This window comes from Nicotiana sylvestris, chromosome 8 (genome assembly GCF_000393655.2).
Source record: "Nicotiana sylvestris chromosome 8, ASM39365v2, whole genome shotgun sequence".
NCBI lineage: Eukaryota > Viridiplantae > Streptophyta > Magnoliopsida > Solanales > Solanaceae > Nicotiana > Nicotiana sylvestris.
In genome coordinates, this window is record NC_091064.1 from 180,124,150 (window position 1) to 180,196,238 (window position 72,089).

A 72,089-nucleotide genomic window follows, 5' to 3' on the forward strand; every position below is an offset into this window, starting at 1 on the left:
TTTGTACTCATTTCTTCATTTCCTTGCTTTGTATTGAATATCTAAGTGGTAGTATTGTATTCAACACTTGAATCTTGTTTATGGAAATAATCATATTTAAAATGTGGATTAAATACCTTGTCGTGCTTATGTATTGAATGATTTTTATCCTTTCATGAAGTGAGTTATTGTTAGTTTAATTATTCTTGTTCTTTAATATTTCCAAAGGGATTAGCTTACCCTAGGACTCGCCCATTAACTCCGAATTAATTTTGGGAAAGATTATTTCGGGTTGGGAAAGATTAATTAACAAGAACTTGAGGCTTTAACCCTCATTTTATAGATTCTACCTAGGTATAAGATTGAACTACTTGTAGCCATATCCGGGTGTGCTTAATCTCCCAATTGTTTTAGGGATAATTTAATTGGGAAGTCTTGTTCGTCTTTGGAAGAAGCTAATATAGAATTATTACCCGTGGATAATTAACATAAACTCGCTCATATTTTTAAAATCATGAAATATATTAGATCGTTACTAGTGTGTAATTCCCGATGCATCCATACTTGTAGCCATTGATCATTTTACTTACTTTCTAGGTTAGTTTACATTTCCGCATTTAGGTATAAATCTTCTCTAAAACCAATTCTAAGTGTTTGGCATTGCATAACAAGTGATAATTCTCTTACATTCCTAATCGACTACATACTGTTCTCTGTGGAATTCGACCCCGACTCATAGTTGGGTATATTATATTGCATGCGACCGTGTCCATTTACTTTTTAGTAGTGGATTTGGACGTCATCACTAATGCGCTTAGATGATCGAGTCTGATTGAGCTACTCGATGGCCCCACATATAATTAAGCTTGAGTAAACATAATCAGAGGTCCTACAATAGCTTTAGTAGTCTCCGTGTGTGTTCCCAGGTGCTAACATGCGCATGGCCACTATGTTTACATCGTTTCAAACAGTTAATTATTTAAAGTTAGTTTCCAACTTCATTTTCATATATTTGTTTTAGACTCTTCTTTCAGCTTTATTGTTAGTTATTAGATACATAGTTTTCAATTTCAGGTTTCAGTTTGTTTTTATTTTTTAGAATCAGTTTCAGGTTTTAGATTATTCACTTTTTGTTATGCGAAATATCTGACTCTACCCATTGTATATTTACTATATTTATAGGGATGACAAATGGGGCGGGTCGAGTTTAATGCTATGCAGTGCGGGGCGGATGCGAGGCGGGTTGAGATTATTTCTTGATAGACTGATGCAGGGCGGGGCAGATTTCTGGTCTATGCGGTTTAAGTGGGTTTGCATAAGTTTTCTAGATTTGGCATATTGTACAAGTTATCCAGTGAGGCAAACCTCAAAGACTAGTCTATTTAAATATCTAATACTTCATAGAAACAAAAATAAATCATTTATAATTTTCGTTTTCAAATACACTGATAGAATGTATGAGTCCACCAAACTATATAGAGATTAGGTCCTCTATGAGTTTCAACTGATAATGCTAATAAGACAGTAAGTAAATAGAATAGGGAGTTTTTACGTGGAAAAATCACTGCTTAAGGGGACAAAAAATCACGACCTGGTAGGATTTTAACTTCACTATGAGCAACTTTAGATTACAATCTATGCAATCTAGGAATTAAACTCTTGATCTCTCACTAACTTGTAATACACCTATTACAAGCCAGTTTTTAATACACTTATTACAAAGACTTCAACTCATGACTAACTTTAGTCACGACACAAACACTAAGGGTTTATGGTTTTACAAGAGGTTCCTAAGTAACGCTTCTAGATAAGCAAAGTAGGAATTACAATGAAGAATAATTACAAAGTTACAACTCAACTAAGGACATACAAAATACTAGCTGTAAGAACTGGTCTACAGTAGTGTTAAACTTTGTTCTTGATGCACTTGAGAATTGAATGCTTGAATGTCAGATACTTGAGTGCTTGAATGAATTCTCAAGTGTTCAAGTAATATTTTGTTGTAATGTTTAATGTTAATACAATATGGATGACATCACTTGGATGATGTAATTACTTGGTAGGTCAAATGAGAAGTGATACAGAACTGTGCTGCACTGTTTTTATGTACAGTGCAGGTAGTCACTTTCCAGCTGTAGACAGTTGACTCCGTACTACTGTTAGGGAAACACAAGGGTATCAGGTCCATGTGTTGATTCTCTATCTTCTGAAGTCATAGCAGCTCACATTAGCTGGAGTCCGTTGATTTGAGTTGTGTACCAAGTGTGTCAGGTTCCTTATCTAGTTCTTTGACAGTAAATTTGTTAGATCATTAAAACATAAAGTTAAGGTATTGTAAACTCATTAATTTTTCCCTTTTTGATGATGACAAACTTAGAAATTGATAACATATGTTTAGAGCAAAATTAACCAGATGAAGTAACAGGAACTTCACAAGTTCCCCCTAACTTTATGCTTCCCCCTTAATCAGATTCCTTATATTTCCCCTTTTGGCATCATTAAAAATACACAAGAAAGTAATCAACATAAAAAAGTCTAGCTGAGCTAACTTATGCCACATATGTGTACACAACATGATAGAAAAGAGAAAAAGAGAAACATAAGCAACAAACGGCAAAAGAGGACAGTTTTTATAAAACATACTGTGATCAGTGGGAGCAATACAAGTACATTCCATCCATACCACAAAAGAAAAATAAAAAGAAACAACTGCCATAGTCATCAAAAGCAAAAGAGATAATCCAGAAACTAGTCACTGAAAGGGTTAGCCTAGGGGACACTAGAAGGAGAAGGCTTAGAAGTTGTAGCAAGAGTGTTGAGAACGAGATCAATTTGGGCATTGGCTGACATTTGCTCTGCGAGCAGTTTCTCCTTCAGGTTCTCTACCTGCTGCCTGAGATAAGCATTTTCTTTGATCAGATGAGCGATCTCCTCATTTGACCCTAGTGCCCCTTGGGGCTGATGAATCTCCAGAATGGCATTCCTTGCTCTCAACTTCCTAATCTCCTCAGTAGCACTATTATGGGCATTGATAAGCTGAGAGATTGTTGAAGTGCTTCCTACTCCTCCACCTCTTTCAATATATTCACATTCTTCCAAAGTGGTTTGGGATAAGGTCTGCTTCTTGGTCCCTATCTTAGGCTATCCCAAAGACACTTCGAAGAACTTGAAGATGTGCATGAGAAGAAATCCATATGGAAGACCATAGTTTCCATCCTTGAAAGTTGCCACCTTTTGCATGTACTTAATCATGATGGATGGCAAGTTTACAGCTCTAAACCCATCTAGTGCTTCCATCAAATACAAGTCAGACATGGAAGTAATGGACCGTCTCTCAACACGGGGTAGAAGAACCTTGTTTACCAACTCAAACAGCAGCTAATAAACGGGAAGTAGGGCTTTCTTGTGGACCTGTTCCTCCCGCTGGACTGCACCTTCCTTCACAATAGCATTCCTAATATTTGACCCACACATTCTTGACAGAGGACATACCATCTGCGGGGACCTTAAGTATGTCCCCAAGCAAAGCAGCATCCAACATAATATCAACTCCATTGACCAAAGCACATATATGATCAGTTTCAATAGGAAAGAGGTCTACATAGAAACTTTGGACCTCATCCCCATAGGCTTTGGGCACATCTACCTTGAACAAATGTCCCTACTATTGAAACTCGAGCATGTCTATTATTTGTCTTATTCCGGCCATTTCAGAGATTTCTGGGTCAAAAGTGTGACCTCACAGAACCTTTTGGTACCTTAGCCGCTCCTTAGCAGACATACTCTCATGCTTCACTCTCTTTGCCGAATCAGGTTCCCTCACAGTTTTCACCTTCCTTTTTCCAGACTTCACACTCGATTTTCCCTTTCCACTTGACTTTACTAACACATTGTCATCAGACAATGATTGTTCACTCACAACTTGTTTCAATTTTCCACCACCTTTCACTGATTTTGAACTTGGCGTAGCAACACCTTCTTCTCGTTTCTTTTTCTGAGACCTTTTCACTAAGAAACTTGGTTCCTCTGCTGCTTTCTCATCTACTTCTACTACAGGAATGTTTTTGTCACACACAACCTCTCCATTTTTCACCAGCCTTTTTTTTCTTCTTATTATTATGTCTTTTGCTCTTCTGTAGGGCAGACCCATAAACCTTCTTTGCTTGCAACCTAGTAGTAGGTTGCTTAAAAGAAGGATCATGAGTGGTTATTGCCTTCCTCTTGGCAATAAACATATCTAGAGCAATATTATCTTGATCTTCTTCATCACTGGACCTCATACCAGGAGCCAAAATTTCCAAGGGTTCAACATCAAAGTGTGGAGAAGGAGCAGGGTCAAAATAGACCTGGGAAGATGATCCTTGACCTGTTTCCTCAGGAGAGGGGTCAGGTCCTTCAAGAGGGGTCCTAGTAGTTTCTGCTGGTGTAATGTTTTCAAATAGAACCATAGCTCCTTCTTCCACTGACCACTATGTCTCTTTCCTCTGAGACTCAGGCATCGAAGAGATCACCCCATACATTATTCCATCAGCAGATATGGCTAATATGTTTTCTATGGCCTCTTTCTCTTGAGACGTCATGGGTGCCACAAACTCAGAAGCGGGAACAACTGTAGACTGATCAATACTAACCTCTAAGACCTATACTACATGCGGAACTTTACTCTGTTCTCCATCCTTGATTTGTTCAGTAAGAATCTCAGGCGATAGAGATGAAGGGCTATCGGATTTTGGGGTTTCTAAGTTCTCAACATTTGGAGGGAGAGAGAGGTCTGAGAGAGTGACAAGAGAAATAGAGGGTGTAGGAGAGTCAGGTTTGGGAGTGTCCTCTGCAGTGGTGGTTGAAAAGGGGATGATGAGAGGTGTTTCACTAGAAGCAAAAGAATCAAGGGCTTTCTCTGGGGTTTTCTCAACTAAGGAGGGAATTATTGGTTGATCTTCAGCCATAGCAGAGATGAAGTTTGAAAGTTCTGGAGAAGGACTGAAGAAAAGATATGATTGTTCAAAGAGATAAGAGGGTTTTAATAGGAGAAGAGATAATTATGAGGGAGAGAGAGAAACCGCTTTTGAAACGGCGGTTGTTTCAGAGGGAGATGAAGGGATTTGAAATGAAAAGACGGGACATATAGGGTCTGAAAAGGTTGATGACATGGCACTCAATTTTTTGCATCCTTTTAAGATATGTATGAAAAAGCACAAGACTACTAACCTGTGATACAAGAACCAGGTTCTTGACCTGTCTTTCAAAAATTTCCATTCTCTTTTACTACTCATGCAGTGCATCTACAGCTTCTATAATCATCATGCGTGTCTACCTGCAACAATATTGAAGTGAGTTAGACTTGGCCAGAAAACATTGTAGCTAATGTTACCTGAATGTGACTTTCATAGCCAACTGATGGGAATCAGGTTCTCAATTTGGCTTTATTAGCCCCAGCTCCAGCCTATTTCGCTCAAAATATTCTCTGCTCAGTGCTTTGGTGAAGATATCTGCAACTTGGTCTTCTGTACTATAGAACTTCATACATATAAGCCCTTTATCCACGTTGTCTCTAAGAAATTGATGTCTCACATCAATGTGCTTGGTTCTTTTATGTTGAACCGGGTTCTTGGCCATGTTGAGTGCACTAGTGTTGTTACATAGAAAAGGCACACAGTCAGTGTACACACCAAAATCTTCCAGTTGTTGTTTGATCCATAGGAGTTGAGCACAGCAGGAAGCTACAGCAACATATTCTGCTTCAGCTTTTGAAAGAGCCACTAAGTTTTATTTCCATGCGCCCCATGAGATGAGACATGATCCTAGAAAGTGAGTCATTCCAGAAGTATTTTTCCTGTCCACAAGATAACCTACATAGCCAGCGTCAGCATACCCAATAAGATTAAAATTATCACCTGAAGGGTAGTACAGGACCAGGTCCTGTGTCCCTTTAAGATATCTCAAAATTCTCTTGGCAGCCTTCAGATGAGATTCCTTGGGATTTGACTGAAACCTTGCACATAGCCCCACACTAAAGACAATATTAGGTATGCTGGTAGTAAGATAGAGAAGAGACCCAATAATGCCTTTATACATGGTTTGATTTACAAGAGAGCCAGATTCATCCATGTCAGTCGAGTAACAGTGGCAATGGGAGTGTCAATCACTTTTGATGCTTCCATATCAAATTCATATCCATGTATTTCTGTTGGCTAATGAGTGTACCCTTTGTGGACTTCTTCACTTGAAGACCGAATAAGAAATTCAACTCACCCATCATGCTCATTTCAAACTCATTTCCCATGGGTTTTGCAAATTCTTCACACACTAAATCAGCTATTTCCCCAAAAATGATATCATCAACATATACCTAAGATGAGCAGGTTCCTTCCTTGTTTCTTTAGGAACAAGGTGTTGTCAATTTTTCCTCTTGTAAAACCATTTTCCAAGAGAAAATTTTACAGTCTTTCATACCAAGCTCGAGGAGCCTTCTTCAACCCATACAGTGCCTTGTCAAATTTAAACACATATTTAGGGTGTTCATGACATTCAAAGCCTGGAGGTTGCTTTACATAGACTTTTTCCTTAAGAAATCCATTCAGAAATGCAATTTTGACATCCATTTGGAACAGAGTGAATTCCATATGTGATGCAAAGGCAATTAGGATTCTGATAGCTTCCATGCGAGCAACCGGAGCAAAAGTCTCATCATAATCAATTCCTTCCTCCTGATTGTAACCGTGAACCACTAGCCTAGCCTTGTTCCTTGTAGTATTTCCATGTTCATCAAGCTTATTCCTGAATACCCACCTGGTTCCTATGATGGTTCTATCTGAGTGTCTAGATGTCATGTGCCATACATTGTTCCTTTCGAACTAATGCAACTCATCTTGCATAGCTGTAATCCAGTTTGCATCCTTTAAGGCTTCCTTGATGTTTTGGGGTTCTATTTGGAAAAGAAATGTTGAGAAGGCAAGTGAATCTCTAGCTTTTGATCTGGTTTGTACTCTTGAATCTAGAGGGGTAATTATGTTGTCAATAGGATGGGAGCTTTTATGTTTCCAATTGGGCATTTGAGCCTCATTTGTAGAGGAGTTGGGTAAGTCTGACTGGTTCCCTTGCATTCTTTTCGCAGCTACCTATAGAGTACTTTGAAATGCATCAACCACTCTTTCTTCAGCTTTAGTGGTTGTAATTGTGGTACCTGGTTCCTTTCTGCTGGTGAGGAAGAGACTGCATTGTCTTCACTTGGCTCTTTCACTTGACTCATCATGTCTGCCTTTCTGTTTGTCATGTCAATGACTTCACCTGGAACTAGTAGAGTCTCTCCATCTTTATCATCCTTGTTGCTTTTCTCACAAGAGGGATAGAACTCGTCAAAGATCACGTGAACACTTTCCTCAACACATTGAGTCCGATTGTTGTATATCTTGTAGGCTTTACTTTGAGAAGAGTACCCTAAAAAGATTCATTCATCACTCTTGGCATTAAATTTTCCAAGTTGATCATTTCCATTGTTGAGAACATAACATTTGCACCCAAATGTTCTTAAGTGAGCCAGCTTGGGATTCCTTCCATTCAACAACTCATAAGGGGTTTTGTTCAAGAGAGACCTGATCATGTACTTGTTCACCAAGTAGCAGGCAGTGTTGATAGCTTCAGCCCAGAAGTTCTTAGCAATCCCACTGTCAATCAGAATTGTTCTTGCCATTTCCTCAAGGGTGGGTTCTGTTCTTCCTTTCCACAACTCCATTTTGTTGGGGAGTCCTTGGGGCTGAGAAGTTGTGAGTAATGCCATTCTCGTTATAGAATTCATCAAACTTAGCATTGTCAAACTTTGTTCTATGATCTGATCTAATGCATGCTACTCTTGATTCCATCTTCACTTGGATTTTCTTCACAAAGGCTACGAACACTTTAAAGGTTTCATCTTTTGTTCTAAGGAACAGAGTCCAAGTAAATCTGGAGTAGTCATCCACTATCATAAAGATGTACCTTTTTCCTCCCTTACTTTGCACTCTCATAGGGCCACATAGATCCATATGAAGGAAATCAAGTGGTTTTGAGGTGCTAACATCCTTCTTTGGCTTGAACTAGGATTTCACATGCTTCCTTGTAGCGCAGGCATCGCAAACCTTGTGTTCTTTGAACTTTGACATGGGCAAACCATGAACTAGGTCATTCTGAATCAGTTTGTTCAGTAAAGAGAAGCTTGCATGGCCCAGTATTTTGTGCCACAGTTCAACATCATCATCGACTGCTTTCAAGCAACTCAGATAACCAATTTGTAGAGACTCGAAATCAGCAACATAGATATTCTTGTATCTTTTGGCCACAAGTACCACTTCACTAGTTACTAGATTTGTAACTGTACATATCTTGGACAAGAATTCCACCTTGTCCTTTATCACATATCTGGGAGACACTTAAGAGATTGTACTTAAGGACATTGACATAGTACACATTCTCAATTGAGTGAATGAGTGACTTTCTAATTTTTTTAACATAAAGAATATACCCCTTTTCCCATTTCCAAAGGATACACTCCCTCCTTGCAGGGCTTTTAGTAAAAGAAAATTCATGGTATTTCTAGTCATGTGCTTTGAGCATTCACTGTCCATGAACCATTGTTGACTGCTTCCTTTCACTGTTCCTTGCACAAGGAGATCACTGGTTAGATTTAGGAACCCAAGCAAGTTTGGGTCCTTTGTAATAAGCAAGAGGATGAATAAGTGTTCTTTTAGTCCATGCAGGTAACATGCGTTTTTTATGAGTGGAACCTGGTCCCTTTTTAGTAGTTACTCTTTCAACAAAAACTTTATTTTTCTGTAGAGACCGAACCCTGGCTTGGCAATTTTCTTTGAAATGCCCATTGTTCCCACAGTGGGTACACAGTCAATTATCGGGTACAATAACATATTTGCTATGAGGGTTGTAAGGAGTTCTCTCCCTTTGAACCCCTATTCCCTGCCTGTTTCCACCATTATTAACATGCATGGCAGTAATAGCATCCGAGGACCAGGTCCACTTAAGGGACTTCTCAAGATCATTTTTTACTCTTTCCAGTTCTGCTTGGAGCTGCCTATTTTTCTCAAGTTCAGCACACAAACTAGTTCTCACATGTTGGCCCAAGTAAATGTGAAGTTTTGAAGACTGACAAAATAACTCAAACATGGACCAGGTCTATCTTGTAAAGCACAGTCGTGATCAGCCCAAGCATGTGAGATGCACGTGAAGGAGATAAATCTAAATTATCAAAAGTAATATCTCCTGATCATGATCAAAACGGTTGCATATTGGATAAAGAGAAAGACTCTTTACACAAAGAGAACACAGTTAGGAAAAGGATAGAATTAGAGTATGAGATCAACTAGAACTCTTCCACCATGGAAGAGTAGCATCTGTATCCTAGTCAATCTCTAATTACTAACCCTTTAAATATTAGTGTTGTTCTCTTTTACAGGTAATGCACATAAGTAGAAGTTAAACGTGAATTAAGAGCAAAATAGCAAGGCAATTTATGTATGATACAAGCGTGCAATCCTGAAGCTACTTGAACCAGATAGAGGAACCAGTTCCAAGTATCTCTCTTTTACTTTGGTTCAATTGTAGTCGGTGATTTTACATTGTACCTTTCAGCTTTTATAGAAGCAATTGTATTAGCTACATAGAGTTTTCAAGTTAGAGTTAACTTGAAGTTATCGCAACAGTTGAGGCTGTGTGCCACAACGGGATTAGAGTTAATCCTAGGTTTACAAAAGAGTTTTTGTAAATGCAGTTTTTCGCTCAGTGATTTTAGTGGAGAGTTTGGGAAAATCCTACTGGAAGATACGTTGTGGTTTTTTCACCTTTTGAGCCAGGTATTTTCCACGTAAAAATCTCTGTGTTCTTTATTTTTTGTACTTATTATTCCGCAACAGTAGTAGTTGGTGTCACACCTCCTTTTTTACTACCCCAGAAGGGTATAAGGGAGTTTTTCCAATTAAAGTGACAATCGAAACGGGATTATTTATTTAAAATCAGAGTCGCCACTTGAGATAATTTATGGTATCCCAATTCACCGGTTGAAATCCCGAATCGAGGAAGATTTGACTCTGTATTAATGTCTGCGAAACACAGAAATCCGGGTAAGGAATTCTGTTAACCCGAAAGATGGTGTTAGGCACTCCCGAGTTCTGTGGTTCTAGCACGGTCGCTTTGATCATACTTGGCTTAATCAAATTGTCTAATTACTTATTTAAGAACCTATGTGCATTTGCCTTTTACCGCTTTTAATTAAGAAAATTATCTTGAAAATAGGTCACGCGTACGTGTACCCATTTTTTTGGCGCGTCAAAATTATGTCACGTGAACGTGTCCACAATTAATAATGATTTATTATTATTAAGAAATTTTTGGCCAAAGTTGCGCGAACTCATACTCCGGTTTTGTTTTTAGAATCGTAATCATATCACGCGAACGTGTCCACAATCACGATAGTATATTAAACGCATCTAAAGCAAACTACAAACATTTGTCATTTTTATATCTAAGTCATAAGATTAATACGAGTGCCATGGATGATTAAATTGGATGGCACACCTCAGTCTATTTTTAAGAAACTATATTTAATTAAAGCAGACTATTAATAACAATTTATTATTACGAGAAAGTTTGGTCGAAGTTGCGCGAACGCATACTCCGGTTTGGTTTTTTTTAGAATCGTAATTATGTCACGCGAACGTGTACACAATCACGAACGGTTCTTCATGAAGACTTTGGATTTGAACTTTGACGCTTGCTAGTTGTAGGTGCTAGTTCATTCTTCTTCAGCTTTTTGGATCAAAATTGGACATACCATGCTTGTGACTTCAGTCATGTCTTGAGCAGCTCACATCTTTCATCAACTTCTGCATTTGGATTCACTTCTTTCCTTTTTTTTATATATTCTGGATTGTGACTAACTTCTGTTGATCACCTCGGACTGTTGACTCGCATTCTTGTTGTGAGCTTCTTTTGTTGCTGACTTGAATTGCATTCTGAAGTGAATTCCCTTATTCTCCAGGTAGGCGCCTAATTGCCAATACTCGAATTGTCTTCCTTCGAAACTTGGACTGCTTTCTCCTTGTTCTTCAGGTGGGCGGCCGATTGCCAATACTTGCACTGTTTTTCCTCGAAACTTGATCTATTTTCCCTTGTTCTCCAGGTGGGCGCCTAATTGCTGAACCTGAACCGTCTTTCTTTGAACATTGCTGATTTCCCTTTGTTCTCCAGGTGGGCGCCTGATTACCAACACTTGAATTGTATTCCCTTTGTTCTCCAAGTGGGCTCTTGATTTCCAACACTTGAATTGTTTTCCCTTTGTTCTCCAGGTGGGCTCCTGATTTCCAACACTTGAATTGCTTTCCTTTGTTCTCCAGGTAGGCTCCTGATTTCCAACACTTGAACTGCTTTCCCTTTGTTCCCTAGGTGGGCTCCTGATTTCCAACACTTGAACTGCTTTCCCTTTGTTCTCCAGGTGGGCTCCTGATTTCCAAAACTTGAACTGCTTTCCCTTTGTTCTCCAGGTGGGTGCCTGATTGCTGAAACTTTCTGTGTTCCCTCAGAACTACTTTCCCTTGAAACTTGAATTGTCTTCCATTGAAACTTGCACTGTCTTCCCTTGTTCTCCAAGTGGGCGCCTGATTGCTGAAACTTTCTGTGTTCCCTGAAACTTGAGTTGTTTTCCCTTGTTGTCCATGTGGGCGCTTAATTACAATAAAACAGACAAAACAAAAAAATAATTCTGTCCCAGTTTGATATTGGGAACCTCTGTGAGTGTTAACCGATTCTTGTTATCAACATAAGCATTAAGCTAAATTCCCTTATCCTGAAAATTTCAAACCAAGTCTCATCTCAAAAGTGAAAAACTTAAATGTTAAATTATACTTCCCAAAAGTAGAACTCTCGTCAGACCTTGTCATTTGCGAGGGTATCAAAACTTACTAAATCCTGTTATCCAGGAGGGTACTAGAAACTTACTGTCGAGCCTGTCTGGCACCTGCTTTCCTCACGGAGGGTTTCTCCGGAACAAACAAAATTTCCTGCCCCTATTTCAATGAAAGAAAACTTGTGAGTTTAAACATGGTGGTTGGTTTGCGGCCTTGCCTTTGAGGGCGTTTGCTTCTTCACTTCCCATGATAACTTCGATTTCAACTCGAAATACCTTGCCTGTTTATTGACTGACACTTTCTCTATCACCCTTATCACGGAAAATACCTCTGATCCATTCAAACCCAATACCATTAATTTGTTGCATTGTGCTCATGCATTGACATATACTGAACCTTTGCGTTTCACATGAATCCTAAAGCACGCCAATTGCCACCCACTCAGTGCGCATGTTGTTCTTTCCTGACTTAACCTACTGGCTTTGGCCTTGAGATTTATTGCTCCTTCAATTGCCATGATAACTTTGATTTCCGCTTGGAAAACCTTGCTTGTCATTGGTTAACCACTTTCTCTATCAACCTTATCAAAGAAAATACCTTTGATCCATTCACCCAACATCCTCTATCTGTTGCATTGTTCATGAATTGACATATACCAAACCTTTTGTATTTCACATGAATCCTAAAGCACATTGATTGTTACTGACTCAGTGCGCATGCTGTTCTTTCCTGACTTATGCCACTTTGATGTGCTAGCCAGATCCCATTTTGTGCAATTGGAAAGTTGATGGCAAATTTTGAAGTCATTTCTCACTTGTTTTGCCCAAACAGACTCGGGGAGAGGAAGTAAACAGGACAAAAGGAACAGAGTAAAGGACAATGAAAAGAGATGATTCCTAACAAGAAAACTACAGAGTAGAAACTTATCAGATGTGGATACCAACTTTAATGACCATGACATGCACATGTGGCCTAATCTGTCAAGCAAGTCAGAGGTTCAACTCTTGTTATACCCCTAAATCGTGATATTGGGCTTTAATGCTCCGATTATCCAATCTGATTCATGATCCTTATTCGACTGGTATTGCCCGAAGGGTTTTCACCATCAAGCCTCTCTCATTTTGTTCTTTCTCTCAACTCACCATCCCCTTATGGTGCCTGTGAAGGTTTTCACCAATAAGACTCTCTCATTTTGTTATTTTCTTCTTATTTTCTCTGATTCCACAGATGACAAGGCATTAGCCGTAGTAAAAACATCATGTGTTCCTGGCATGTCTATCTTGGCACTCTCAAAGATTATCCGGGAGGTCTTTTTCGGACTGTAATGTGTCTTTTGGAGAGGGTTAGAAAGAAAAAATATCATAAAGGCTCAAAATAACAAAGACAACGGGGTTAATTTATTTACAACTTTTGGAATTCATTCTAACAACTTTGCCACAATTTCTAAAACAGGGGAATTTGAATATATTTGTTCCTCTTTTCTTTTTTTATGGAATTTTCCACTCTCGACTTCGTGGGATTATGAAATATTTTAATTGGTATGACCGAACCGTAAGGCTACTTACGTATCTTGTGGTGACAAGAATCAGGTCAAACGTAGTTCGCAAGACTACTTTTTGTTACTATTTTCCTTTTTTTCTTTTTCCTTTTTTACTTTATCTCTTTTTACTCTCTTTTTTTTGAATTTTTTTTTTGGAATGAACTTTTAAAAATAAACCTATGGGGGCGTGAACTTTTTTTTTATGACTCTAACTTGATTCCAAAAGAGGGGAGGTTAAAGAAATTAGTACAGGCTCAAGAGGGTATCAAATGGTATAAGTGTTTGGGTAGTTGAAAGAGGGCCTCCCAATCCCTGAAAATGTCAAGTACAACGCATGCAACTTGAGGATTGAAGATCATGCACAATATTTTTTTGCAGCTTCGGCATTGATATCATTGATATGCCTTCCACTTTTCTTTAGCACATTGTCAAGTACAGAACCCTCGTTGGTTGATTCCCTCTTCACAATGGATATCCTTCGTCAATTCGGAGAAAACTTTCTTGACTTTATCATGTAACTTGAGATGCACTTGAACTCAAAGTTTCTTGCTTCAAATTGTTGGGATGCACTCTCTTGTAAAAAAAAATTCTTGTCGTCCCATTAACTTTCCAAACTATCTGCCCTAGTTTCACATGGTTCGGGCTTCAAATGAACTCAAAATGCCCAAATTTGTACTTATTTCCCGCAAGTGTTCCTATCATCCTCAAAATTGTTTTATTGCTTCATGATTAAACTAACTTTTAAGATCAAGCCTAGAATTATGCGTGCATGTCATGTCACTAGAATCAGCAGGAAAAGAACTATAAAAGAAAAAGAGGACTAAACAAAAAATGACTAGAAATAACAGAAAACAGAAAATTGCATTAGACAGACGGTGAAAGGGTTTGAACAATGAAACAAGCAAACTAAACTGGGGTTACAACCCTGGAACAACCCTAGATAACACTAAACGAGTTACTATGACTAAACAAACTAGGTAAAATAAAAGTATAGAAGGGTTTGAGTCATAAGACAATATCCGAATTACAACCTTGAAATAACTCGGACAACAGAAATGACAACAAAATGAACCACCAAGACTCCTCCCTGGCTAGCCAAGAAAGAAACTTCTTTCCAATTACCAAGATCGGCATCTTAGCCACTGAGTTCCACATCAATATTACCAAGACCATTACCAATTTCAATATCATTAACTTCACCAAGTGACTCCTTGACTCCTTTGACCAACCCTTTGTTATTGCAAACCATCCCAACAATCTATGCGTTGTCATGTACCTGTAGAGGATTATGTGTGACACTTGGGGCATTACTGCCTTGGACCACAATTATTCCTTTTTGAATCATTCTTTCTATTTCCCTTTTCAAAGCACGACAATCTTCAACATTGTGTCCATGGGCATTGGAATGGTATTCGCACCTTTTAGTAGGGTCAAAGCTTCTCGCACGTGGGTCTATATAATTTAGAGGAATAGGTGCAATCATATTGTAATGCTTTAATCTCTCAAACAAACTTGCATAGGACCCTCCTATTGGTGTAAAATTATTTTTCAGCCTTTGTTCCCTTCTACACCCTTGGCTTGAATGTGGGTTATAGGGCACTTGGAAATTTTGTGGAGGCTGGTGAGGATTATGCGGTGCTCGTGCTCGCCTTTTGGAGTGACCCAGTGGTTTGACAGATGGCCAAACGTTGTTCAGAAGATAATACTGGATTATGTGGAGTTCGGGGATATTCATTGGGTCGGTATTGAGGCTGAAAGCGTTTAGCAGGAATGCCCACTAGATCCTATCATTGGCGGGGCTCAACAACATCTTTTCTATCAATGGGAGGACTGTCCCGAGCAACTTGTTCGTTCCATCTGAACCAAAATTCCCTAAAACCTTCCTTGGGTTTCTTTTCCATCTGAGATAGGGAGGAGCGGTCTGGGACAATGTCTATATTGTACTGAAAGTGTCGCACAAATCTTGTGCCATGTTATCCCATGTATGTCACTTACCGACATCTTGACGAGTATGACATTCCAAAGCTGCCCCAGTCAGGCTCTCACTGAAATGTGCCATCAATAATTTATCTTTCTCGCAAACACTTCTTATTTCACTACAATAACCCCTCAGACAGGCTACTGGATCACCACGCCCATCATACAAATTAAACTTTGGCATCTTAATCCCTTTCAACTTTCTGGATATCTCATCTTGCTCCACTATCTTAGCAGGCTTTACAGTCTCACCGGGAAGCTCAAAATGAAAAATGTAAGAGTATGGACCCGAGACCTTGAAAATTGGTTTTGGAGCATAGTGTTGGGCATCGGGGATTTTGAACACAGTCTCGTTAGAGGATCGAGGAAAGGTAGCAGGTGAATAAGCTACAAAAACATGAGTGGTCAAAGGAGCGGGATATGAGGTGGTTCTAGGGGGTGGAGTGTGAAATGGTTGTGGGAAGATGTCAACAGCAGTGGGAACTTGGGCTTGTGATAGTGATGGGATAATTGCAGGGTTTTCAATGTAGTTAGTAAGGAATGAAGGACGCTCCCTTATCCAAGACTGATACATTTCTGTCATATGTTGTTTCAACCTTTGGACCTCCTCTTTCAATTCAGACTCTGACTCCACAAACTCCCTTGACGGGTCAACAACCCTTGTGTCCAAGTCTTTGCTAGCCATGGCTACCTTGCTCTTTGACCTTGTGTTGTATGGCAGAGTCACCAGTTTAAGAACCACAAACCAACCACCCTTCTGCTATAATGAGGATAACAAAGAGGAACAAAATGAAGTCATCATGTTAGCGTTAGGGCATTTAACAGCTAAAAATATCACATTGCATGCAATGCACCTAGTAACAATTAATAATTCTAGAATAACTTCTAGGGTCACAAGGTCACTTGACATCATCCCAATTTTGTTCATTTCAATCTTCTCTTTTTTTTCTTTTCTAGCGCTTCTTGGCTTGCTCATTTTCCTTCCATTTTTTTCCTTTCTAATTAATACTCTTTTCTTTCGTCTCATTTCCCACATCCCATAATCTCACCTCTTTTGTTTTTTTTTTCTTCCTTTTTCCTTCTGTTTTTTTTTAAAAAAAATGATTCGATCGAACCCTATGTAGGGTGTCTACGTATCATGACACCGCATGAATCAGATCTTTGCGTAGTTCGGGAAAATCGGGAATAAAGTAAACAAACTAATGTTTTCTTTTTCTTTTCTTCTCTTTTTTACCTTAATGACTACTCTAATGAGAAAAGAGAAATAAAAGAAGCAAGTCCTTTTTTTTTTGAATTTTCTAGACTTAATGTTCTATAACTTATTCTAAACTCAAGCTTAACGAGCATATATATATATATATATATATATATATATGTATATATATTTCTTGAAACAAATACTCTATGGGAAATTATTAAGGAAAAAATTCTAGAAGGGAAAAATATTTTTGATTCTTTTTTTAAGAAGGAAATATAAAGAATAAACCAAAAAAAAATATTTTGAATTTTCGTTTGATATCCTGAAAGAAAGATTTCGACCAAAAAAATGAAAAAGATAAAAAGGAATGCTTTTGGATTTCAGTTTTGATTACCTAAGGGAGAAACTCTGAAGATAAACCAAAGATAAAGTATGTTATTTTTTTTCTTCTATATACAATGTCCTAAATTTCTAATAAAATAAAAAGAATTTTTTTTCTTCATTTTTCATTAATTTCCCAAAGAAAAACCTCAAAATAAAATCGTTTTGGATTTTTGGAGTTAATATCTTAAAGAAAGTTTTTAAAGAAGTATTAAAAGAAAATTCTTTTTTTTTTTTGAATTTTTAGTCTTAATGTACTAAAAGGAAATATAAAAGAAATTCTTTATTTTGAGTTCTAGATATTAATTTTCTAAAGGAAAAGCCACCTCAAAATTTCATCTTTTTTTTTTAAATTTCTAGGAGTAGTATTTCTAAAGAAAATTCTAACGGAAATATAAAATGCAAAATATCTTTTTTGGATTTTTGATTTATAATACATTTTTCAAATACAAAATAGGAAATAATAACACAAGACTCGACCAACTTAACTAGACTATGACAGACACTAGCATCAACTAAATGACTGAATACTATTGTACAGGACTAGAAAGAAAAACATGAACAATAGACTCAAAAACATAAAAAGGCTCCTCGGGCAGCTCCTGAATGCAGTTGTCCTGGGGTATCTGTCATACTCAAACTCCGGTAAGTAGATCCACGCCTGTATGAGAAAACTGAAACCAACACTATGTGAGACAATATCATTCCCTACTAGACACATGCAAGACATGGTTGTGACTATTTTTCTAAAATTAACCTATGTGGCTAAAAGTGGCTACAAATGCAAGATAAAGATAAGATCCCGCGAACCCAAGAACCTAAACTCACTAGGAAGACCAGACCCTATGTGGGTTGCCTACGTATCATGCCCCGAAAGATGAAAATCAGGTTCGCGTAGTTCGGGCAGATTGGATACAGGCAAGAATTAAAAAAAATAGCTAATTTAGAGAAAATATGTTTTTGTCTTCTTCTTTTTTTAAAATGATGAAACATGTAAACTCTTTTTGAATTTTCTTTTCCCTTTTTTTGGATTTTTTGATTTTCAGAAAATGATGAAAAAGTGCAAAATCCCTTTTTGAATTTTTCATGCTCTTTTTTTCTTAACAAAAATGTGACAGAAAACATAATTGGGCCCTACTCGCTTTATCCTCACACTTCACCTTCTCTTTTTCTCTTTTTTTTCTTATTTTTTCATTCGCCCTCAATTATCATTGGTCCGTCAAATGATCCTTTTACCCCTGATGAAATGCAACATATAGCACATAGGATGCATCAAGATGATCTTTTATTTTTGGGTACACCTGTCCTAGACGGACCCAATCCCTATGTTGAGTCCCCTAAGTTAAATACACGTGATGCAAACAAACGTTCCTACTAGGGATCCGGCATGAGACTGTATTTTTCTAGGTTTAAATCCTGGGGTTGTGTTCTAGACTTGGGTTACCCGAGCAGACAACTGGGGCCGAAGAGGGGGCAACGTATCGGGAGCACTAAAGTCTATCCGGCCTTGTTGTTGGCCCGACCTTGTTGTTGGCCTAGCCTCGTTCTATTTGGAATAATTTCTACAGAAAAAGCGGGTCACGCGAACGTGTGCACCATTTTCAGAAGACTCAGAGGGGGTGGCGTAAAAACTTATATATAATTCAAACAATATTAAAGCGGTAAACAGATAGCATTTAGCACAAAAGGTTCACAAAATACAGTAATATCAACAATAAATAAAGCCAACCAAAATCATATTAACAAGCTCGAATTCTGAACCCTGAACCAGAGATTCTGGGTTCTTGTCCCCAGCAGAGTCACCAGAGCTGTCACACCTCCTTTTTACTACACCCCGGATGGGGTATAAGAGGGTTTTTTCCAATTTAAGTGACAATCGAAACGGGATTATTTATTAGATCAGAGTCGCCACTTGGGATAGTTTATGGTGTCCCAAGTCACCGGTTAAAATCCCGAGTCGAGGAAGTTTGACTCTATTTACGGTCCGCGAACATAGAAACCCGGGTAAGAAATTCTATTAACCCGGGAGAAGGTGTTAGGCACTTTCAAGTTCCGTGGTTCTAGCACAGTCGCTTTGATCATACTTGGCTTAATCAAATTGTATAATTACTTATTTAAGAACATGTGTGCATTTGCCTTTTACCGCTTTTAATTAAGAAAATTATCTTGAAAATAGGTCACGCGTATGTGTACTCATTTGTTTGGCGCGTCAAAATCATGTCATGTGAACGTGTCCACAATTAATAACGCTTTATTATTATTAACAAAATTTTGGGGCCAAAGTTGCGCGAACGCATACTCCGGTTTTGTTTTTAGAATCGTAATCATGTCACGCGAACGTGTCCACAATTACAATACTAGTATATTAAACACGCCTAAAACAAACTACGAACATTTGTCATTCTTATACCTAAGTCATAAGATTAATACGAGGGTCATGGATGATTAAATTGGATGGAACACCTCGGTCTATTTTTAAGAAATTATATTTAATTAAAGCGGACTATTAATAGCAATTTATTATTACGAGAAAGCTTGATCGAAGTTGCACGAACGCATACTCCGGTTTGGTTTTTTTTTTAGAATCGTAATTATGTCACGCGAACGTGTACACAATCACGATGATTCAATCAATCTATATTAAAACATGAACGCGAATTTAATCCCAATTCTACTTTACCTCATCTAAAATCCAAGTCCAATTGTCAAGTGAATCACATTAAGGAAATCCAAGTAAGCAACTAATTTTTCTTTTCAACATAACGGTCCAGCAGTAGAAGAGATTAGTAGAGCTTAATTGTTCCATATCACTAGAATGTTAATTCTAAAGCTTTAAAACCTTAATCTCTTAATGAGTCATCGTAACAGAATTCAAAACTCAAATCAGCCAGTTGTTAGCCTGTTACACTGTACAAGACAAACAAATGTCATAGTAAGATTAATTGCATTGCAGAATAGTTGGAGAAATGTCCATCTTTAGTTGAATTCCAGATAATAACACATTATTAGGTTCAACCTTGTCCCTTATCACAAGCTTCTGTTTCCAAGTCTAAGATTCTACTGAAGCCCACTTCTTGATTTTTGGATGAAATCTTTACGCAATTTTTAGCTCTCAAAAATTCAGACCAAGGACTTACGACTTCTGTTTACTCTAATCAGACGAAAGCAATGTTAGTTAGTGTCTTTGCTTAACAATCTAAACCACCCAAATTAACCCAAATTACACCTAAATACAGGAGATCAGCAACTAAATAATTGAAAATATTTCCAGTAACTCCACATTAACGAACGAACGATAAACTCAGCATCCAAACCAAATTCATAAGAAAATCATGTTATTCTATTACAATAAGCAAAAGATCGAGTTAGAGAAAGAACGAAACCTTTGCAATCGCCAGATTCAAATGTTAAACTTCTAAATTCACGCGAACAACAACAACAAAGTCGAGCAAGAAATCGCAAGCAAAATCAAAACCTCGAACCGGAAACCTCGTCGAATTCGGAATAGACTACCTTCAATGGCGACCTCCACACGATTCAAACTCAAATTCGGCTCCAAACATCAATTAAACTCCATGTTGCAGAAAACTAAGAACCAAATCGAGAATAGAGAAGACGAAGTAGTTTTTGTACTATTTTCGATTTCAGTTCGTATCTATCTATTCCAGCTCTAAGCTCGTTCCCTCACTCTATTTGTGTGTGTGTGTCTGTTCTCCAGCGGGCTACTAGTTCAGTGAAGGTGGCTGGAGATGGGTCTGACCGACGGGTTTGGGTGGTAACGGCGGAAAGGTTCAGTAGCCGGTGTTGTGTGTGAGGTGTTGCGGCTACTGGTGAGTATTCTTGGGTGAGGGGTCACGAAGAAGAAGACGATGAGGAGGGGTCCTTATTTGTTCTTATGGCGCTGCTGAGTATATTATGGGTCTAGGTCATTTTTTGGCTTTTGGCTTTTTGTGTCTCTTTTCACTGATAGTCCTTAGGTTTTGTATTGTTTTTATAGGTTTTTTTTTAGGTTAGGGGTATGGGCCTAGGAATTATGGGTTAGATCCAAAAATTAGGCCTAAAAAAGGGTTGCTCGAACCCAAATTTTATTCTTTCCCCACGAACGAGACTAAAATACGATCTCATTTATTAATTAGTCCTACTTAAGTAAAATAATGTTAAAATAAGACTGACCGTTAAAACAAAACTATTTTTGGTATTTTTTCAAGATTAAAAATGATTACAAAATATTAATGAAACTATTTCTGTAATTTTTGTTTTCTTGTAATAAAATAAAGTAAAAGAGTAAAAATTAGTTGAGATAGCGATATTAGGCCTAAATTAAATATTTACGTGCTAAAATATGAAAAATCTTGGGGAGGATCAAAAATCACATGTCTACAGTTGGAACACATAGAAGAACCAGGTCCTTCTATAATCAAGTTAAGCGAAAATTGGGTACCACACAAATCACTCCCCCTCCCCCTCCCCCTTCTTGTATGGTATTGAAGTATAAAATATCATCACAACATTTAACTCATTTTCAAGCTTAATGTGTGCCTCACTCGCTACTTCTTTCCCTTTTTCAGAATTTCCAGGCCTACACTCAGCTCCAAGTTCCTGTATTGTTTCCCTTAAGTCTACAATCACTATTAAGAGGTCATCTCTCTCCTGCTTAATAACATTCACTTTCTCCACTAAGGCATCCTTTTCTTTACTGAAATTCTCAATGGTTTCTTTCAAGTCAACTACTACTACCACCAGATCATCTCTTTCGTGTTCTACACCAGTGATTTTCTCAGTCAGAATCTTCTTTTCATTTTCCAGATAATCTATAGTTTCCTTCAAATCAACCACACAGACTACCAAGTCATCTCTGGTTTGCTCAGCACCTCCTAATTCTATGGTCAAGGCATCCTTATCATCTACAAGATTATGATAGGCATCAATTAAGACATTTGCTAATGACATGAGTTTCTTAGGAGAGTAGGATTTCAGATTTCTCTGAACATCCCTGAAGTTTACCTCATCATTGTCATCATTTTCATCATCGTCTGATTGAGCCATCAAAGCAAATATTGAATCATATTCATTTACTTCACTTTCAACTGTCATCATAGAATTGTCACCTGCATCAGTTTCTTCTTCAGACTCACTGGAGAAATCTCCCCATGCTGCAAGAGCTTGCTTCACAATGTTGTTAGCAGCATTCTTTCTTTTGAAGCGTTTGTCAGGAACCGGGTTCCTCTTGATTGCTTTATCAGGGTTGTACTTGAAGTGTTCTTGCTTTAGGAGAGGACAATCTTTGATAAAGTGCCTTGGCTTTCCATACTTATGACAAAGGTCATAATTCTTTGGTCTGTTGGAACTGCCTCTCTTTGGTATCCCTCCATTCCTTCTGACCATTTTCTGAAATCTTTTGGTTAAGTAAGCCATGTCACAGTCTTCCTCACTTGAGTCATTACCTTCAGATTTGAGTACCAGGTTCTTTTCCTTCTTTGGTTCTCTTCTTTCACTATCTTTCTTCTTCTTCTTTATTTCGTAAGTTTTAAGATTTCCAACTAGCTCATCTATAGTTAGGGCCTGAAGATCCTTTGCTTCTGTAATGGCATTCACTTTACTTTCCCATGAACTAGGCAGAACACTGAGAATTTTTCTCACGAGCTTGTTCCTAGAAATGATTTCACCGAGCGAGTGTAGCTCATTTATGATGGAAGTGAATCTTGTTTGCATGTCTTGAATAGATTCATCGTCTTTCATCCTGAAGAGCTCATACTCAGTGGTGAGCATATCAATCTTAGATTGCTTTACTTGAGTGGTTCCCTAATGTGCTGTTTGCAAAGCTTTCCACATTTCCTTAGCGGATTGACAAGCTGAGATTCTGTTGTATTCATCAGGTCCTATGCCACACACCAAAATTTTCTTGGCACGAAAATTTTTCTCCATAGCTTTCCCATCTGCGTCGTTGTATTCTTTCCTGGTCTTTGGCGGCGTCACTGGTGGATCTCCGACCATCTTTGTTGGGACATAAGGACCATCATATATAACATCCCACAACTCAGAATCTTCTGCCATGATAAAATCATGCATTTTTGTCTTCTACCACCCATAGTATTGCCTATTGAACTTGGGTGGTTTATACGTAGACTAAACTTCTTCAAAATTTGGTGGAGCAGTCATGAGGATCCTTCATAGGTATTAACCTGATAGAAAGAACCCGCTCTGATACCAATTGATAGAATATATAAGTCCACCAAACTATATTGAGACCGGTCTTCTATGAGTTTCTACTGAGAATGCTAATAAGGCAGTAAGTAAATAGAATAGGGAGTTTTTACGTGGAAAAATCCCTACTCAAGGGGATAAAAAATCACGACCTACACTGGTAAGATTTCAAATTCACTATGAGCAACTTTAGAGTACAACCTATGCAATCTAGGAATTAAACTCTTAATCCCTCACTAACTTGTAATGCATCTATTACAAGCCACTTTGCAATACACCTATTACAAAGACTTCAACTCATGACTAACTCTAGTCACGACACAAACACTAAGGGTTTATGGTTTTACAAGAGGTTCCTAAGTAATTCTTCTAGATAAGCAAAGTAGGAATTACAATGAAGAACAATTACAAAGTTACAACTCAACTAAGAACATACAAAATACTAGTTGTAAGAACTGGTCTGTAGTAGTGTTAAACTTTGTTCTTGATGCACTTAAGAATTGAATGCTTGAATGTCAGATGCTTGAGTGCTTGAATGAATTCTCAAGTGTTCAGGTAATATTTTATTGTAATGTTTAATGTTAATACTATATGGATGACATCACTTGGATGATGTAATCATTTGATAGGTCAAATGAGAAGTGACTGCAAAACTGTGCTGCACTATTTCTGTGTACAGTGCAGGCAGTCACTTTCCAGTTGTAGACAGTTGACTCCGTACTGCTATCAGGGAAACACAAGGGTATCAGGTCCCTGTGTTGATTCTCTATCTTCTGAAGTCATAGCAGCTCACATTAGCTGGACTCCGTTGATTTGAGTTGTGTACCAAATGTGTCAAGTTCCTTATTTGGTTCTTTGACAGTAAATTTGTTAGATCATCAAAACATAAAGCTAAGGTATTGTAAACCCATCATACACATTTTAGTGAAATGTTAACTAAGTTTGAAATTTGAAAAAAAAAAAAAAAAGTTAGGCATTGAAGGGAATATAAAATGTTGTTCTGACAAATATTTTTATGATTAAATTATTAACATTTGTCACTTAAAAATCATCTAATGAAGGTTCGTTACACAAAAATTACTATTTTAATTTTTGTCACTTAAAATATCATACAACTAAATTCTGAATTTATATTATATTAAACTAAACATCATTTTTGTTTCGAAACTAAAAGCATACAACATACTGGCAGCTTGAAGCCACCTATTCCCATATTTGTTTTCAAATTCCAAACCATCGGTAAAGTGACTCGCTCTTTTTAAATCCTCAATTCTAATTGAACAAACTATTTAAAAAGAAAAAATTGAACAAATTCAGTACATAAGCAACAAAAGAGCTTTTCATTTTTTGGTTGATGAAATTGAAAAACCAGCAAAAAATAATAAGAAAAACTAGGAAAATGAAAAAAAAATTAAGTATGCAGGGCGGGGCGGGTGGACATAGGTGTAGGTGTGGGGCGGGTGGATACGGGTGCAAATACTATACGGGGCGGGGTGGGGCGGATTGAAACCTTCGCAGCTTTATGCGAGTTTGTCCCACAACCGCACCGCACCGCTTGTCATCTCTATATATTTATATATAGTCCATTCTAGTCGTTTCCTCCTTTTGAAAGGGTTGTCAATGAGGCTTGATGGGTATCTTTGGAGGTACTTAGCTCGTTTGGGCTCACGTCATGTGATAGCCATTGAGTGTGCCGATGACGAAGCTCGTGACTTGTTTACCTCGAAAATACGAGTAACAATTAAATTTGATTTGTGATTTTAAAGATACGTGATTTAGTTCAATACCAATTAATAATTAAGAAATATGAAGTAGAAATTAAAGAAATAAAAGAATTAAACCAACGTTACTCAGCAGTAGTGACCTCGATGTGGGCTTAGGACAAGAGCAATAAAGCAATAAAAGTAAAGTAAGTAAGAGCTATAGAGCTAAGGACAATTCTGATGAAGAGTAGGCAAAAAGTAGAGAGTATATTCTTTGCTCAACGATTAGATGATGTTACAAATGACTGGGGTCCCCTTTAATAGGGGAACCCTAAATAAGGAATATTTCTATTTACAGTATAAGGAATATTTTTTGGTACAGCTGTCTAACCGCCTAGTACGGAATCGTACAATCCTATTCCGGGATTTGTGCCATGATCTTGTGGACGTGACGGGAATCTAGCTCGTTCTGTTACAAATCCACAACGGTATTATTTCGGGGCCGGGCATACTTGGCCTTGATATTGCTCGTACTCCTACCCCCGGGCATTGCACTCTGTCTTTGAGCTCGAGTCTGCTCCATCGATCTCGAACTCGACCTCACCCGGACTTGGCCCTAGAACTCGAGCGTATAAATCGGAGGCATACAACTTTGACCGTATACATGACTAGAGGTCGACTTTCCTAGATTCAGTTCACAGGCTCCATTGATTCATTCATGTGGTAGCGAGTCGGTTCATACGTTTACTTGTTTTAGACGCTTTTGTTTATTTGCGGGGAATGTCTCAAAATTTTATGTACTCAAATTTCGGTTAAAGGCTCATGACTTGAATGTGGGTTAGTTTTATAGATGTTTTGGAGTTAAACTCTATTTAATGGTCTACTAGTATTTGAAATAAAAACTTTTATTGGTTTACTATCATTATTGTGAACTGTTTAGACTTTCAGTTAGCAAGTACAGGTTCGTTCGACGGGTAAGATTGGTTGAGTGACATCACGTCTCATCCCAATTGTGAGGCGTAATATATAATTCTTGTATAATATGCATATAATCGTGTATAAACTATGTGTACCGGTCAAGAAAGCATACAGTTAAGCTCTTCGGCTTTTTGTATAAAGATATTCTAAAGATCCAAAAGAACAAGTAATGAAACACCAGTATTAAACATCAAGAACAACACACCAATAAACAGAAATACCGATATGTCCTGATTTGAGCAATAATTTGCATTAATAGGGTAAAATTTAGCCCAGAAAATAACTCAACGCATTCTAATTTGGGCATGTTGAACTAAAAGAATATTCGTTGATGGGTTAACTTGTGTATGTTGCGCAGATTAGACGAAGATTATATCAATTGATGAGTCAACTTAAACTCTGTCAAACTTCTGCTTAAACCAGTCAAGTTCTATCATTTTTAATTGGAAACCATGTAAACGTAACTCATGTTTTACTTAATGCATCTAACAACATTCCTTATACCACACTACAAATGGGTATGGAACTAAATAAATAGAAAATATGCTCTAATATTTATCCAAACAAGGTACAGGAGGTGAAGTTGAAGAGGCTTTTCCTTTGGCATTATTGCAAATAGCAAAAATCTTTTGTCCAGGGACAACTGGAGTTATGTTGATATTCTCCATCTCAATGTTGGTGCAAGCTGTGCTATTGCTACAGTTCAAATTTATTGCTGCTTTGCTGCTTGTACTTCCATGTATATTCTTGTATGTTATATCGCTTATTTTCACTGCACTTACCTGTTCAACATTTTTTTTTAAAAGGATGAAAACTTCAAAAGCCTTCTTTAGGAAACTAAAAAATGATATATTTTTACTTTATGTTTTACCTGAGGTTGACATGAATGACCTCCATTGCAATAAAACTGATCAATAATGATGGGGTTTTCTACATTTTTGAGGTGAATATCTTCAAAATGTATAGACCTAGCATACCCAGAACCACCCTATGAAGGCATGAAGAGATAATTAATTAGTATATATGAGTACAAGTATTCATAATTCTTTTATCCTGTTAATTAATATTAATATGAAAGGTGGAGGAGAGCCTTGGAGCAACGGTAAAGTCGTCTCTGTATGACCTATAAGTCACGGGTTCGAGCAGTGCAAGCAGTCACTAACTGCTTGCATTATGATAGGTTAGATGTCTACATCACACTCCTGGGGTGTGGCTCTTTCCCGAACCCTGTGTTAACGTGGGATGCCTTGTGCACCAGGCTGCTTTTTTTAATATTAATATGAAAGGTGAGACTTTGTTTACCTGCCATGTCTTAATTCTAACACCATTCTGGGTTCCCTCAAGGTTACAATTTGTTACATAGACGTTGTCAACATACGCATATGTGTTATCTGGACCTAAGCTTCCCACACTGCATACAATATAATAAAAATGTGTTTCACATTTATAGTAAAGAAAGAAACAGAAATAGAAATTTAAAAGAAATATAAGATGGAGTTGTACCTTATACCATGCCCTGGTCCACATGAAATACCAGAAATATGAACATCAACGCACCCAGTATTGATGGCAATGCAGTCATCACCTGTTTGTTATTAATTTTTTGTTGGATTAATGAATTTTGGTGTAAACATGAAACACTTTATGCAGTATAAAAGGGTTTCAATATCAATAACATTAGTAGTTAATAGGTTATATTAATCAACTTAACATTTCAGGCTAAAAATATTGCTAAGTGATGGACAGGTCATGAATAACATAAATTACTACAGTTTATATTGGATTAGGATCTTAGATGAATGGGAGTGAATTAATTATTTTATTTTTAAAAATTGCGAAACTCCAAATTCTGCTTTTTGCTTAATAAAAGTAAATGAAATAAGGATTTGGGAAAATTCTGTTTGTCTTAACCAACATATTCCGACAATATTTTCTTGTTTATATTATGAAATTAAAATTCACATAATTAAACTCCAAATTGAGAGTATAAGAAGTACCTGTCTGAATAGTGGAGTCTTGAATGTGAAGTTGGCTAGAGTTAGAGATATCAATACCATCAGTATTGCGACTATATTTTGGTGCACTAATATGAATTTTTGAGATGGTTACTCCTTTGCTGTAAGTCAGGCTTATATGATTTCTCGAACTATTCACTAGCTTAATTCCACTCAATTGAAGGCCGTTACAATAATTAAAGTGGACAGCCTACCAAGAAAAAGAAGGGGAAAAAATTCTTGTAAATGACATATGTGCGAAAATTAAAAGACTCAATGACACATAAGGTGTGTTTGGTACGAAAAAGAAGTGATTGTCTTACTTATTTTTCAATGGTTGATTAGATATATCAGAAAATAATTTTATAAAATATACTACTATAATTTAGCAAACACTATATAAGACGAAATAGGCAAGGGCAGTAGGTCAAGGTCTAGGGGCCGGAGTGGCAGTGGCGATGTTATGGGGGAGGGGTGGGGGAAGAGGGTAGATGGGTGGGGTCGGAGTGAGTAATAGGGTGGAGAAGGTTGAGAAAAAATTTGAATTTTTTTTTCATCTTTTGATAGGAAAGTCATTTTCCTCCAATTGAAAAAAAATAAGTTCATGAATAAAATATTTTTCAAAATATTAGGCCGTCCAATACACTTATAGTAAGGTAATATCACCATAATTAAAAATTAATCTTAGAGAATTTCCTAAAAAATTCATACTGTTGGTTTAGTGCAAGTTCCGTTCACCTGAAACAAGAACAATCTCACTTGTTAATACTTATCCAATCAATTAAACAAGGACAAAGTACTAGTTATTGAATCCACTAAACATAATTGAAGTTTCTCTAGTGTAACGATAAAAGTGATTCAAAATTTATTTTAAGTCGAAGGCTTGAATCCCAGGTTTCACATTATTGTATTTTTATAAATGTCCTTATTAAAATTTTTGGCTTCGCACAATACAATATTGAATGATGATAAAATAGAGGGATGTTTAAAACGCACCCTGATACCACTATGAGTTTTCCACCAACGTTGACCATTGCCATTGATAGTACCAGAACCATTGATGAAGAGACCAAAAACACCTGTAAAATATATCCAACTAACATTTTCACAACCTTTCCATTCCTTTGGATCCTCTGGTGCTACAATTGATCCTGATACCTGCAAACCAAGTGCTAAGTTCAGAAAATAATGTTATTTTTACCGCTGCACAAAGTATTCTGTGTTCACGCAAGATTCGGGTCGGGAAAGGGCTGCACCAGGGGCGGCTCGATATATTTTGTGGCCTAAAGCCAAATATTAATATGACGCTTTTTTTAAAATATAATTTCTATCTTAATTCAATATTTTTTAAAGGAAAAAAGAAGAATTAATCCAAATAGTCGTCCGCCTAATTATCTCTTAAACTAAAAATATTCAGCGGATAATAATAATAATAATAATAATAATAATAATAATAATAATAATAATAATAATAATAATAATAATAATAATAATAATAATAATAATCAACTATAATATATGTATATCGGCTCGAAAAAATCTTTCAATTAGTAACAGTTATTGAAAAAGGGACCCCCAAAAAATTGGGGGCCTAAAGCAATTGCCTTAGTGGCTTGTGCATTAGACCGGCACTGGGCCGCACCCAAAGGGTGTGATACTACCTAATGCAAGCATTCGTGGCTGCTTTCACGCCTTGAACCTGTGAGGCCGTGACATATATGTCACATGGAGACAACTTTACCTGATATTAAACTCTTCTAATTAATTAATTATATGAATATCTTTTTCAACAAGTTATTTAACGATGAAAAACATAATACCCTTGTAAAAAAAATATATATATATATATATATATACGCTAGGTTTGCGCCCTGTCAATTTTCAATGCCGCTCTCAATTCTATACCAGAAAATGTTGTCGTTGAAAACAACTACCTTCTATCGATAATTCTTTTTAAATAAGAGAAGCAGAGTAGGCCTCAAACGAAAGCTAATTTATGCCTTTCCATCTTTTTGATGCTCAACACGTGCATTCGCATGATTTTGTCTAATTATTGTGTTTGTAAAGTTTCTTTGTAATCTCAATGTCGCATCACGTCCTCAAACATATGGATTAATTCCATATGCATATGTTTCCTCTGTTAGTATATATATACATGATATCGTTTAATTAAACAAAAGTTTATTGAAAAAGGGTCAATTAGTCAACTTGTAATTTTTTATATTAAAAACAAATAAGTTAAAAAGTTGATACAAAAATCAAATTAAGAGAGAAAAACGTAATACAATAAATCACAAGGAAAGTTAGTGTTACGAAGCGAAACCTTGCGTTTATTCCATTTTAAGTAATACTTCGTTCTTATTAAAGGAACTTCACATATATATATAACCAGGATGGGAAGAGAAAATGAAGCAAACTTACTTGTAGATGAATATTGGAGGATTTGCAAGGTCCTTGGAATGTAATTGGTCGTATTAAAAATGACTTCCCACTTGGTATAAACATTGACGGATTTCTACTGTCACCCCTACACGCAGCTGCCCAAGCTTGTTTGAATGCCTATAAAAATTGATTAAAAAAATATCTGAAATCTCTTAAACAACTGAATTAACGGGAAAAAGAGCAATTTTTATTCTCCTTTCCTTGAAAAGGGGGGCTTTAATCAAAATAAAAGATTGCTTTTATTCTTTATAATTTAAAAAAGATCTTCTGAAAAATGTCATAATATATATGTCCAAATTTAGATGATACATGCTCTGAGCACACGCGTCTTGGTTTCAAGGTGTTTAAGCAATTGAAATACGTGTATTACGGCTCAGTCTCAAACAAGCATAGAATAAAAATAACAAGTGAAAAATAAGTTAGTTGAATATTTAAAATTATTTGTGTTACTTGAGTGTCGTCGTGCTTTCCATCTCCAACAGCGCCATAACTTGTTATATCAAAAACAGCAGCAAGACTTCTATCAAGAATAAATGGAGTAATACAGATCAAAAAGATGAAAGCTCGATCCTGCAAAAATGTGGCACAAAAGAAATGAAAAAAAATGAATTATCATGATTATCGATAAAAGTCCTAATAGCTATACAGGGTAGCCCGGCATACAAGGTATCATGCGTTCACACAGGATTCGAGGAAGGACCGCACCCCAAATGGGTGTGATGCAGACAGCCTATCAATTATCACAATACAAGTATTAGCGGCTGATTCCATGGCTCAAACCCATAAACTGCCCGTCAAGTCCCCGTAACCAAAAGACAAAATCCTAACTCAAAATGAATAAATTAAAACACTGAGCTCACCATTCAAGTTAAATCGAATGAAGAATAGTGAACAAACTCGTGTTTTTTTCTAATGTCGTTTTTGTTTGGAGGGGGCGGATTTATACGCTTATGAGCATTGCATTTATTATGGGAAAAGAATTTCAGAAATCTACTAAAAGATTCATTGAAATCCTCTTTAAATATGACTTACTCACTATAGATGAGTTAGGAATTAATTCTTCTAAAGCCTCATTAATACTAATATATTGCTCTCCTCCAACTGACACTAACAAATCTCTCTTCAAAATCAAGTCATTTTGGGTAAGTAAAATTCATTTTGATCCTCTAACTTCATCTTAAAAATCAAACTCCTCCTCCAACATTAAACAATAGACATTCTGCAAACAATAGACATTCTGCTGCTCCAAACTTAATTGTATTTCTTAAATACCTATTTTATCCTCAATCTTATCAACCTTGGTCTATATTTTTTTTTTTACTTTTTAATATGATGATAATTTTCTTAATCATTTTATGAATTGACCTAGTGAAAATAATTCTTTTTTAAAATTTAAAAAAAAAATGAAATACGATAATCAATCATATATAATATATTAAAATTGAATAATAAAAGATATAAGAACAATTAAAATAATAGAATAAAATATCTTATTTATATCACTCAAATAAAAGTTAGCGCAGTAATATAAAAAATAATAATTAAAAATAGGGTTAAATTTTATAATAAAATCCTAAAAGATTACATATTTATACTTTGGATGTTCTTTAAATTATAATTTAAAATAAATTTGTGTGTGTGTGTGTATATATTGTGTGTGTATATATATATATACACACACACTATTCTAGTTAAATTTATTGAACTTTAATAATAAAATTCAGAATAAGGTATTTATATAAGTGTTTACCAATTTAAATATAAAAAAAATTATATGCATAGAGGAGGAATTGAAAATATCAAGGGTAAAATAGACAATGCATATGATAATAGGAGTAGAATGACTATTGTTTAATATTGGAGGAGGAGTTTGATGTTTAAGGCAAACTTTGGGGGATCAAAATGATTTTCACCCAATTTTGGACCAATGTTTCATTAAATGATATTTAGGAAAAATAGCAATTTTGGTCCCTCAACTATTTCTATATTCTAGTTTTATTCCTTGTTAAGCATATCTAACCTTGAATTAAAGAAAATGTGCACTTCTAATCCAATTTTAACAGAGCTAACGGGCTAATACAGTTTTTGGCACTAAAGGGGGAAATAAAATGGAAAATGACATTGTATAGCCACTATCAAAATAATAGAATAAAAAATGTATACACAATTTTTCGGCTACCAAATATAAATAGTTTTTGACGCAAACTAAAAGCGTAAGAAGCCCAAAACAAAATTGTCATACCGGAGTACGCCAACAAACCATACAAGGCACTAGTGACGGAACTTGAAATGAAGAATTGTACTCCCACCACCTCAAGGATCAATTGAAATCCTCGAATTGCTTTTGCTAGACCAATATATATTTCCCCGAAGAACCGGTAAATAGCACTCTTGCTACGAGTAAACGATCCCAAGGACGGCTTACAAACTATACCTCAACTCCAACTGAAGAGTCAGCTTGTGAATATATAGTGGTAGTATTGTGAAAAAGCAGATAATTGAGTTAGGAATAATGAGGTTAACCAACTGAAAATGTTGACAATAGTACTATGGCGGGACCAAAGTAGGTATCATTTGAAGAAGACTTGAAAGGGAAAGAACAAAGAACTGAAACTATTTTAGCGCTGCGTAGCTAGGAATTTGAGTAAGGGGATTCAAAACAAGAAAATGTCACATAAAAAATATAAACCTATGTCAAGAAAATTCAATAGTTTATATATATATAAAAGTTGAATTTACTATTTTTATACAATGCAATTCATTTACAAAGGGTGATTCGATTAAACCCTCTTTACCAAACTTAGCTCCGTGATCGACGCTGCTGCTGGCCTAATTGTTGGGTTGAGATTGACTGTGAGCCCCGTATAGAAATTAGAAAGGAAAACAGTGTCATGTGTCATGTGATATATCTCACAAAAATAGTATTCACTCTTACCCATTTTATGTTAATGTGTTTTATTAGGCGCGGAGTTAAAAGAAAAAAAAATGGATTTTAGAATTTATGATCTTATGGTATAATATTTATGTGGCTAAAATATTATGTTATGAAGAGTAAAATTAAAAATTTATATTTATATTATTTTAAATATGTGCAAACAGATTTAAAGGCATTTTATAAGTTCTATGAGCCTATTATCGACAAGAGGGGTTGCTCTGATGGTAAGCAACCTTCACTTCCAACCAAGAGGTTGTGAGTTCGAGTCTCCTCAAGAGCAAGGTGGGAAGTTCTTGGAGGGAATGACGCCGAGGGTCTATTTGGAAACAGCCTCTCTACCCCAGAGTAGGGGTAAGGTCTGCGTGTCTGCGTACACACTACCCTCCCCAAACCCCACTAAGTGGGATTATACTGTGTTGTTGTTGTTGTATGAGCCTATTATCACGTAGGCACTTCAAGTCAGTGGCGGATCCACATGCTGATTTTGGGTGCTCAAGCACCCATTATCTTTGACAAGATTTAGTAAATTTGTATAGCTAATTATAAAAATATTTAGATAAATATTGAGTGAGCACCCTAACTAAACTCTATTTTCCTCTTTTTTCAGAATTTTTATCAGTGAGCACCCACGACTTAAAAATACTAGATCCGCCACTACTTCAAGTGGCTATAAAGTAAATGTCCGACCTAGTCCTCCCATTGCGTGTAATACACTTCCGGAAACAAACATTGTCTACCATCCCAACGGCAATAAACAGTAACTATTTGTGAAATTCCGAAAATACCCTTAATGAACTCGCTACTTTTAAACCAAAAACAAAAAGGGTAAGATTCAATACCCATTCATTCTTTACCAGTTGCATCTAAATCCTGATATGTATTTTACATATATTATGAGGAAACCAGACAAAACATTTAGCAGAACGCCAAACTAGCCTCCGAATAGCATAAAATATGTTGATGAGAAAACATTATTTGCAATCAGGTAGAGGTACAAAGAGTCCACCATCTTTATCACTCAACAGAATCAAATTCAAACATAAACCCATCAACTACATTGACAATGCTCTAGGTTTCATGGAACATTGGCAATTTTCAGCTCCCGATTAGAAGACCGAAAATTAAGCATTGGCAGCCTTAGGGATGAGGGGAATGGGCTGTAGGCCTTGGGCCGGGCTTTTTTGCTTCGATCGGGCTTCTTCTTCATGGATTATCTGCATCTGGACCATACGTTCCATAACAAACTCGTGATCAGAGGCTGTGTCTCGTGGAATGCACGGACGAAACAAGTTCTCTTTTTCCAGAGCTTTACCTGGCCTTTGGACAAAATTTGCTACGTCAAGTGATTTGGTCAAACAGGCACCATCGAACTACACGGCCTGGTGATTCTGAATGTGCGTCATTTATTGTGGATAGCTTTTCATTTAATTCTAATTGATCTGGTGAAAAGTTAAAACAGCAATAACTAAAACATAACGACCTTTTGATATTGGAATTACCATCACTCGACTTACAGTCAAAACAATGTCGGTTTGCATTTAACTTGTTTAAAAATGAAAAGACATCAAACAATGCCAAAAGAACTTAACCAAAGGAACAAGGCAACATCGTTTATGCAATAAACTAATTGACATGAACAGTTAGACAGCATTTTGAACATGAATTCTTAAAGAAATAGAAAACTAGCATAAAGAGCATAGATTTTAAGTCGATTTAACCAAACTCACAACTACCAAGTCTACAAAGATAGCTAATTACAAGGACACTAAAACATTAGTTGTCAAGATAAATAACTCCCAACACAACTTCAAGCTAAGCCAGAATATGATAACAGGTAGACTTAGCAGAACCCCAGAACATATATAATGCTCAACCTGTCTTGAGCTTTCCTCCATAAGGTCGATTATGGTACTAACAAAAATTCACCAAAGTTCATGTGGTTAATACTAAACCAAAAATTCCAAATTGATATCCCCAATGAATTTCTGCAACTGCAGATGATACTAAACCTTCACCAAGCTGCCACACCATTTTGCAGAGGCACGATTTCAGAGGAAGATAACTCGAGAAACTTTGAACAGAGTCTAGCCACAATAACATTAGCTAGCAGCAGTACGAAGAAACAACTAAAGCAGAATAATCCATTTGGGTACTAGCTACAATACTAGGTATCATAATGTTAAGACATTTCCATGCTAATGTAGGAACAGCATAGGTTCGATAAGGGTACAGGAAATCCAGAAGTGCCAAAGCAGAGGGGAAGTCTCCCCACAATTCTTCAAATTAACTGGTTCAATATTCAACCATATTGCATAAAGCAGAAACTTCACCGCCACTCCCAATCTTCTAGCAAATCTTCAACATTTGCTAGGAAGGCTTCAACCCACTAAGATGGCACTGTATACACAAGATATGCTAGTGTGAGCTCCCGGAAAAAATTGATCAAATAAATAAACCACATAATGCCAAGAATATCTCAAAAGCAATAGAATTTTAAGATGAATTATGATTCTATTTTTGCATCTTAGGATTCTATTTTTGTACCATTACTGTACCATATCACGAACCACTTCAGGAAACATACTCCTACAGAAGTCATGCAAATCCTAATAGGCACCGAGGGTTTCCAGGATATGGAGTACGAAATATACTTGAAAATTTTCTTTTTTTATGAACGAGCAATTCGCTATTCAAATCTCGAAATGGATATGGCCCACACCTCTACACTCTCCACTAAAATACCAAAGCATTCAAACTTGTGACGTGTACCAATCACATGTCCTGCAACGTACTAGCTTTTTCGTTGAACCAAAGCCTCGGGAATTATCCCAAGAAGTTTCTTTTCTCATTGCCATTGCAGGTATGTTCACAATCAGATTCGCAACAAGAAGACAAAAGAAAACATCGAAAAAAGCCAACAAAACTTCAGAAGTAAACATCAAGGACATACTGTATGTAGAAGTGTCAATCTGCTCAGGAAGTTCTTTAATATCCACTTCAAACCTCTCCTGAACCTACAGTAGGTGTAAGCATAAGGAACTGATGTTACTACGGATGGCATTACAAATCATAATACAGCCAAAAAGAGAAAGAAAGTGGAAATCTGACTCTCAACCTGATTGAGAACATCAGAATCTGATGCAGAGGACACAAATGTTATGGCAAGGCCTTTGGTTCCAAATCTACCAGCTCTTCCCACCTATCATTATCATTCAAGATTAAACAATAAGACTACTTGGACAAGATCAGAATTCAGAACTTGAAAAAAATGAGTTCCAGGACAGATAGGACATACTCTGTGAAGGTAAGTATCTGCAGAATCTGGCATGTCATAGTTAATGACAATGTTCACCCTTTCAATGTCTATGCCTCTCCCAACCAAATCAGTCGCCACAAGAATTCTCTTGTGCCCTTCCTTGAAACCCTTGTAGCGTGTCAGTCTATCAAGCAGACAAGGGAAGAATTAGCTTACATAACATGCAAATAAAAGATGTTAACAGCAGCACAAATCCCTTCTAATACACAAACACGGTAGCCTTCAAGAAATCAGATGAAATGTATGCACAAGCAAATAACTCCAAAGGGAAGAAAGGAAGATTTGAAAAGATGGGCAAAGCATTAAAGAAAAATGCTACAGAACCTTGTTCTTCTAACACAACCAATACCACACAACCGATACCACAATCCTAGGGGGGAAATGGAATCTTGTCGAGGAACTGATAATCTCATTGATACTAGACTTCTCATGGTTACAGATAATTATTAAAATCATTATTCACATTGAGTAAACACTGGGGGGTCGTTTGGTAGGATGTATCAGAGAAAACAATACATGTATTGGCTTTGGCATTATTAATCCTTATTTGATAGTGTTTTTCAACCTAGTTATAAACCTTATTCAGTACTACTATTATACATAGCAAACCATGGCATTGCAATACCATGGTTTTTAATACATGGATAAGCATGTAACAAAACTGTCCTTTTAAAACCTTTTCCAAAGAAGATTTGCAACGCAGGTTAATACATGAAGGGTCTTTTTGTAAACAAAAATTTTAAAAAAAAAAATGCAATGCATGTTATTTTTAATACACCAAACCAAATAAACGATAAGAAATAATCTCAGCATAAGTAATCCCAACATTACTAATCCTAGCATTACTAATCCCAACATTACTAATACACCCTATTCAGTACTATTCCTATACCCTACCAAACGACCCTCGAGTGCATAAGTAATTAACATCAAAAGAAGTTGAACCAGAAGTCAGACAGACCTTTCTTCCTGAGTCATGCCAGAGTGGATGCAGATAGATGGAAAATTACACTCCACAAGTAACTTATTCAACTCTGCAGCTCTGCTCACACTCTTGACAAAAATAACAACTTGGTTGAAGTCCAAAGCATCCAACAGGTCATTCAGCTTCCTGTTTTTCTCAGTTTCACTCAATTTGATGTAGTGCTGCCATCAAATAGAAGCAACTTCAGGAAGATTGTGATAAGTAATGAAATGACAGCAAAACATTAGGCTTCAATAATGTACCTGTACAAGTCCATGCAGGGTCAACTTGGCCTCATCGTCAACATAAATTTCCATTGGCTGAAAGGAATAAACGTGATAGTAAAGGATATTAGGAGCTTCGTGAGCTAAGGGAATCTGATTACGAAATGAACGATGGATGAAGATCCTCCATCTGTGAATTTTCTCCTTGCAGCTTAAGAGTAAAAGCACCCAACTAGTCCCCCATGCTCAACGTGCCTTTACCCAGCGCTTACCCAAAAGCTTCCAGTAGGACTCCAAGCATCAACCTCCCAGATTAACCCTTCTCCACTAACATCCCCACCCTCCGGACATCCATTTCCACACAAAAGATCTTTCCCACCCCTCTTTACATCTTTAACTATGGGGCAAGAACATGGAAGAACAAAGATGACACACAAACCCAAGAAAACATAGAACTACAACCTTAATGGAAAAAATTAGCTGCAAAGCACAGCTTTTACAGCTACCAGCTCCAAAGACACCTCATTTTTGTTCACTTCCCCAGTAAAATTAAGTTTAGACAATGGTTATACCAAAAAAATACACTATTATCCCCTGCAGAAAGCTGAAATAATGGAAAAATGGTAGACTTCTAAAATCAAGAACTGGCCACAGGACATTACATCTTGCATGAATTTCTTGCAAACCGGGCGAATCTCCTTGCTGAGAGTTGCAGAAAACATCATGACTTGCTTGTCATGAGGAGTCATTTTGAAGATTTCCTGCACGTCTCTCCTCATGTCTGTGCATGCAACAGATGTACTTAAGAAAAGTATTACCAAAGAGTAAAGATGATAGTAATTCTAGCAGCAAAAGTTATGTAACAAAAAGCTTAGGTAAGACATACCAAGTGATTCAAGCATCTTGTCACACTCATCTAGTATAAAATGCCTCACATTCCTCAAAGACAGGTCCTTGTCTCTTGCCAATGCAAGTACTCTTCCAGGAGTTCCAACGACAATATGCGGACACTCATTCTTCAGCAGCTCCTTGTGGAGTTTGATGTTGACACCACCGTAGAAAACAGCAACCTTGATATCGGGCAGATATGTGCTGAACCTCTCAAACTCATGACAGATCTGCAGATAGTGTAGTTAGTTAGCAAATTAAACATCTTTTTTTGTCAGGTTAGCAAATTAGACATCATTTAACCTCGTATGAATGAAAAACAGAAAACTTGCAGATAGAATACATGCCTGATAAGCTAATTCCCTAGTGTGACAGAGAATCAGGGCAGCAACCTGACCAGCAACAGGTTCAATCTGTTGCAGAGTTGAAAGAACAAAAACAGCGGTTTTCCCCATTCCAGATTTAGCTTGGCAAATAACATCCATTCCCAGAATAGCTTGTGGAATACACTCATGTTGCACTGATGAAGAACCAAATACATTGGAGCCAACGAGACCTCAGTTTCAGTTTAAAAATTTTACCATTGTACATCTCCAAAATACTAGTGGTAGGAGTAATTTACCTGAAAACAGAAGATAGAAAGAAGTTGTCAAGAACAACCCAGAAAGAAGAATATTATGGTTTAAGGAGAACAAAAAATGAGAATAATAATGATGATGATAACAACAATAACAATAGCAACACCAACAACAACAATAATAATAATAAAAGATAACTTGCATACGCACACTTAATAAAGAAAGATGTTTAATTTGCTACATAGAAAGCTACAAGCTCAACGTAAAATAAAGGACTGAGCCCACAAGTGCATAAAGGTGAAAACAGGCTATATAAAAGGTTCGGTTGGAAAATTGGACGAGACTCACAAAGCTAAAATGCCAGTGTTTCTATGACCTTCCTCTTACTCCAACGAACATTAGTCTTACTCAAAAAAAATTATAAACTTCTTACAACTAGCAAAGAAGCATACTGGATTGGATATCTAAATGTGCAAATGGGCAAAAGAAGAAAATTAGAGAAACACAGTCCAGCCAGGTTAAAATTAGAGGCGTTCAAAATCTAACACCAATCCATACACAAGCTAAACAAGCCAAAAGGATAGAATTCTGCATCTACTGATTTTTCAATTAAAAGGAATTGGACACGGCATAGAACACATATGATCCATGTTATCATAACTTTTTTCTTCTATTCAGCACAAAAGATCCCCCCTCCTTTTTTGCTTGATTCTAAGGAAAGAGGAAACAAAGCACGGAATATGCTTTGTACTCGACCGTAAATCCTAAATCTTTGTACTTGCCCACATACCAACGGTAGCATTATTTTGGTGAGAAAACGGAAGCAAACGTGTATTTATTTTTACACACTTATTAGCTTATTGTGAAAACATAAGAAAGAAGGGGGTCTGGGAATTAGAAATCTTAGAGCTCACAATCAGCGCTTGCTATGCAAATGGCTATGGAGGTTAAATGATGGGAAAAAAGCTCCCTGGAAAGCAGTGGTAGAAAACGGTGAAGACTCCATATGGTAAAGCTATTAGACCGCTTAGGATTTTAATGTTTTAGGTGCTTCTTTGCACCTAAAACAGTGAAGACTCCATATGGAATAGCTGTTTGGAGATAGATTTGTAACCTATGGGAGAAATTTAACATGTACGTTGGCTTGAGGGTGCTCAATGGGAAAAGATCAGACTTTGGGAAGATAATTGGGATGGTTCTGGTTTGCTCAAAATTCAATTTCCCAAACTGTACAGATTGGCCAATAATCCAGAAATCCTCTTAGCTGATATAATTACTGATACAGGTTGGGACTTCCAGTTCAGAAGGAATCTCTTTGACAGAGAAATGCATGAGGTTGATATATTTATTCACTAGATGCAATCAGTGGTGTTATGGCCAGAAAAAGAAGAAAGCCTACTCTGGAAAGCTAGTAAAGAAGGTTCTTTTACTGTTAGTTCACTCTGCAAAACTAAGTGCTGCTCAGCCGGTGCAAGCACAAAAGTGGCCTTGGAAGATGGTCTGGAAGACTACAGTCCCAACAAAAGTGGCCTGTTTTGGTAGGCTAGTAGCCCATGAAGCATATCTGACTCAAGAAAATTTGATGAGAAAGGGTTGGATAATTGCAGCAAATGCCACTTGTGTGAGAAAGCTTGTGAATCTGTGGACCATATTTTTGTGCATTGTGAATTTACTTGGCAGATGTGGTCCATGTTCATGGCTAACTTTGGCATCCTTTGGGCAAGTCCTAAGAAGTTCAGGAATATATTAGAGTGCTGGGAAACTGCACGTCCAGAAGCATCCTAAAAGAAAATATGGAGAGATATTCCTCTTAGTATAGCTTGGACGATATGGAAAGAAAGAAATAATCGGTGTTTTGAAAGCAAGAAGGAGCAGCTGCAATGTGTGAAATATAGTTGTCTATATTATTTGTACTATTGGAAAGATGGAAATGTTGTTATGGATTTTCATAATATGCTGGACATGCTAGACCGCTTAGGATTTTAATGCTTTTAAGCCAGCACTATCTCTGTATTTTCACAGTATCAGCTTGATTATGTTTTTAATAAAATCTTCACCTTATCAAAAAAAGAAGGTAAGACTGCTGGAAGAGAATGCTTAGAACAGGCCACCGCAAATAAGTTCAAAGATTTTATTATCAATTTTTTACAGGAAAGTACTGAAATCGACAATTTTAGTTAGGAAGGAAAACATGTCCAGGTACAAGATAACTTGCCTTCGGAAGGATGCTCAAACCCAGAGTCCACAATAGCCCGCAATAGCTCTGGCTTTAGAAGAAAATCTCTGAAACCCGAACTGTGAATACCAACATAACCCCTGCATCCACCAAAAAAGACCATAATATTAATACTTGATTCAAAGTATACAAAAGTTAATGCTTGACAAAGAAGATCAAAGGGGGTCAGAGAATTAAACACCCCCTAAGTACTGATTGAGAAAATACAACAAAAAAATTGACAAGTTTGAAAAGTGTCAGATAGACATTGGACTATCCCAGCACCATCGAAATATTCATAGAGCAAACACCCAAAAAAAAAATTGTCAACAAGAACATAGATAAAGAATGTACATCAATCACTTTAAGCCTCCACCCAAACTAGTCAGAATTAACTATCTGAATCCTTGATATTTCAATCTACTCAGACCTGCTTCTTTTCAATACTAATATTTAACCTCTAAAATATAAAAAATGAACTGCCTCTACTGAGGCTCAATCACAAACTAGCTAAGTTTGGCTATATTATTCCTCAATATCTATTCCACTCTATTTAGGCAAGTTCGATTCCATTACAATAAACAGACACAAAACACATGAAAAGGTCATAAAAACCTCTGATTCTTAACTATACACATATCAATAATACAGACAAATAAAAATATTAGAGATATAGGCTTATTTCAAGCAGGAAAAAAAACAGAATCCCAAAAAAAATGTAATTTTTAGGCAGCAAAAAATTCTCAAGCATGTAGCTTACCCAACATAAAATACGGAAAACAAAAGCATAAAAGCATAAATTTCAATCAACTAACTAGGTAGGGCCAAACCATAACGCATGAACATAGGCTTCATAACTATTTTACAAAATACTACTAAGAAATACAACAAACCATAAAAAACATTGACGTAAGCCTAAAATTAAAGAAAATAGTTTCCACTGTAAACAAGTTAGAAAAAGCAGAAATATTTAATATCGGCGTGAAGATCTCACTTTTTGGCGGAATCGCCGTTGACTTTTCCGGTGACGGAATCAGGGAGTTTTTCATCATCTTCTTCATAGTCGAGCAGCTCCTCTTCATATGCATCGTTCTCCTTGTTCTCTCCCATTCTTTTGCTATGAACTATTACTACAAAATACGCCAGATCCAATCACAAAATATCAGTAATTTAAAATCGAAGTAAACTATTAAATAAAATATGGATAAATGCGCACAAAAATCAGAGATTTGAGAGGAAAGTTGCTTTTACCTTACAGAATCTCAGAGAAAAGTTGGATCTTGGTCGGGGAAATTAGGGCTAGGGTTTCGGAAGCGTCTGCAGAAAAAATGTTAGGACAAAAATAGGAAAAACAAAAATCGTATGCGAGAGCATGGAGTGATAGGGTTTTGTGATAGAGGGGCAGCTTATAACTAACGAGATGCTGAAAACTTTGATGACGAGTTTGTCCTTGGCTCCTTTTACGAACTTGTACCAAGTCGGCTTAGACTATGGGGATATTTTGGACATTTTAAATTTTTAATATCTTCTGAAAAAAAGTCCTTTTCCTCTTCCGTTGATGGAGATTCCCTTCTGACCTTCGTAAAATTTGCTATTTTAAGCCTTTGCAAATAACGAAAAGAAGATTCCCTTGTGAGTTGTGACATTCAATATTATGGTAATCAATAATCATGCGCTTAGTCTAAGAAAAAGAGCCCCATAGGCCATAACACAAGAAAGGTATCCCTTTTTGGGTTAATATAGAAAAACTCGTGGTAAATTTTCATAGACGAAGCAAAAAGATTCCATTTTGACTTTCAATAAAGTACCTCATAGTAGACTTCTATAAATCAAGAAGTAAATTGTATTCAACTCTTATTCCGAGTTTCAATAATAATATTAGAGTTAATCACAGTTGAAGCCCCCATTTTCATCATATATCCAGAGAAGTAGGTGCTTACTCCCTACAGAGCAATACTTCCGTGGCTTGCCTTTCGAGATCCTGTTTGACAAACAGTTGCCAGAACCTGTCTGGATTGAGTGGAGACTCTAACTTGTAAGCATATTACTTGTCTCAAGCTTAATACTTGGAAGAAAACCCCTATAAGTCACTCGTGTCATGAAGTTAAAAATTCTCCGAAAATAAAAATTAAAGTTTGTAAGGATTGCATTTATGATTGGCGACACTATTGTTTTTCTTTTTTGAACCTACTTTGAAATGCTATTTCTTGAGGCGAAGGTCTAATGAAAGTAGTTTCTCTACCTCCACAAGGTAGGGGGAAGGTCTGTGTACACACTACCCTCCTCAAACTTCACCTATAAAAATACACCGGGTATGTGAGGCTTGACTCACAAGTCATCCCTAAGAGAAAGAGTTTCAAGTACCTAGGGTCAATTATCCAGGGAGATGGGGAGATTGATGGGGATGTCACGCACCGTATCGAAGTGGGATGGATGAAATGGAGGTTAGCGTCTGGAGTCCTGTGTAACTAGAATGTACCACCGAAACTTAAAGGTAAGTTCTATAGAGGGGTGGTTAGACCGGTCATGTTATATGGGGTTGAGTGTTGGCCAGTCAAGATTTCACATATCCAGAAGATGAAAGTAGCAAAAATGAGGATGTTGAGATGGATGTGCAGGAACACTAGGATGGATAAGATTCGGAATGAGGAGCCTAGATGCTTGGCAGGTATGAGAACAGGCAGAGGGCGGCATAATAAGAATTGGAGCGAGGTGATCAGGTAGGACATGGCGCGACTTCAGATTTTTGAGGACATGACCCTTGATAGTAGTGTGTGGAGATCGAGCATTAGGATTGTATGTTAGAGGTAGCCGAGCATTTTTCCTCGTTGTGCCGGCTAGTCTAATAGTGTTTTGTCTAGGACTGTTAGCGGTTTTTGTTGTGTTTCACACTATTATTTTTTTTGCTTTTCCATTTATTTGCTGTTTTTTACGAAGCCGATACTGCTTTTCTGATTTTTGTTTTTGTTACGAATCTATTATCTCTGAGTCGAGGGTCTGCCGGAAACAGCCTTTCTATCCCTCGAGGATAGGGGTATGGCCTACAAACACTCTACCCTCCTCAAACCCTACTAATGAGATTCTACTAGGTTATTGTTATTGTTATTGTTGTCTCTTATACATTTTTTGTGACACGATAATAAACTTGAGTACAATCAAGATATATTACTTGGCTCCCATGAGTTACTAGATATAAGCAATCCTTTAATCCAAAAAAAAAAGTGAATGACTTGGTCCTTTTACTTACTTATGATGAGACATTGAACACCTTAAACTTGAGCATCCTTATATTATAGCAACAATTATTTGGCAAGTATTTTTGGCAATGTGCCACATAACAATTTGTCGATACTGTTGTAAATGTAGTTATTTGTTACCCCATTCACATGAACCTAGTAGAACTCTGAGTATCTTCCGGACCAGCTTGTTTGTTGGGATGACTTCTCTAAGAGAATGTAGCTCATTAATAATGGAGGTGAAGCGTGTGTGTATATCTTGAATTGACTCATCCTCCTTCATTTTGAAAAACTCATACTCAGTGGTAAGCATATCTATTTTTGACTGCTTAACCTGAGTAGTTCCGTCATGGGCAGTTTTGAGAGCTTTCCAGATCTCTTTTGCACACTCATACGTTAAGACACAATTATATTCATCTGGTCCAATACCACAAACACGAATCTTCTTTTCCTTGAAGTTCTTTTCAACAGCCTTTCTATCAGCATCGTTATATTCCTTTCTCGTCTTTGGGACAGTCCTTGTTCCCTCTCTAATAACTTTCATGGGAATAAAGGACCATCACAAATCATATCCCATAGCTCTGAGTCCTCGGCCATGATGAAGTCATGCATTCTCGTTTTCTACCATCCATAGTACTTGTCGTTTAATCTTGGAGGTCTCGTGGTCGATTATCCTTCCTCGAGGTTTGGTGGAGCAGTCATGATAAAGATCTTTTCTAGGTGTTAACCTTTTAGAAAGAACCTATTCTCATACTAATTAATAAAAACTAAGGGTCCATCAAACAGTATAGAGAACTAAATTCTATATCAGTTCCCACAGTAAACAAGCAATAAGTAAAGAACACATGATATTTACGTGAAAAATTCCTTGCTCAAGGGATTAAAAACCACGAACTACCCCAGTTATTTCAACTCCACTAAACTGAGCAAACTTCATATTACAACTTATTGCAATCTAGGAATTAAACTATTAATCCCTCACCCCTTACAAGTAACTCTATTGTAAGTCATTTGCAATAACTCTATTACAAAGCAACACTCTTGACTAACTCTAGTTAAACAACCAAAACAATAAGGTTAAATGATGTCCTACAAAATACTTCTAGAAAGCCGTGTAGGTTTACAAGTAAAGAACAAAAGACAAAGACTCAATAAACATAAGGACTCAAGACATCTTCATTGTTGGGATATGGTACTTGGTTTGTAGCAGCGTTGTTCTTGAGTGCACCTGGAGGAAACATTGGTGGCTGGCACTTAAGATGATAGGTTTTTAGATTATCAAATGTCAGGTCAACCCTTGTATAATGTTGTTTATATATGAGAGAGCATGTGTGAAACCATAGGGACATTACATCTTTTGGTTTGGCCTCTAGCAGCAACGACTGTGCCACTATACTGTTGCTAGTCGGTACAGTGAAATAACTTTTACAGCTGAAGAGTTGACTGTACGACAATTGAGGCACTGATCCTATTTGTTCCCTTATTTGTTTCCTTATCTGATTTCTCGAGGACGTTTGGCTAGTCAACAAATCATATCATAACAGGTGTAAAGGAACTAAATGCATCATGTTCCTCTCTAGTTCCTCAACAAAGTTTGACAAATCATCAAAACCATAATCGCGTAACTTATCAATTACAAACTTGTTTTGTTGAGTCATCTATACTTCCCATCTGTTTGTTTTGTGTTGGAATGCTGCACAAATTGGTAACTCTCTAAAAGTTGTATCAACCGATTTTCTCTAGGGCTATATGTTGCGCATAATGAATCCACACTTAAAATTCTTGCTGTTTTTTTTCACACAGTTGATGTTTTTGCTATTGTGGCCTAAGGATATGTGGATTAATTCAATAAAAGTGATTAATAGCATTAAATGAACAAATCAAAGATGTAATAAACGGTCAAACCAGTTATAAGACTGAGGTCGGGCTCGGTTATGATCCAAGTAGTTAACCTGCATTCAATTTGGAACCAAACACTTAGGAAGGGCTATGAACAAAACTAAGAACTCAGAATAATCTTTAGAAGGAGAGGAAACAAATGTATATTGCCTTGATATGCGTGTTACAATGTCCCTAATGAATAATTAGCTTCCCCTTTATATAGTAGGGGAGATTCACCCTAAGAACAATTCTAAAAAAGGTAAAAATCTTCCTTTTCGCTAATTACTAATTCACCATTAATACGGGCCGAGATTCACGCCGTGATATCCGATTGGAAACGGATATCATGACCTTTTGTTAATCGTGCATGGTAGTTTGGTAATGCTCTTCAAGGTCTTGGAGCTCGAACCGGACCCAGGGGGCGTGGTCTCGATAGCTTCGAGGGCAAGTGTATTGGTCGGACAATGATGCGAGAGGCTCCTAGCTTCGATTCTGATTCCTTGCGGTCATGTCCTCACTTCGTTTGCCTCACCTGGAAATTGGGGTATTCATTAGCCCCGGTTTTACCCGTGTATATATAGTCCCCTCATTTTTCAAAGAGTAGGTTTGCGAACCGATGGGAAATGATAGATGTTCTCCGGTTCCTTCCTCCGTACGTTACGCTGAAGGAGCCGAAACATCCCATCAGTTACATCGTTCTGGCTTCGAACACGTGTCAATCATCAGCTGGTTGCCTTCGAATGCGAAGCGTTGCCTACTTTCCTATAAAAGCTTCTACCTTTTGTTATTTTTCTACTTTTCGACCAAGCCTTTACTTCTGAGTTTCCCAGCTATCATCAACTTCTTTCAAACCTTCATCTTTTGATCTTTAAATCTTCATAATTGTTCTTAGATTCTTGCCCAGATCTTCTTAAATTCTTCATATCCCGTTGTTCAACCTTCAAACTTGTTCTTCCAAATCTCTATACTTCTTCTTCAAACCTTCAAATTTTACGAGCCAACAATGGCTAAAACTTCAAATTCAGTTCCCCAACAGGCTGTCTTTTCATCTTCCCAACCAGCCGCTGGTACTAAGGCGGTCGATCCCAAGATAGTTATCATCGAGGCAACTGCTCTCGATGTGGCTGCCACTAAATCGGTAGCCACCGAACCGACTCTCTAGCCCCTTTGAAAGTGTTTATTCCCGGGGGTTGTTCTATTACGGATGATTTCAAGGTTGAGAAACCCTCATCCAAGCAGGTGTCACACCTCCTTTTTCCGCGCCCGCGAGGGTGCGTAGGGAGTTTTCTCCAATTAAAGGACAGTCGAAACGGGATTGGTTTATTTGTTTCAGAGTCGCCATCTGGGAATTTTAAGGCGTCCCAAGTCACCGGTTTTAATCCCTGAATCGAGGAGAATATGACTCTGTTTGTTATTCTGCGAACCAGAAATCCTGAGTAAGGAATTTTGTTAATCCGGAAGAAGGTGTTAGGCATTTCCGAATTCCGTGGTTCTAGCACGGTCGCTCAACTGTTTTTATTCTTGGCTTAATTATCTTGATTTTACTAAATACCCTTTTTCTTGCTACTTGATTTTATTACCGCTTTTTTTTAGATTGTTTACAATTATATAAACGAATCACGCGTACGTATATTCGTATTATATACCTTTTATAATCATAGAGAATCGTGCCACGCATACGTGTACACAAAAGGTTGATAATATTTTTTATATTTTTATTATAAAAATATACCATACGTTCGAAATTTAAATTAAAATTAAGAACACCGTCGTCTTTTTTGTATAATTAAGTAGTGAACCTCACATCTCGAGTTTTTATGAAATTGATAATGATATTCTCCGAGAAATCCCTTTTATTAAATATTCGATCGAAATTGCGCGAACGCATAATCCGAATTGCTTTTAGAAATATAATCAGATTACGCAAACGTATCCCTAATCACAAAAATATTCTTGATGGTAGTGTAAATTTGTTTACAAATTGTTTATTACATCCATATTATTTTTATATGAAAGGTCATGGTAAATCATTATTTGAGACGCCTCTAAATTTCTTGAAGAGAATTCTCAATTTATTGAGGGTCAACCACAGATTATATATATATATATATATTTTTATATATATATATTTATGAATTATATTCCGCAAAAAAAATCATTCGTATTTATGGAGTAAAAATGAACAACGCGTAATTAATACTATCATTTTTCTCGTAAATGCAATACGTATGTGCTAAAAAATGAATTGCGTATGAAACTAAAAAAATTGATTTATGAAAGGAAGAGATGTTTTCGAAGAATTTTCATTATTTTATTTACAGCAAAGGCTATTTTATCTTCTTAAAGTTAGTACAATATATAAGTCTAATCTCCTTCTACATCACTTGTTCTTAAAACAATATGCATGATTATTTCTTGTGAATTCGGCTTATGATTGAGTTTGGGATATATATATATATATAATAAAATCAATTTGATTCTCAATCTATGTGAACTATTGCTAAACACTAACTTTCGCATTATATAAATTCTTAGGCCATTTGTTATTAAGAAAGAGAACAAATCTACCTGCGGACTTAATAAAATGATATTGCATACAACATTATTCGCCATATTTCGACATTGTGAACATAGCGAATTTTACTAACGCATCTTTCAACTATTGATTATAAACATAACCATTATTATGCCATAATATAGCAAAATGCAGCCAACGTCATATAGCTTTAAACAACAACTAACTAACTAACAAAATAGACTAATAATGTATTTTTCCTTGATATTTCCATATCATGCTATACCTAACTAACAATACCATAAAGTTTAAATAATGGCCAACTTTCTGTCATGTTCCTTATTTTGACAGTTCAAATATAGCTAAACTAATGAGATTTCGAAATGGATAACACTATTACAAAGCTTTTATACGAATTTCAAAATAAGACAATTAATTTATAGTCATCGTGTCGAACTCACTACTAGTTAACCAACATGAAGCAAAGCTGAAATTTAAACTAACGAACTCAAATGTATTGAAGACAGAATTACAATTCGAGGTTCATTTATTTGTCATGTTGAAAGCTTTGCATGACATGAGTTTACAGATATGTACCTGGAATTAAAGGTAGAAGAAGTAGATTTCAGCAGTAGCAGCAGTAACAAAGCAACATAATATACCAATAACTCAGCAGGTTTGATCAAGACCCGTGAAACCAGACGAGCAGTAACGAAATTTTAAGAAAAATTTCAGATTTGAAACAAACAATACCAATAAACAGACCCGGGCAGATTCCAGAAAACAATGTTTCTGATTTTTCTTTTCTTCTTCTACGTTTGTTTCAGATTGTATGTGTGTGTGTGTGTTCTCTTTTTTGTTTCTTTTTCTGTTTTCTTCCTCTCTCTTTTTTCAGATTTTCTATTTCTGATTTTTCTCAATGTATCTCTCTCTATTTTCAGATTTCTCTCTGTCTCCCTCTTCTAAAAAAATCTGATCTATCTCAAAATCTCTCTTTCTAAAATCTGATCTCTCTTTTAAAATTCCCTTCTTCCCCTAATGCCTTAAAAATCAGATCCTTTCTTCTAATGTTTGTCCCTGTATTTATACAGGTCTGCCCCCCTCTCTTAAGTGCTGCCTGGACCCCCTTTTGTTATCTAAGGCAGATTTTCCCTTAAAATCTGCCACTGAACTGCTTTTTCTTATTCAAACAGCACTAAGGATACCTTTACTTTATTTTCAGCCCCTCCACTTCCTTTGGTTTCCTATTATCCTATTAGATTAACAGTCACTAACATTCCACTTTCAGCACACTAGCACTAATACTGTTTTTTACTGTTTCATTCCCAGAAATGCCCTGAAATCCTACTGTTATTACTGCCCATTAATACAAAATCAGAATCTATTACAAAACAGATTTTAAAATCTGTTCAGGCTTAATTATCCTTCTGATTTAAACAGCTAGAACCAATCCTAATCAATTTCCTAACACAGTTGTATCTAATCAACCCTTGTAAACTTGAATTCAAACTTAACATCACAATAATATTACACTGAATTCAGTACACTAATTCAAACTGAACTTCAACTTTGAACTAAAATCAAACAAACACAGGAGCATTGTCAATATACTGACAATGCCCTGAAACTTAATGTTCAGGAAACAATATATACACAACATTTATTTTGACAGACTCATTGAAATATAAACAAAGGTGATTTAACTGACGAGTATTAATTAAACTGATTATCTACAACATTTGTCAACAAACAGTCTATAAAAATAGAAACAGATTGTTTCAATCAGTATTATCATAAACGAGAATTCATAATATAAATAATCGACGAACTTAATCGAGTTGATTATACACATTATAAACAATCATAACAAACAGAAATATTGCTATAATTCTGATCAAATAAAACAGGTATGAGATAGAATCATAGAATCAAACAAACAAATATGAAAAAATTACACCAGCTACTAAAACAAACAACATTATACACATAGGAAACAAAAGAAAAATAGGGAAAATACCTTTACTTCTTCAAATACACACGGACACAGGGGCAACTTGGATTTGAACTTTTGAAATCAAACAGACCTTAGTCGAAGTATTTTCAACTGAAAATACTTCGACTAAGGTCGATTAGACCCCAACCTTTTATTTAATTTGGGGCAGAACCCAAAAATTGAAATTTTTAGGGTTTCTGATTCTTGGATCTTAAATTCGAACACTTCTGGGCAGATTCGAAGGGAACCAAAGATGACACAAGGGTGAGGGAAGCCTAGGGGTCATTTGATGTTAATTTGGAAGGAATCTGAGTGAGTTCATATTTGATTCGAACCTTCAAAAGAAGATTCAAAGAGTTCTGAGGGGATTCGAACCAAACCAACACTATATCCATAGCTAGGGTAGTTAGGGGAAGCTACAGTGTGAATTTGGAGACCATCGGAGAGGGTTGAGTTTTCAGACCAACCTTCGATTTAAGATTCGAAGAGTTGGGGTCTGATTCAAAGGAAACTAATCCTGGATCCGTAAAGAGGGGGTTGTGAGGAGTCTGGGGTGTTAAGGTGGTGACCGGCGGCATTGTTGCCGCCGGGTTTCAGGCGATGGGATGCTAGGGCGGCTAGGGTTAGGGGTGTGCTTTCGGAGAAGATGATGAATAGTGAAGAGGGGGGTGTTTAGTTAGGGGACCGGGGTAGGGATTTGGACTTATATAGGGACGGGGTGGATTGATGCTGACCGTTAGATCAGGCAGAATGAATGGCCAGGATCTATTTACTTAACCAAACGATGTCGTTTGGTTTAAGTTGGGGGGACAGGTTGAACCGGGTACTGGATCGGGTAAGGATTATGGGTTAGGTTTGTAGGATCTCAGCCGTTGGATGGATTTAATCCAACGGCCCTTGATGAAGGACGACCAAACGTTGTCGTTATGGTTCGTTTGAATTGGACCGGATATGGGAGTGTTGGGATTGGGCTGTGGAGGGTTAAATTGTTTGGGGCTGATTTTTGTTTAGGATTTTTGGCCCAGATCCGTTTTGCCCATTTAATTTCCAATTTAATTATTAAAATCCTAATTAAAATTATAAAAACAAGAATTAACTTTACAAGACATTAATCAACCTTTAACAATTATTAACACATAGACAAAAATATTAATCACATAGTGAAACATTAAAATTAGAACAAATGCATATTTTTGTAATTTTATTTTTAATCAATTATTAAATGCATAATTAAATCCTAGATATGCATGAAACATGTATTTTTATTTTTATTTTTGTTTAATTATAACAAAGCAAACATTTACGGACAACACAAATAATTAACAAACACCACACAAATTCTAAAAATTGCACAGTAAAAGAGATTAATTTTATTTTTGATTTATTTTGGAGTAGTTTTTGTGAGGCAAAAATCACGTGCTCACAGCTGCCCCTCTTTGTGCGGAAACTCAAAGAGTTTTCGTGCAAAGATAAAGTGAGCGGATACGAGCAATTTTTGCCCGTTCAAATACTCTGTGGGAAGCATTTTTTGAAAGATTTGACCGAACCTCTGCTTCAAAGGTTTCCTACATATCCTTGGCTATAAAGGAATCAGGTCAATGTAGTTCGGGAAATTTTGGGTAGCTGGGACTACCATGGGACTGTGAAGTTACTGCTGTTTTGTGCTGCTTTTACTGCTTGCTGAACTCCTTATTACATCTTGCTTCAAAGGTAATACAAAAAGCTAAACTAGACTATGGCACATGAATTATAAAATCTTATCTAGATCATGCCCTTGCGTTTCTTGTTGTCTTGATATCTTGGTGACTCTTGGGCATTTGGCTTATTCCGCATTCCCTTTCATTGTGTCCCGTATTTTCTTTCTCTGTTTGGGACTCTTGTTGTTTCCTGCTGGGGACTTTGTTGGACTCCTCTGCTTTATTGACTCTAAGTGTGCTCCTTTCTCATATGAGCGGGCTTTTGATTTCAATACTTCAATTATATTCCCTTGTTCTCCAGGTGGGCGCCTGACTTCTGTTGCTTCAATTGTATTCCCTTATTCTCCAGGTGGCGCCTGACTTCTGCTTCCTTTTTCATCCTTCCTTTGTCCTTGTTCTCCAGGTGGATGCCTGATTTCCTCCTTTCTTTGTCCTTGTTCTCCAGGTGGACGCCTGACTTCTTCTTTAATTTTTTTATCCCCATTCTCCAGGTGGACGCCTGATTTCTTCTTTAATTCTTCATCCTCATTCTCCAGGTGGACGCCTGATTTCTTCTTTATCTTTCATCCTCATTCTCCAGGTGGACGCCTGATTTCTTTTTTAATTCTTCATCCTCATTCTCCAGGTGGACGCCTGATTTCTTCTTCAATTCTTCATCCTCATTCTCCAGGTGGACGCCTGATTTCTTCTTTAATTCTTTATCCTCATTCTCCAGGTGGACGCCTGACTTCTTCTTAATTTTTCATCCTCATTCTCCAGGTGGACGCCTGATTTCTTCAATTTTTCATCCTCATTCTCCAGGTGGACGCCTGATTTATTCTTAAATTCTTCATCCTCATTCTCCAGGTGGACGCCTGATTTCTTTTTTAATTCTTTCATCCTCATTCTCCAGGTGGACGCCTGACTTCTTCTTGAATTCTTCATCCTCATTCTCCAGGTGGACGCCTGACTTCTTCTTAAATTTTTTCATCCTCATTCTCCAGGTGGACGCCTGATTTCTTTTTTAATTCTTCATCCTCATTCTCCAGGTGGACGCCTGACTTCTTCTTCAATTCTTCATCCTCATTCTCCAGGTGGACGCATGATTTCTTCTTAAATTTTTCATCCTCATTCTCCAGGTGGACGCCTGATTTCTTCTTAAATTCTTCATCCTCATTCTCCAGGTGGACGCCTGATTTCTTCTTAAATTTTTCATCCTCATTCTCCAGGTGGATGCCTGATTTCTTCAATTCTTCATCCTCATTCTCCAGGTGGACGCCTGATTTCTTCTTAAATTCTTCATCCTCATTCTCCAGGTGGACGCCTGACTTCTTCTTAAATTTTTTCATCCTCATTCTCCAGGTGGACGCCTGACTTCTTCTTGAATTTTTCATCCTCATTCTCCAGGTGGACGCCTGATTTCTTCTTAATTTTTCATCCTCATTCTCCAGGTGGACGCCTGACTTCTTCTTAATTTTTCATCCTCATTCTCCAGGTGGACGCCTGATTTCTTCTTAAATTTTTTACCGGGTGTTTCCTGACACAAATGTTGTTTTTGCCCCTGTTTTAAATCAAAGAAAACTTCGTTAGTTTAAAGCAGGGTGGTTAACTGGGGCATTCTTGCCGATGGTGGGGCTTCTCTTCGTCTTGTTTTATCGCCTTGGAATGGTTGAAATGACTGTTTTGTCCTTGTAATTGATCCTTGACTATAGGATCACCAACTGTTGTTTTTACTTCAAACCCTTTTAATCATAATCATATGTCTCTCCTGACATTGCTGATCCACTTTTGATTCCATTTTTCTTCCACCCATATCTTATTTTTTATCCTATTACCTCCTGCCCATCATGGCCGTATTTCTGTCCTATGCAACCCTGAATTTTGGTAGTATACCTTGACATTCCTTCTTATTTGTTTGGAATAAAACTCATCTCAAAAGCTTTAGAAGTAAGATTATTAGTGACGAAAACATGACGATTTCGAAAATCTAGAATGAAAAGAAAAATCCAAATTTGGATGACTGTGGGAGAAAAAATAAAGGACTTATCTGATTGGAGTCACTAGCACCAATGATCATGGTATGCATTTTGGATTAATCAACCCAGTCTTTTAATCAATCTCCTTTTGATTGTCTCATTTTGTTTTCCCCAAAATTTCCATAACCCAACTTCATTTTTCATTTTACACACATGTTTGACTTGCAATATCGCAAAGAGTTTTCACCGACAAGCCTTCCTCATTTGTTCATTTTTTACTTCCTTTTCGCCTTATGATGCCTGTGAAGGTTTTCACCAATAAGACTCTCTCATTTTACTTTCTCTCATCTTCCGTCGTCTTACGGTGCCCGTGTGGGTTTTCACCTATAAGACTCTCTCATTTTACTTTCTTTCATCTTCCGTCGTCTTACGGTGCCCGTGTGAGTTTTCACCTATAAGACTCTCTCATTTTTACTTTCTTTTCTTGTTTGGACCAGAGTGTTATGAACCATCTTCATTTTCTTGACTCAACACTTTTCTAAGATTGATCGAAAGGTCTTTTTGGTATGTGGTTGAAAATGGAAAGGTATCAAAAATGTTAAACAGCTTTGATATTACAACTCTTGGAATCTTTTTCTTATTTCCAATACAATTCCTGCCCCAGTTTCTTGATTGGGGTCTCTTAATGTTTCTTTTTGTGCACATTATGCATATCGTGCACCCTATGACCGAGCCGTGAGGCGCCTACGTATCCTTCTTTGAGGAATCAGGTCAAACGTAGTTCACTACAATAATAGTGATTTTTTTATATATATATATATTTGATTTTCATCGATTCCAAGAGAGGGTAGGAAAGAAACAAATATGGCTCAAAGGGGAAGCAAAGGGTATAGTGTTTGGATAGCAGAATAAATTGCCTTTGTCATTCCAATCTTCGAAATAATGCTAAATACAAACATTCAAAAAGTTATGCATAATATCTCTTTACCGCGTCAGAATTGATAGCCATGTCTATGCATTTGCCTTCAATATCTGTTAAGCATAGTGCACCATTCGATAATACTCTGGTCACAATGAATGGTCCTTGCCAATTTGGGGCAAATTTGCCTTTTGCCTCAACCTGATGTGGAAGAATACGTTTCAGCACATGTTGACCCACTTCAAACTTCCGTGGGATGCACCTTTTTGTTGTATGCTCTTGCTATTCTTCTTTGATACAATTGGCCATGACATACTGCGGCCAATCGTTTTTCATCAATCAAGTTTAACTATTCCAGACGGGTTTTGACCCATTCATCATCATCAATCTTTGCTTCGGCGATGATCCGAAGGGAAGGAATCTCAACTTCTGCAGGAATTACTGCTTCAGTGCCATATACCAACAAATAAGGAGGTTGCTCCTACTGAAGTGCGAACAGTAGTGCGATATCCCAATAACGCAAATGGTAGTTTTTCATGCCATTGTCTTGAACCTTCTACCATTTTCCGAAGTATCTTCTTTATGTTTTTGTTGGCTGCCTCGACTGCTCCATTCGCCTTGGGCCGATATGGGGTAGAGTTGCGATGTGTAATCTTAAACTGTTGACATACTTCCTTCATTAAGTTACTGTTAAGATTAGCACCGTTATCTGTGATGATCACCTTTGGGATTCCGAATCGACATATGATATTTGAGTGAACAAAATCGACCACAGCTTTCTTGGTCACTGATTTGAATGTTTTGGCCTCAACCCATTTGGTAAAATAATCAATGGCTACCAGAATGAACCTGTGCCCATTGGATGCTGCCGGCTCAATTGGTCCAATCACATCCATGCCCCAGGCAACGAAGGGCCATGGTGCCGACATTGTGTGCAACTCGGATGGTGGAGAATGAATCAAATCTCCGTGTATCTGGCATTGATGACACTTGCGCACAAAACTGATACAATCTCGCTCCATGGTAAGCCAATAGTAACCAGCTCGGAGGATTTTCTTTGCCAACACATATCCGCTCATGTGGGGTCCGCAAACTCCCGAATGTACTTTCGACATGACAGCTGTAGCTTGTCTGGCATCTATGCATCTTAATAATCCAAGGTCTGGTGTTCTTTTATACAAAACTCCTCCGCTTAAGAAGAATCCATTTGCCAATCGCCTAATGGTTCTCTTTTGATCCCCTGTGGCTTGTGCTGGATATATCCCCATCCTGATATACTCCTTGATGTCGTAGAACCACGGTTCACCGTCAAATTCCTCTTCAACCATATTGCAATAAGCGTGCTAATCGTGGACTTGAATATGTAGTGGATATACATAAGCTTTGTCCGGATGGTGCAACATTGATGCCAGGGTAGCCAATGCATCGGCAACCTCATTATGGATCCTTGGAATATGCCGGAACTCCACTGATTGAAACCGCTGACAAAGATCATGTAGACATTGTCGGTATGGTATGAGCTTCAAGTCTCGGGTTTCCCATTCTCCTTGAATTTGATGTACCAGAAGATCCGAATCTCCCATGACTAAGATTTCCTGGATACCCATGTCTGCGGCTAGCCTTAACCCCAAAATACAAGCTTCATATTCAGCCATATTATTGGTGCAATAAAATCGTAGTTGAGCCGTAACAGGATAGTGATGCCCTGTTTCAGAAATGATTACAGCTCCTATCCCGACTCCTTTCATGTTAGCGGCCCCATCAAAGAAAAGTTTCCAGCCAGGTTTTTCAATTTGCTCCATCTCATCGATATGCATTATTTCTTCATCGGGAAAATAGGTTTTCAATGGCTCGTACTCCTCGTCGACCGGGTTTTCAGCTAAATGATCGGCCAGTGCTTGGGCTTTCATTGCAGTCCGAGTCACATAGATGATGTCAAATTCTGTGAGCAATATCTGCCACTTTGCAAGTCTTCCCGTTGGCATAGGCTTTTGAAAAATATATTTCAACGGATCCAGACGCGAAATGAGGTAAGTAGTGTAGGACGACAAATAGTGTTTTAATTTTTGAGCTACCCAAGTCAGGGCGCAACATGTCTTCTCTAGATGAGTATACTTAACCTCATAAGCTGTGAATTTCTTGCTAAGGTAGTAGATGGCATGTTCTTTTCTGCCGGTGAGGTCATGTTGCCCCAATACACAACCAAACGAATTTTCCAAGACCGTCAAGTAAAGAATTAGAGGTCTTCCTAGCTCCGGTGGGACCAGCACGGGTGGGTTTGACAAGTATCCTTTTATCTTATCAAACGCTTCTTGACACTCATCGGTCCATTTGACCGCAACATCCTTTTTCAACAATTTGAAAATAGGCTCACAGGTTGTCGTGAGCTGAGCAATAAACCTGCTGATGTAATTCAACCTCCCTAACAAACTCATTACTTCAGTTTTGTTCCTTGGAGGTGGCAATTCTTGGATGGCTTTGATTTTTGATGGGTCTAGCTCGATGCCTCGCCGACTGACTATGAATCCCAGCAACTTTCCAGATGGAACTCCAAATGCGCATTTGGCAGGGTTAAGCTTGAGGTTGTACCTGCGAAGTCTTAAGAAGAATTTCCTCAAATCCCCAACGTGGTCGGCCTGATGCTTTGATTTTATGATCACATCGTCCACGTATACCTCAATCTCCTTGTGTATCATATCATGAAACACTGTGGTCATCGCTCTCATGTAGGTTGCTCCGGCGTTCTTCAAACCGAATGGCATTACCCGGTAGCAATAAGTTCCCCATGGTGTGATGAATGCCGTCTTTTCTGCATCTTCTTCATCCATTAGAATTTGATGATACCCGGCATAACAATCCACGAAAGATCCTATATCATGCTTGGCACAATTATCGATCAAAATATGGATATTGGGTAATGGGAAATTATCCTTCGGACTTGCTTTGTTGAGATTGCGGTAGTCGACGCATACTCTGATCTTGCCGTCTTCCTTTGGCACAGGAACGATATTAGCCAACCAAACAGGGTATCGAGTGACTCGAATGACCTTTGCCTCCAATTGTTTGGTGATTTATTCCTTAATTATCATACTCATATCAGGCTTGAACTTTCTTAATTTTTGTTTGACAGGAGGCACCGTTGGATCAGTGGGCAATTTGTGAACCACTAAGTCAGTGCTCAAACCTGGCATGTCGTCATACGACCATGCAAAAACATCTTTGAATTCTATGAGTGTTTTAATTAACTCTTCCCGTATCTCTGGTTCAAGGTGGACACTTATTTTAGTCTCTTGGATGTTATCCGTGTCCCCTATATTGATGTCTTCGGTATCACCCAAGTTAGGTTTGGTTTTTTCTTCAAAATGAATTAACTCTTTACTAATCTCTTCAAAAGCCTCATCTTCATCATATTCTGATTCATAATCACAATATATTTCTTGAATTATTATTTCGGAACCAGATTGATTTTTAAGACTGGGCTGAGGATTCCTCATGCATGCCATATCACTAGAGCCAGCGTAAAAAGAACTGTACAGGAAAGAAGAAAAAGAAAAGAAAACTATCAGGAATGATAATAAAAAGGAAACTGCTTTTTATTGGATGATGAAAGATAACAAGGTTTGCACACTTCAAACAAACTGTAAGATAAGCTTTGGGATTACAACCCTGAAGTAACCCAAACAAACTGAAAGAAAATCAAAATAAACTACCAAGACTCCTTTCGAATTGGGAGAGGAGTGGCTTTCCAATTATTGAGCTTTGTTTCTGGCCCAACGAATTGAACTTCTGCGTTGCTACACCCTTCTCCGCTTTCCAACATATTCACATCACTAAACAATTTCTCGAACCTTTCAATTAATTCCTCCTCAGGATTGACCCGGGATTTAGGAATTGTTGTTATCGGGCGATTTTTAGCACCGGTCTTGACAAAAGACTTTGACAGATGTGGGACTGGTTTTGGAAGAACCCATGCCTTTTGTTTCAGCTTTCTGGCCTTTCTCACGTCGGTGACAGTGGGTATGAATCCCAAACCAAATGTTCCCCAGTTCTCGGGGAGAGATACTGGTTGTATAATTCCTTGCAAAGATGAGCCCAGACCTTTGCCGGGTATAAAACCATTTTTTAACATTTCATAGGCTACCATGACTGATGCAGAGGTTATCTTTGGATTCGGAAGGTACTTCCCCTCTGGAATTTTCTCTACCGACACTGTATCGGACACTTGGTATACCCATGGTCCCTGGTCATTTTCTATTCCCTCGACCGGTACAATGGCACTGCTGTGAGCATTTAAACTTTCTTCCCCATGCACAACTATTTCTTGATGATCCCATTCAAACTTGACCGCCTGGTGTAGTGTTGACGGGACTGCTTTAGCAGCATGGATCCATGGTCGACCCAACAACAAGTTATAAGAAACAGTTATGTCCAGTACTTGAAACTCCATTGTGAATTCAATTGGCCCTATTGTCAATTCCAACACTATGTCGCCACATGAATCTCTGCTTCCACTGTCAAACCCCCGTACGCAAATACTATTCTTCTGGATCCTCTCCTCTTTGATTTTCAATTTTCTTAAAGTGGAGAGAGGGCAGATGTTTGCACTCGACCCGTTGTCAACCAATACCCGGGTTACTACGGAGTTTTCACATTTCACGGTGAGGTAAAGAGCTCTGTTGTGCTCGGTACCTTCCACAGGCAATTCATCATCAGAAAATGTAATTCTGTTTGCCTCAAAGATTCTGTTGGCTATTCTTCCCAAATGATTTACAGAGATTTTTTCAGGAACATGAGCCTCATTCAGGATTTTCATCAAAGCCAGACGGTGCTCCTCTGAATGGATCAGTAATGACAACAATGAAATTTGAGCGGGTGTCTTCTTCAATTGATCCACAACAGAATAGTCATGGAGTTTCATTTTTCTTAAAAACTCTTCCGCTTCTTCTTCCGTCACAGCTCTCTTTATTGGGTGTTGGATTATTTTTAGTTTTTCTTAACTCTTCGGGAGTAAAACATCTTCCCGAACGAGTCAAGCCTTGCACCTCACAGACTTCTTCCTTAACTTCTTTTCCCTTGTACATTACAGTCACCCGTTCATAGTTCCATGGAATAGCTTTGTTGTTGATCACTGGTAGCTGGGTTACAGGTTACGGGCTCCTTCCACGACTTTAATGGGTTTGCTGGCAACCCTTGGTACTATCACTTTCAACCTTTCCTGCTTTGTGTCAACTTTGCTCGGAGACCCCTTTTCGACTACCACAGATGGTTCATCACCTTTTCTGTTCTGCTTAGGTACCGGCTTCTCCTCTGTTAACTGCTTATCTGGCTTGGCTTCATGAGACCTGATCAACATGACAGTTTGTGACGGCTTCTTTGTCTCCCTATCAACTTGTATGATTTCTATCATATTGGCCTCCTGATGGGCTGACATTGGATTTCTGTTGATATTGGGAGCTTCGGGGGTTTGAACCTCAATTTTATTAGTATCAATCAACTCTTGTATTGCATTTTTTAAATGCCAACATTTTTCCGTATCATGTCCTGGTGTACCAGAGCAATACTCACAGCTAATGGTGTAGTCCAGATTCTTTGGGGGAGGATTGGGTAGCTTGGATTGTATTGGTCTTAGCATGTCCAGCTGTCTCAGCCTGTGGAACAGACTAGTGTAAGACTCTCCCAATGGAGTGTAGGTTTTCTTTTTCTGTTCCCTTTCTCCTCTGAATGCTGGCCTAGGCCTGAAACCTGGTCCGGGATAGGCTCGTGGGTAAGTACCTGGTATGGCAGGAGCGCGCCAATTAGTGTGAACAGGTGGCTGATTGTATGCTTGTGCGTGGTTAATGGAAAAATGAGACTCCGAAGGGTGATAGTAGTCTTGGGATGAATTGTGGTGGTAAGTTGACTGGTGAGGTCGTTGTTGATTATAGCAAGGCGGTGAACCTCTGGGTCCCAACCAAATTCCTGAATCAACTACCGCTGCTTCCTCTTTCTTCTTTCTTCCGATTCCTCCTACCCCGCCTTGAATGGCTTGAGTAGTTGCCTTAATTGCTGAATAGCTCATAATTTTATTTGTCTTGAGGCCTTCTTCCACCATACCTCCCATCTTCACTACTTCGTTGAATGATTTCCCTACTGCTGAAACCAAATGGGCATAGTAAGTTGGTTCCAAGGCTTGGAGGAAGTAGTCTACCATTTCACTCTCCTTCATAGGAGGATCCACTCTTGCTGCCTGTTCTCTCCACCGGAAGCCATACTCTCTGAAACTTTCATTGTGTTTCTTCTCAAATTTTGTCAAAGATAGTCGATCTGGGATGATTTCCAGATTGTATTGGAAATGGTATGCGAATGCCTGTGCCAGGTCATCCCAGGTGTACCATCTCCCATGGTCCTGGCGTGTATACCACTCCAAAGCTGATCCGCTTAAACTTTGACTGAAGTAAGCCATCAATAATTCGTCTTTTCCCCCAGCTCGTCGCATCTTGCTACAGAAACCCCTTAAGTGGGCTACTGGGTCGCCGTGCCCATTATATAGGTCAAATTTGGGCAACTTGAAGCCAACTGGCAATTGCACATTTGGGAATAAGCATAAATCTTTGTAGGCCACACTGACCTGTCCTCCTAACCCTCGCATGTCTCGGAATGATTGTTCTAGGCTTTTGACCTTTCTGAACATCTTTTCTTGTTCAACATTTTTGACTGGTTTGTCAATTTCGGTTGGGAGGTCAAAACGAGGAGTAGTTGAATGGATTTCGGAGGCCTTGAAGGTGGGCTCCGGGGGTAATATTGATTGTCCTGGGCCTGGAATATGGGCTCACTAGGAGATTTGTGGAATGTAGCCGGGGGAGGTGCTACGAAAACAGGAGTCACTGGTGGAGGAAAGTATGGAACTGGTTTCGGAGGGGGAGACTGCGATGTCTCAGAGGTGGTGCCTCGGTAGTGTTGGTAGATGGGGAAATTTGGGGATAATTCACTGGTAAGATTATCCTGAGTTTGGGCCATTGATGGAGCAGGGTTAGTTGGGTAAGATGGGGGTGACTGCCCTGTAGACCAGGTCTGGTACATTTCAGCCATTTGCTGCTTGAGTTTAAACATCTCTTCTTTCATTTTCCCGACATCCATCTCCTCTAGCTCAATACCTGTGTCAACATCTGGGATAGACATACTTTCGGGTATTGGTCCTTTTGATCTCGTGTGATAATGATAATATGCCAGTATACTCTTTAGAGAAACTAACTGCTTGAATTCTGGAAATGAACAAACTTGTTAGTTTTGAGAGTTTAACACATATATAATTACACGTTGAGATGCAATGCTCCTAGACAAATAACCCATTTCTATTATGCATTTGCTCGACTGCTTGCGTTATCCCAACTTTTCTTGGTCTTTATTGTTGCTCACTTTTATTTTCTTATATATATTTTATTGTGGTGGTCGAATCTTATAGAGATTGCCTACGTATCATGCCCCCGCATGAATCAGACCTTGCGTAGTTCGGACATAAGGCAAACACTTTTATTCATTATACAAAGATGGAACAGACATTACATTTGAAAACCTTTATAAGAAAATGGTTTGAAACACACACATTTAAATAAAAATAAAAGATACAACTCTTAACATCTCACAACATGCCCCACTTTCCACTTTTGTTGTAAATCATTGGATTATCTGTTCAATGTGGGGCTTGACCTGGATGACCTCCCAGCGTACGATACATCCTTTCCAACTCCATTTCTAGATGACGAGCAAAAATGGGTGCATGCTCTGTAATCCTTTCATAATCCATTCCTTGGCAGTTTACATAACTTTGAGAGGTGTAGACCGCCAGGTCGTGGATTTGTGCCCTGAAATCTTGGAGATGTTGGTCTTGGTTCTGCAATTGCTGCTGGCGAGTGGTGACTATATCTCTGACACGGTCTTCACGATCTAGAGCTGACTCTAATAGAGCTCGGAGTCTGGCCTGCTCTAATCTTGCCTGCGCTCTTTCTCTGTCGATGTCCGCTTGTTGATGTTCTCTGTTGTATCTTCTTGCCTCTTCTAGTTGTGCACGAAGTTGGTCTTCTGATCGTATCCAATGGTCTTTTTGCTTCTTGAATTGTGCCCTGTCTTCTTCGGATTGCCTTACTTGGCGTTCCTTATTAGATCTGGCTTCTTCGTTTAATTGTTGGATTCTTTCTTTAGCTTTGCTCAACGCCCTTTCGTTTTCCGCAAGAATGGAATCATAATCTTGCATTCTTTCAAAAAGATTGGCGATGGTTTTTTGATCCTTCCAACTCCTCATTGGTGCTTCAGAAACTCTTTTCATTTTTCGAAATCGAGCGTGAAGATTTTCATTCTCACAAGCTAAACTCTTCTTTTCGCCTTCGGCTTCTTGTGCTTGCAAATCTTTCTCCAGACTGAGGCTCCTCAGATTTTCCTTTAGGGCATGGATAGTTGTTTTGTACCCTTTTTCCTTTTCTCCCCAGATCAACCGCTCTTGGATTTTATCATTAAAGCTTTGAATATGAGGTTTTTTTGTTGGCCTTCTTAGCTCAGGTTCTGGTACATCATCCACGCGAGACCGTTCCTCAAACCACCTTGCATATCCAGGATTTATCTCACCCTTTGTAGTGTCTGGGACTTGAGTATCACTTTTCAAGTATCGACATCCATTCCACATCTGCTGAATTAGAGCCTCGGGAATAGTGGCTTCCGGGTGTAATTCGATTACTTGCATACTCAAATCTTCATCATCAGGAACTACTTGGTATCTCCCTAGTTGTCTTAGGACTCTTAGGGGTGCATATGGATGGATGCTTCTCAATCCCAATAGTAGCAAATAACTATTTGAGGTTGACATGTGTATCACTTCCCTCATCGGGAGCCATCCCAAGGTCCACTCAATTTCATTTGCCGTTAAAACCCTTAGATGAGATACCCATGCTTCTATCCCTTCTGGGGGCTTATAATCTTTTGTTCTTTCCTCATAACTCTCGATGCAATTATCATTGCTTGGCCCATACTGTATGATCTTGGGATGTTGTTGGAGATGTTCAATCACCCACATTTGCAACAAAATTTTGCATCCTTCGAAGACTTTTGCTCCTGATTTACATAAAGTCAATGCCCGATAAATGTCTGAGAGAATGATGGGGACAAGGGTGTGATTCTCCTTGGTGGTGAGGACCTGTACAACTTTTGCCGTGCGAATATCAATTGTTCGCTCTTTGTTTGGGAAGACCATGATTCCTAGAAAAGCCACTATGAAGGCGAAGCGACGGTGAATCTGCCAGGTGTCTTTGTTTTGCTTGTTAGTAAGGCCTTTCTCATGAATTTCAAATCCATCTGGCTTTCCGAACCTTGAATACAAGAAGTTGAAAGAACAACATCCATTGATGACATTGCTTTTCCTGATTTGACTGCTGATGTTCAGAAGACCGAAGAATCGATGTACCGAGGGAGCCTTTGTGAATATCAGGTTTTGATTTCTTAGACTTCCGTCAAAACCAGCATATCCAGCTATCTCCTCTAATGTAGGAGTAAGCTCGAAATCAGAGAAACGAAAGACATTGTGAACAGGGTCCCAAAAAGTTACTAACGCCGCAATCAGATCATCACGTGGTTTAACTTTCATAATATCCGTGAGATTTCCCAAATGCTTGACGACCCATTTTTGACCATCTTCGCCTAATTCATACCACCACATTTGAAGTTGAAATAGAAACTCGTCTGTATTCGTGGATGGGCGGTTTTGTGTGGTGCTCATTTTGTATCTGAAATTTAATTTTAATAAAGTCAAGACTCATTTTGAAAATATATAAAAAAATCATTTTCAATTTTTTATTTATTAAACACCTTTATTTCAAGATTTAAAACTATTTTTCTTTTGGGAATTTTTTAAAACAACCCATTTTATTCCTCGGTTCTCACAATGATTTCAATTAAGCTGGTCAACAAGCATGTTCGAGGCAAATGAATGCACAGGTAGCAAGTAGGATGCATCAGGATGGTCTTTTTATTTCGGGTTCACCTGTCCTAGACAGACCCAACCCCTGTGTTGAGTCTCCAAGGTCAGATGTACATGATGCAAATAGACGTTCCTACTAGGGATCCGGTACATGGCTGAGTTATTCTAGGTAAAAACCTGAGGCATATTGTTCTAAACCTGGCTTACCCAAACGGACAGTTTGAGCCGAAGTGGGGCAACGTACCGGGAGCACGAAAGTCTACCCGGCCTAGTTACTTGTCCCAACTTCGTCTTATTTGGTATGACTTTAACAGAAAGGTGGGCCACGCGCACGTGTGCACCATAAATTTAGAAGACTCAGAAAGAAGGGGGTTTCGTAGCAGTTGTATATATCCACAATTCAAATAATATTAAAACGGTAAAAAGCAACATTTAGCATATTAAGCATATAAACAGTTGAAAATCATATAGTAAATAAAGCCAATTATCACAGTTATTTTAAGCTCGAATTCTTTAAACCCTGAACCAGTAGTTCTGGGTTACAGGTTACGCCACTTTTATCCCCAGCAGAGTCGCCAGAGTTGTCACACCTCCTTTTTCCGCGCCTGCGAGGGTGCGTAGGGAGTTTTCTCCAATTAAAGGACAGTCGAAACGAGATTGGTTTATTTGTTTCAGAGTCGCCACCTGGGAATTTTAAGGCGTCCCAAATCACCGGTTTTAATCCCTGAATCGAGGAGAATATGACTCTGTTTGTTCTTCTGCGAACCAGAAATCCTGAGTAAGGAATTCTGTTAATCCGGAAGAAGGTGTTAGGCATTTCCGAATTCCGTGGTTCTAGCACGGTCGCTCAACTGTTTTTATTCTTGGCTTAATTATCTTGATTTTACTAAATACCCTTTTTCTTGCTACTTGATTTTATTACCGCTTTTGTTTAGATTGTTTACAATTATATAAACGAATCACGCGTACGTATATTCGTATTATATACCTTTTATAATCATAGAGAATCGTGCCACGCATACGTGTACACAAAAGGTTGATAATATTTTTTATATTTTTATTATAAAAATATACCATACGTTCGAAATTAAATTAAAATTAAGAACACCGTCGTCCTTTTTGTATAATTAAGTAGTGAACCTCACATCTCGGGTTTTTATGAAATTGATAATGATATTCTCCGAGAAATCCCTTTTATTAAATATTCGATCGAAATTGCGCGAACGCATAATCCGAATTGCTTTTAGAAATATAATCAGGTTACGCAAACGTATCCCTAATCACAAAAATATTCTTGATGGTAGTGTAAATTTGTTTACAAATTGTTTATTACATCCATATTATTTTTATATGAAAGGTCATGGTAAATCATTATTTGAGACGCCTCTAAATTTCTTGAAGAGAATTCTCAATTTATTGAGGGTCAACCACAGATTATATATATATATATATATTTTTATGAATTATATTCCGCAAAAAAAATCATTCGTATTTATGGAGTAAAAATGAACAACGCGTAATTAATACTATCATTTTTCTCGTAAATGCAATACGTATGTGCTAAAAAATGAATTGCGTATGAAACTAAAAAAATTGATTTATGAAAGGAAGAGATGTTTTCGAAGAATTTTCATTATTTTATTTATAGCAAAGGCTATTTTATCTTCTTAAAATTAGTACAGTATATAAGCTTAATCCCCTTCTACATCACTTGTTCTTAAAATAATATGCATGATTATTTCTTGTGAATTCGGCTTATGATTGAGTTTGGGATATATATATATATATATAATAAAACCAATTTGATTTTCAATCTATGTGAACTATTGCTAAACACTAACTTTCGCATTATATAAATTCTTAGGCCATTTGTTATTAAGAAAGAGAACAAATCTACCTGCGGACTTAATAAAATGATATTGCATACAACATTATTTGCCATATTTCGACATTGTGAACATAGCGGATTTTACTAACGCATCTTTCAACTATTGATTATAAACATAACCATTATTATGCCATAATATAGCAAAATGCAGCCAACGTCATATAGCTTTAAACAACAACTAACTAACTAACTAACAAAATAGACTAATAATGTATTTTTCCTTGATATTTCCATATCATGCTGTACCTAACTAACAATACCATAAAGTTTAAATAATGGCCAACTTTCTGCCATGTTCCTTATTTTGACAGTTCAAATATAACTAAACTAATGAGATTTCGAAATGGATAACACTATTACAAAGCTTTTATATGAATTTCAAAATAAGACAATTAATTTATAGCCATCGTGTCGAACTCACTACTAGTTAACCAACATGAAGCAAAGCTGAAATTTAAACTAACGAACTCAAATGTATTGAAGACATAATTACAATTCGAGCTTCATTTATTTGTCATGTTGAAAGCTTTGCATGACATGAGTTTACAGATATGTACCTGGAATTGAAGGTAGAAGAAGTAGATTTCAGCAGTAGCAGCAGTAACAAAGCAACAGAATATACCAATAACTCAGCAGGTTTGATCAAGACCCGTGAAACCAGACGAGCAGTAACGGAATTTTAAGAAAAATTTCAGATTTGAAACAAACAATACCAATAAACAGACCCGGGCAGATTCCAAAAAACAATGTTTCTGATTTTTCTTTTCTTCTTCTACGTCTGTTTCAGATTGTATGTGTGTGTGTGTTCTCTTTTTTGTTTCTTTTTCTGTTTTCTTCCTCTTTTTTTTCCAGATTTTCTATTTCTGATTTTTCTCAATGTATCTCTCTCTATTTTCAGATTTCTTTCTGTCTCCCTCTTCTAAAAAAATCTGATCTATTTCAAAATCTCTCTTTCTAAAATCTGATCTCTCTTTTAAAATTCCCTTCTTCCCCTAATGCCTTAAAAATCAGATCCTATCTTCTAATGTTTATCCCTGTATTTATACAGGTCTGCCCCCCTCTCTTAAGTGCTGCCTGGACCCCCCCTTTGTTATCTAAGGCAGATTTTCCCTTAAAATCTGCCACTGAACTGCTTTTTCTTATTCAAACAGCACTAAGGATACCTTTACTTTATTTTCAGCCCTTCCACTTCCTTTGGTTTCCTATTATCCTATTAGATTAACAGCCACTAACATTCCACTTTCAGCACACTAGCACTAACACTGTTTTTTACTGTTTCATTCCCAGAAATGTCCTGAAATCCTACTGTTATTACTGCCCATTAATACAAAATCAGAATCTATTACAAAACAGATTTTAAAATCTGTCCAGGCTTAATTATCCTTCTGATTTAAACAGCTAGAACCAATCCTAATCAATTTCCTAACACAGTTGTATCTAATCAACCCTTGTAAACTTGAATTCAAACTTAACATCACAATAACATTACACTGAATTCAGTACACTAATTCAAACTGAACTTCAACTTTGAACTAAAATCAAACAAACACAGGAGCATTGTCAATATACTGACAATGCCCTGAAACTTAATGTTCAGGAAACAATATATACACAACATTTATTTTGACAGACTCATTGAAATATAAACAAAGGTGATTTAACTGACGAGTATTAATTAAACTGATTATCTACAACATTTGTCAACAAACAGTCTATAAAAATAGAAACAGATTGTTTCAATCAGTATTATCATAAACGAGAATTCATAATATAAATAATCGACGAACTTAATCGAGTTGATTATACACATTATAAACAATCATAACAAACAGAAATATTGCTATAATTCTGATCAAATAAAACAGGTATGAGATAGAATCATAGAATCAAACAAACAAATATGAAAAAATTACACCAGCTACTAAAACAAACAACATTATACACATAGGAAACAAAAGAAAAATAGGGAAAATACCTTTACTTCTTCAAATACACACGGACACAGGGGCAACTTGGATTTGAACTTTTGAAATCAAACAGACCTTAGTCGAAGTATTTTCAACTGAAAATACTTCGACTAAGGTCGATTAGACCCCAACCTTTTATTTAATTTGGGGCAGAACCCAAAAATTGAAATTTTTAGGGTTTCTGATTCTTGGATCTTAAATTCGAACACTTCTGGGCAGATTCGAAGGGAACCAAAGATGACACAAGGGTGAGGGAAGCCTAGGGGTCATTTGGTGTTAATTTGGAAGGAATCTGAGTGAGTTCATATTTGATTCGAACCTTCAAAAGAAGATTCGAAGAGTTCTGAGGGGATTCGAACCAAACCAACACTAGATCCATAGCTAGGGTAGTTAGGGGAAGCTACGGTGTGAATTTGGAGACCATCGGAGAGGGTTGAGTTTTCAGACCAACCTTCGATTTAAGATTCGAAGAGTTGGGGTCTGATTCGAAGGAAACTAATCCTGGATCCGTAAAGAGGGGGTTGTAAGGAGTCTGGGGTGTTAAGGTGGTGACCGGCGGCGTTGTTGCCGCCGAGTTTCAGGCGATGGGATGCTAGGACGGCTAGGGTTAGGGGTGTGCTTTCGGAGAAGATGATGAATAGTGAAGAGGGGGGGGTGTTTAGTTAGGGGGCCGGGGTAGGGATTTGGACTTATATAGGGACGGGGTGGATTGATGCTGACCGTTAGATCAGGCAGAATGAATGGCCAGGATCTATTTACTTAACCAAACGATGTCGTTTGGTTTAAGTTAGGGGGACGGGTTGAACCGGGTACTGGATCGGGTAAGGATCACGGGTTAGATTTGTAGGATCTCAGCCGTTTGATGGATTTAATCCAACGGCCCTTGATGAAGGACGACCAAACGTTGTCGTTTTGGTTCGTTTGAATTGGACCGGATATGGGAGTGTTGGGATTGGGCTGTGGAGGGTTAAATTGTTTGGTCCTGATTTTTGTTTAGGATTTTTGGCCCAGATCCGTTTTGCCCATTTAATTTCCAATTTAATTATTAAAATCCTAATTAAAATTATAAAAAAAAGAATTAACTTTACAAGACATTAATCAACCTTTAACAATTATTAACATATAGACAAAAATATTAATCACATAGTGAAACATTAAAATTAGAACAAATGCATATTTTTGTAATTTTATTTTTAATCAATTATTAAATGCATAATTAAATCCTAGATATGCATGAAACATGTATTTTTATTTTAATTTTTGTTTAATTATAACAAAGCAAACATTTACGGACAACACAAATAATTAACAAACACCACACAAATTCTAAAAATTGCACAGTAAAAGAGATTAATTTTATTTTTGATTTATTTTGGAGTAGTTTTTGTGAGGCAAAAATCACGTGCTCACAGCAGGACCAGGGTGAAGGAGCATTAAGGTACATATGCTCCGTGACCGAAGACGTCTTTCCCATGGTCCGGGAGGACTGTAATTGGGAAGGTAAGGATGTGGTAGTCCTCGGGCGTGAGGATGCCATTACTACCTATATGGAGGGGTATTTACGTGTTTACACTTATCCCTTCACACTAGGTTCGGTAGACCCGGTTATTTTGGACTTTTGCAAGAGGTACGAGGTGTGCCTCGGGCAAATCCACCCATCCCTACGGAAGATCATGATTCTTCCTATGTTACTTCGTGAACAAGATCGAGCCTCATTGGTTCACCATTGATCATCTACTTCAATTATACAGTCCCCGAATCTTCTGAGGGGCTGATTAAGCTTGCTCGCCGAGCCAGCAAGGCCCCCTTTTCGAGCATTGATGAAGACGAGACCAGGGCTGGAAGGGACGCTTCATTCAGGTGAAAATTGAAGACTTGATCCCTCCTGAGTTCATGACATTCCTTGAGAAGCGGAATGCATCTCGTATGTGCGGTCTTTCCTTGAGCGTCATTTTTTTATTTTCTTTCATTTTATTCACTCTTGCGGTTGTGCAGCTGTTGCCCGTGTTCTACGTATGGTTACATGGCTTAAGGAGTGGATTGAAGGCATCTACAAACAGATGTCATACTTCGAGCGCTCGTGGCTCAAGTTGTTAAGGGGTCGATGAAAGGTCTGTTCTCATGGTAAGATTCCCCTCCAAATAATAATTGTTATTGCATCCTTAACTCACAACATACTAACTTCTCTTCTTTTCTTTTATAGGTTTTCCTAAGACCACCAAGCTTAGGCATTTGGAAGGGGAGTAGGACGTATCCTTGTCCGTTGATCCATCCGTTGTGGGATAGCCCGAGGCTGCCGCGGGGGAAAAGAAGAAAAGGGAAAAAAAACTTCGGGCTCCCTGGACCTAAGGCGAAACCAAAGAAGAGGGTGGCTCGCAAGCCTAGGAAGGGCACCAGTTCTCGGGTTTTAGACTCTAATTCTCTTCTCCGGCTCAGGGACGAGCCAAAAGAAGACAACATTTTCATTGCCCACGGATTGACCCTTCCCAGGGAGCATGAGGCAACCGAGGGGGAGACTCGTGAGGCCGACCTCCCTCAGACTCGAGAGGTCGATATGGAGATTGGGGGTGGGACCTCCGAGATGCTGGCTCTGCTCCGAAGGAAGATGCCTTCCTACACTAAGTCCATGCTCGATGAGGCCCAAGCTGGAAAGAAGAAGTTCAATGAAGGGATCTATGGAGCGGATGATCC

At 37.6% G+C, this 72,089-nt stretch overlaps 3 protein-coding genes across 7 annotated transcripts; all 3 read right to left on the reverse strand.

Moving 5' to 3' along the window:
* Nucleotides 1-26,256: 26,256 nt before the first annotated feature.
* LOC104231979 (probable polygalacturonase At3g15720) lies at nucleotides 26,257-32,898 on the reverse strand. Of its 3 annotated transcripts, none has more exons than XM_070153333.1 (10): nucleotides 32,527-32,898; nucleotides 30,735-30,854; nucleotides 30,264-30,401; nucleotides 28,839-29,000; nucleotides 28,554-28,580; nucleotides 27,846-28,053; nucleotides 27,352-27,433; nucleotides 27,151-27,259; nucleotides 26,720-26,836; nucleotides 26,257-26,630 (listed from the first exon to the last, which is right to left on the reverse strand). In XM_070153333.1, the coding sequence occupies exons 1-10, from the start codon at nucleotides 32,545-32,547 to the stop codon at nucleotides 26,397-26,399; spliced, it is 1,218 nt and encodes a 405-aa protein (XP_070009434.1). In that variant the 5' UTR covers nucleotides 32,548-32,898; the 3' UTR covers nucleotides 26,257-26,396. The 3 variants fall into 3 exon arrangements, with proteins under 3 accessions (XP_070009434.1, XP_070009435.1, XP_070009436.1); XM_070153334.1 differs by lacking the exon at nucleotides 32,527-32,898 and adding an exon at nucleotides 31,145-31,233; XM_070153335.1 differs by lacking the exon at nucleotides 28,554-28,580 and having other exon boundaries at nucleotides 32,527-32,724.
* A 1,996-nt stretch (nucleotides 32,899-34,894) lies between these two features.
* Nucleotides 34,895-42,786, reverse strand: LOC104231980 (DEAD-box ATP-dependent RNA helicase 15). Of its 3 annotated transcripts, none has more exons than XM_009785070.2 (12): nucleotides 42,656-42,786; nucleotides 42,399-42,534; nucleotides 41,405-41,505; nucleotides 38,959-39,131; nucleotides 38,610-38,841; nucleotides 38,386-38,504; nucleotides 37,763-37,819; nucleotides 37,497-37,681; nucleotides 36,515-36,659; nucleotides 36,335-36,418; nucleotides 36,170-36,233; nucleotides 34,895-35,616 (listed from the first exon to the last, which is right to left on the reverse strand). In XM_009785070.2, the coding sequence occupies exons 2-12, from the start codon at nucleotides 42,512-42,514 to the stop codon at nucleotides 35,606-35,608; spliced, it is 1,287 nt and encodes a 428-aa protein (XP_009783372.1). In that variant the 5' UTR covers nucleotides 42,515-42,534; nucleotides 42,656-42,786; the 3' UTR covers nucleotides 34,895-35,605. The 3 variants fall into 3 exon arrangements, with proteins under 3 accessions (XP_009783372.1, XP_009783373.1, XP_070009061.1); XM_009785071.2 differs by having other exon boundaries at nucleotides 42,399-42,528; nucleotides 42,656-42,773; XM_070152960.1 differs by lacking the exon at nucleotides 42,656-42,786 and having other exon boundaries at nucleotides 38,959-39,233; nucleotides 42,399-42,481.
* Nucleotides 42,787-44,770: 1,984 nt separating this feature from the next.
* LOC138876079 (uncharacterized) lies at nucleotides 44,771-45,184 on the reverse strand. Its single transcript, XM_070154971.1, has one exon. It carries the CDS (start codon nucleotides 45,182-45,184, stop codon nucleotides 44,771-44,773), a length of 414 nt encoding a protein of 137 aa, XP_070011072.1.
* Nucleotides 45,185-72,089: the final 26,905 nt, after the last annotated feature.

What these genes read in the sequence shown, in the direction of transcription:
- LOC104231979 (XM_070153333.1), bottom strand. Translation starts at nt 32,547, where the DNA reads ATGGTTTGTTGGCGTACTCCG. An exon ending in AAACTCATAGTGGTATCAGG is followed by an intron (nt 28,581 to 28,838) that starts GTGCGTTTTAAA and finishes TTCTTGTTTCAG; the next exon opens with GTGAACGGAACTTGCACTAA. An exon ending in TTAGAATTAAGACATGGCAG is followed by an intron (nt 26,837 to 27,150) that starts GTAAACAAAGTC and finishes ATGCCTTCATAG; the next exon opens with GGTGGTTCTGGGTATGCTAG.
- LOC104231980 (XM_009785070.2), bottom strand. Translation starts at nt 42,514, where the DNA reads ATGGGAGAGAACAAGGAGAACGATGCATATGAAGAGGAGCTGCTCGAC. An exon ending in GTTTGAGCATCCTTCCGAAG is followed by an intron (nt 39,132 to 41,404) that starts GCAAGTTATCTT and finishes GTTCTTCATCAG; the next exon opens with TGCAACATGAGTGTATTCCA. An exon ending in CAGATACTTACCTTCACAGA is followed by an intron (nt 36,419 to 36,514) that starts GTATGTCCTATC and finishes TGATAATGATAG; the next exon opens with GTGGGAAGAGCTGGTAGATT.
- LOC138876079 (XM_070154971.1), bottom strand. Translation starts at nt 45,184, where the DNA reads ATGAAAGTTATTAGAGAGGGAACAAGGACTGTCCCAAAGACGAGAAAG.